Genomic DNA, 72,089 nt, shown 5'->3' with positions numbered 1-72,089 from the left:
TCAAGTTAACTGTGTGCAAGGCAAGTGACAACCCTGCTGTGCTATCTGTACAGCTACTTTGATGTTTCTCTAATATGCATTTTTTGATATAGGTTTCATAAACATCCCTCAATTGCTACCTCAAGCTAATGTTAATGCAGTGCTTCTACATTCAGTTCTTTAGTCTCATTTACCCTGCTATTTGTACCCACTCTCTGTATATTTTCATTCATCCCAAATCTGAAGTTATGAATAAAACTCTGTATTCTATTCTTACCTCAGTGGCATGAAGACTGGTAATGGATTAAACATATTTAGCTGATTGGTACCATTTTCTTACAATACATCTATGCTCATATTAGCCATCTGTGGTAGGAACTCCATTAAGTACTGAGAGTGTCTATTCAATTGTCCTTGATTTCCAGTGAAGAAAATATAGGAGAAAAGGTCTCTCAGATTTTCTAAGAAAACTTCTCAGTCAATTGATGTTTCAATTGAACTTATTCTGTTTCTAATTCTAGGTGATTTTACCTACTTTCATTTTATGATTAATTTCTATCTTTATATCATTGTGGTCTAAAAGTAAGCTAGATAAAATGCTTATACCTTAAAATGTGAAATTTTGAACCTGATTCTGGAAAAAATTAAATACTTTTGAAAATATGAACTAACTTTAGAAAAATTGATTTTCTAATAAATAAAGAGAACTGTAAATGTCTTCAGAATCATTAGATCACCTTGATAGGCTACCTAATTTGGCTGATGCTTTATATTGAGCATCAGGAAAATAATATTTTGGAAATACTTCATCCTAAGAAATTTTAGAAGATTGTAATATGCTACTTATATGCTACTGTCTTGCAGAATATAGTCACTTATCATTAATATGACTGTAAGCAATTTTGGGACAAATTTCCCCCTTTCTTTTCATATAACATATTTCATTTCATATAACATCTATTTATTAAATTTATTTAAAGAAAATGCATTGCATAACCGATCATAATACATTAGTTTCAAGAAATGTTTATTCTAAATTTTGTACTTAAATTTTTAACAACAGTATACACAGCACATGTGTAAACGACAAGGGTAGTACTATCTAATCATGTTGACATTATTCTACTTTTCCATATATTGTTACCCATGATTTTGCCAACAGTAAATTTATGTATAGTAGTTTTATTAAAATATTACTTTTGTTCATTAAGCTTCTGTTGTTTATTTCTAAACTTGATTCACAATATCTCCTAGCTACCTCATATTCCCCTTTTCCATAATTATCTAAAAATAAAGTTCAGTGATATCCCACTTTAATAAAGGAACTAGTATGCAATAACATTTCTTTGAATGAATCAATAGAGAAATTGTTCTTTTCTTTTGGTTTGGAGACCACATCTAGCTGGTTTCAGGACTTACTCCTGGTACTTTACTCAAAGATCATTCCTTGTGGTTCTCGGGGGAGCATATGAGGTGGCATGAATTTTATTAGGTCTGACATGTGTAATGTAAATACCCTACCTACCATACTATTTCTCAAGTCCAGGGTTACTCAAACTATGGCTTGCAGGCCACATTTGACCTGCAGAAGACATCTATTTGACCTGCTGGGTGTTTTGGCTGCTGCCTGCTCTGTTCAGCAGCTAAATAAATAGTCTGGGCCTTCAGTGTCCATGTGTTGGATGAGATCATATTCTCTTTACTCTGTCTCTCAACTCATCCTGTCTGTCTCAACCAGGGGAATCTCAAACTATTGCCCACCAAAACCAGGCCCATAGTTCTCAGTAAAATATTGATAGGTTTGTTGACATAACTTTAATTGTTCTTTATTTTAAATATTGCATTTATTCCCATTTTGTTCCTTTTACTTCAAAATAAGATGTATTCATTATGCATAGGAATTTGTTCATTTTCTTAAGCTAACTATACTTCACCCCTTCAACTGTCTGAGTGACAGGGAACTGGACCCCTGTTTAAAAAGTTTGAAGAGCCCTCTTGCCCCTGAGCTAATAGAGAAATGTCCAGGAATCTGACTTGATTTTCTGAAACAGCAATATTTTGGTACTTTTCAAGACAATGTGTATGGTTGTTGTATTATAAGTGATAGTACAGTAGTCAGAGAACTTACTGAAGTAGAACAATAGATGATGTTTTTAGTAGATTTTGTTTTTATATTTGTATTTTTCTAGTTATACTTGTTATAATAATTTACACAATATAAATTTTATACATTATTTTATATAGGCTTTTTATTATATTTACATGATTTTCCCATTTTATTTTACAGAAGAACTTCAGAAAGAACTTGGTAACAATTTTATAAAACTTGCTTTGGATGATTAATTTTTCATTTTTCCTACTATTTAAATTATTGTAAACTCTCACCAATTCATCTTTCCTCTATTTTTTGTAAATTCGATTTTGTCATCCATTTTATCCTTTGATTTTTTAATTCTTCTCATATTTATTTTCCTTTCATCTCCTTCAAGGTTTCTTTGTAATTCCTTTTAATTTATTTAATAAATTTCACACTTTTCATGCAATTATAAATTTAATTTAATGATGAATACAAGGCTTAAAAGTTGGATTTTCTTCTATTTAAAAGAAAATATTCCTTAACTTGACCTCCAACAATCCTGTGAGATGCAGTGGCATCTGAACAATATTGAACCAATTTTATTTAATTAGTTAAGTCTTGCTTTTTTGGCACAGAAAGTGATTTTCAGGAATTATTCTTAGCTTTCTACTAAAGAATTACTTTAGTGATACTTGAGTTCCATATGGGATGTCAGGGAGAAAACCTGGGTCAAAAGTCTGTGTTTTACTGGCTGCTCTATGTCTCCACCCTCCACCTTGTTTTAAGAGAGTGTTAACCTGCAATATTACCATTTAAACACATTCTATATATTAATGTCAAGTATTATAAATAAATAACTTACTTTTTCTGGTCATTCTTTATTTTAATATATGTAATTTTGGTATAATTATCCTGCCAGTTGTAATTATTATCATTTGATTTTATATTAATTCATTCAATTATTAATTTGATATTTTGCTTCACTATATATAGCTTTCCTTATGAAGAAATAATTCAAATCCCTGCACCTTTATATCATATATTCCTCACACAGGGAACATTTCAAACAAAATGATCTTTAGAGATTTATGTTAACTTCTCTTTAATGCTTTTGAAAATACAGCGAGTAGCAAATTAATTATAATAACTACTAGCAATTATATAGCTTTAAATAAATCTTAATTATAGTATTAAAACTATGATCATTTATGCATGCTTCTGTATCTTGTTTTTAGAAAATAGGAAGGCTCAGTTCAAGTCAGGTGAGTGGTGAATTTTTTGGGGGACTAAATTTCTTTTATTTCTTTTCCTCCTTAATTCGTGGCCAATGTGAATATCTTAGTAAAATACATTTACTTGGGGCTGAAGAGATAGTACCAAGAATAAGGCTCTTGCCTAGCATTTGGTCAGCCCCAAACCTCCATTTCATATGTCCGATAATTCTGCAATGAGTGATCAATGAGTGAAGAGCTAGGAGTATGTAGCCTCTGAGCCTTGCTACCTGTGACTCAAAACCTAAAACAAACATTAAAGAAAACTTTTTTGTATCTTCTGTGTTTATCCCTATAACACTGAAGTTGTACAAATTCGGCAAAATGGTTAAGGACTATAGGAAAGTATGTTGAAGGCAAATAAGCACTTCATTATTCCTTTCTGTTTAAAAGTAGCTAAAAAAAAAAAAAGTGCTTGAAGTACAAACCACAGCTGTTTTAGTTCTTCCTCTTATGCTTATGCTACATGTCCCTTACTACATGTCCTTCCTTCCTTCATTCTATATTCCTTTCTTCCTTCTTTTCTCTCTCCTTTCCTTCTTTCTTTCTCCTTCTTTTCTTCCTTCCTTCCTTCTTTTTCTTTCTTTCTTTGTTTCTTTGATTGTTTCTTTCTTTATTTTTCTTTCTTCTTTCTTTCTTTCTTTCTTTCTTTCTTTCTTTCTTTCTTTCTTTCTTTCTTTCTTTCTTTCTTTCTTTCTTTCTTTCTTTCTTTCTTTCTTTCTTTCTTTCTTTCTTTCTTTCTTTCTTTCTTTCTTTCTTTCTTTTCTTCCTTCCTTTGTTCCTTTGTTCCTTCTTTCTTCCTTCTTTTTTCTTTCTTTTCTCTTTCTTCCTTTCTTCTTTCTTCCTTCCTTTTTTCTTTTTTCTTTTCTTTTCTTTCTTTCTTCCTTCTTTCCTCTCTTCTTTCTTATTTCTTTCTTTCTTCTTTCTTTTCTTTTCCTTTCTTCCTATTTTTCTTTCTTCTTTCTTTCTCCTTTCTTTCTTTCTTTCTTTCTTTCTTTCTTTCTTTCTTTCTTTCTTTCTTTCTTTCTTTCTTTCTCTCTCTCTCTCTCCTTTTTTCTTCTGTTTCTTTTGTTCTTAATTCTTTCTTTCATCCTTCCTTTCTGCCTTTCTTTCATCTTTTCCTCTTTTGTTTCTTCATTCTTATTCTCTCATTTTCTTTCTTTCTTTATTTACTTTCTTTCTTCCTTACTCTCTTTCTTCTTTCTTTCTCTCTTTCTTTTTCTTTCTTTCTTTCTTTCTTTCTTTCTTTCTTTCTTTCTTCTTTCTTTCTTTCTTCTTTCTTTCTTCCTTTTTTCTGTCTTTCTTTTTCTCTCTTTCTTTCTTCTTTCTCTTTCTCTTTCTTTTTTTGTTCTTTCTTTCTTTCTTTCTGTCTTTCTTTCTTTCTTTCTTTCTTTCTTTCTTTTTCTTTCATTCTCTCTGTTGTTCTTCTTTCTTTCTTCTTTTCTTCCTTTCTTTCTTCTTTCTTTCTCTCTCTTTCTTTTTTTCTTTCATTTTCTTAATTGTTTCCTTATTTCTTTCCAATTTTTGACAACACCTGGCACTCTTCATGTCTTACTTTTGGTTCTGAGTTAAGGTTTTATTCTAATAAGCTCAGGGTAAATTATGACATACGTGATATAGAACCCAGGTCATTATCATGTACTAAAATGCCTTGCCTATTGTACTATGTCTCTAGCACTTGATATTTTACATAACTATTTGATCTGATCATTGTTATTATTATGTCAAATATATAATGGAAAGTATAAAATAGGAAGAGAGTGAAATTGTTGGAAGGATACATGTAAGAGAAAAGCTTAGACTATAATGACAAAATATATAAAATAAAAAAATCACCCATTTTGTTCTTTTGCAGTATGGAAGATTGCACCATTGTATCCCGGTTAGTTATTTAAGTCTTTTAAAGAATATTCTATTCAATCTTTAAAACTAACATTTACACCTTGATTAATATTGCACTAAAAGTAAAAAAAAACTAATGAACATAAAACAAATGAACTATATATTTGCCAATTGTTTTATCTGCCAAATTATTTCAAGCATTTTAAATTTCTCATGTCATATTTTGTGGATAAGTACAAAGTTATTATACTCTAAAATGTAAGAAAACAATATGAAAATGATTTATTTGGTAAGATAAATTATATTTTATAATTCTACCTGAAAATTTTACCATTTAGATTATAAAAGCTACTCATTGGTAATGTTTTCTGAGGATATAACAAGCTCTTCTATTTTCAAGCTGTGAGAGAAGTGTAAATATATAAAATAAATTTTCCTTAATTGTTGCCATTTATAAATAAATTAGCCAAGGTTATTTCATGTATAATGAAATATCTGTAATTTTGTCTCTAATAATGGAATCTATAATATTTTTTCAGATTGGAGAAAAGAAGAGTTTAAAATTGGTAAGTATATTATGGGTCAATCTGAACACTGATCCTAGTGGATTAAGTTTAGGAAAATAAGGGTTAGAGTGCAGGCTCTAGCCAGAGGCTGGTGAATCTCACTCAAGGAGACGTCTGACCTGAATCAATGAGATTCTTCTCAGTAACATAATAACTCACTTGTCTTTCCAGTGAATTTAACCTTAGATGAAACAACTGCCCATCCTAATCTTCTTCTCTCTGAAAAATGGACACAAGTTACCTGGCGAGAAAAGTGTCAAGATTTATCTTATTCTACAGAGAGATTTGACTTTCTTCCATGTGTGCTTGGCCAATTGAAAGTTACCATCGGGAGAGTCTACTGGGAAGTAAAGGTTGGACACACAGGATCCTGGGACTTAGGAGTTTGTAGGGATGATGTAACAAGGAAAGGGAGGGTCAATGTGTCCCCAAGGAATGGTTTCTGGTGCATCAGACTGTATGATGGGGAGTACTGGGCTCTCAGTGATTCAGAAATTCAACTTACTTTAAAAGAAAAGCCACATCATATAGGAATATTCCTGGATATAGATGATGGGGATCTATCTTTCTATAATATGAAAAATAATTCACACATTTTCTCCTTTCCAAAGTGTTCATTCTCTGGTATCCTGAGACCATATTTGAGGCTTCGGTCCTGTGAATCAGGCCCCATAACTACTGTACAAGTAAAAGAGAACTAACTGATTAATTTAAATTTTTCCATTATCAGAAGAAAACAGTATGTTGGGATATAATGCTAATAGCAATTATACTTACAGGTACTTATCAGGTATTCTGTCCCCTTTATTGTTACTCTGATATTCTCAAGGTAAACATTTAGGAAAAGATTGATTTTGGTCCATCATATTTATTTAACTTTATTTAATAATTAAGCTCCTCTAATCAATAAAACTCTGAAATATAGCCTACTGTAAACATTTGATACCTCAATCTTTCTACTAAATTTGACTATCTGATAGCATGTGCTTTATAAACTGGTTTATAAAAATGATATATTCAATAATATAAATAATTATGTTAATTTATGAGTATACTTAAAGAATTGTATTTATCATGTTCATGTTTCTTTATATTTCTATACTGGCTATAGTTTGTTAAGATGGGAAGAATTCTAAAAACAATTTGAATCATTTGTAATGTTGATGGCATGTAAATGAAATAAATTTTTTTACAAATTCAAAGGACAATATTGATTTATTTCTTTCTTTTTATTATATTTTTTTGCTCTTTTGGCCATGCCCTATGATGCTCAGGGATTAGTTCTAGCTATGCACTCAGAAATAGTTCCTGGCTTGGGGGACCATATGGGATACCGGGTTTCAAACCAAGATCTGTACAGGATCGGCCATGTGCAAGTCAAATGTCCTACTGCTGTGCTATCGCTCCAGCCACTATATTGATTTCTAATACTAAAATTAGCTTTTACTATAGATATATACACTTAAAACATTTTATATTGTATTTTTATTTATATTAATACTTTTTATTTTGACCAAAGTGGATTACAAATCATTCACAGTTGTATTTCAGGTACATAGTAAAATTGAATCAGGGGCATTCCCACCAACAATGTTGTCCTCCCTTCACTCGTGTTCCCAGTCTGCATCCCATATTGCCCCTCCTTTGCCTCCCAGGCTGCTAGTACAAGTGATCTCTTCTGTGTCTAGCCTATTGTAGATTGAGTATCATTTTTGTTGTAGTTGGCTTTGTATTTGGTGTTCAAGTCTGATAATTTTCTATTTCTACTCAATGTTCATATAATTGTTTTGTCTTGGTGCCCTCAATTATTTCCCCCTCAATTTGAGAGGCAGAACAAGATGGTTCAAGTTATGTATTTCAGTTTGAAGGTAAGATGAAAAAGAAAAAAGAGGGGAAAAAGGAAAAAAAGATTGAAAAGAAAAAAGGGGGGGTCAAACATTTAAACTAGCAAAAAAACCGGGAGGGGTCCTTCTAGAACTATAAATCTCATTTTAAAAAACAAAATGGAAAAAGGAAGGAAAACATAAAAATAATTCAAGAAATATTAAATCCAAAATAAAATATAACAAAAACAAACAAAAAACCTGAGAAGCACCACAGCAATACTGACAACAACCGAACACTAACCATGGTCCTGAAGTAGAGACAAATCAAAGCACAGGTAAAAAAAAAAAAAAAAAAAAAAAAAAAAAAGTTAAAAAAGGAAAAAAAAGGGCGAAGAAAAGAGAAAGAAAAGGAAAAAAGAAAAGAAAAAACACAGGCAACAACCTTTACAAAATATTTAAAGAAAACAGATTTAATTTGTGCTATTTATTTTTTTTTGCATAGGCTCAGTAAAAATTGGGGAGGTTAGAAAAGGAATTCCCCTGGCCTAAGATATACAGGGTTCCTCGCCCTTGAAGTATATTGTCATGAGTATAATTACAGGCTCCATACATGCTCTTTTACTCTCCTAGATCCTTTTGTGATGTCTGGAAGTTTTCTGCTCCATCATTGATGACAAAATCAGGCCTCTGTAGCTAGTGATCTTGTTATTTGAACGTCATAGAATAAAATCTTTCTTTACAGTTCTAGAAGTTTCATTTCATCACTGTTATTTTAATCAGTCTTCTGTACTTGGTGGTCTTGGTTTCTGCATCTATCCCAGGACAAAGCCTAGAATCAAGTCATTATGTTTCTAGGAGTTCTGCTCAGATGCAGTTGTCTCAGTAATACCTCTGGAATTATAGATTATGGTTGTTGTATAGGGACTTTTTTATTGGTCCCAGAATAGTTTCTGCCCAGTCATGGTAGTTACATTCATCTTCTGTAGTTAGAGGTCTTGGCTTTTGCACTGATCAAAGGATGATGTGTCTTCTGTTTTCATCTTATGGTTAGGTGTTGAGATGAGACAGCCTGCTCTGAACTACATCAAGCTAAAAAGTTTCTGCATGGCAAAAGAAACACTGGTTAAAACTAGAAGACAGCTAACAGAATGGGAAAATTTTCACACTTGACACATCAGATAAAGGATTGATATCTAGGATATACAGAGCACTCAAAACATGAGCTCCACAAAACCTATTAAAGAAATAGAAAAATGGGGAGAAGAAATGAGCAGACACTTTTCCGAGGAAGACCGACAGATGGCCAAGAGACACATGAAAACTTGTTCACCAGATGGCCAAGAAACACATGAAAACTTGTTCACCATCACTCATCATTAGGGAAATTCAAATCAAGACAATAATGAGGTACCACCTGACACCAGTGAGGATGGCACACATAAAAAGTAATGGGTCCAAACTTTGTTGGCAGGGTTGTGGTAAGAAAGGAACATCATCCACTGCTGGTGGGAATACGGCCTTGTCCAACCCTTAAGGAAAAAAGTATGGAGAGCACTCAGTGAACTCAGAATTGAGCTGCCGGATCCTATAATGTCATGAGTTCGGCAGACAAAAGAGAACTTCTGCTGTTTCCGCCCCTCCCCCATCACGGCCCTGAGGTTCCTGGGTTAGGCAGAAGGGGTTCTTGGATACAAAGGGTGAACATCCTACGGTGGTACCTTGGTGCTCAGTCACACGAGGCACCATACTCAGCTTGCATCATGAAAATGTCTGGATAAAAATCTAACATACCCTTTATCTCTAGATTGTGCCTTCCTTTAGGACCTGAAGCACATGAACAACCAGACCACCAAAGCAACAACCTTGACCTACAGGGCCTAAACATCGAACACGTCCAAGTAAACTAATATGTCCTTGCTCTGTTACCCTCCCTTCTCATTATTTCGTATTTTTGTTGCTGTTGTTTGATTGTTGCTTTGCTTTGGTTTTTCTTTTCTTTCTTCTTGTCTCCCTATTTTTCTTCTACCTTCTCCCCTTCATTATTATCAATTAAATTCATGTCAAACAAAACCACATGTTTACCTCTTCTATAGGAAAGGAAAGCTGACATAGAGGGTACTGCGGACAATAGATAGACGTCACTAACACAAGGGTTAGTACTAGAGACCCAAATCCTATACATACACAAATGTTGATCTAATAGTTTCTTTTCCTTACAAGTACTTTACTTACCTATCTCTCTGTACTCAGTGCATCTCTTGCCCTACCCACCTCTGTACATTAATATCTACCTAAGCTAACTTCTATATATTTATATATGGGAAGGAGCACACAGATATAGGAATTCTCCTTAAGAGACAAACCTAAACCACAAACAACCCATACCTATACCCTATACAGCCCCTCCCTATTCCCTCTCCCCTCTTTAGAAATCTGACTATCCCTTCACCCCTCAATCCTATCCCCGTTATCCCCACCACATTATAACTCTTCACCCTCAGTTCTTAATCCATTAGGCATCAAGACCGACCTCCTATCCCAACGATCAAGTACCCAGTACCCAAGTGAAGAGACTCCCATTCAAAGTCACAGCTCGTTCCCGGCAAGAAAATACAACCAACACCCCGACTGACTCATGCAGTGTGGCCCTCCTAATCACCTCTCTCTAATGTGGAGTGTGGCTTGATGCCGGACCTAGATCCAAAAGGACTCCCACTGCAAGAACTTTACCCAAGACCTCCCTGCCTGAAGCCCACACCACACGAGGAAATCTCAAAAGACAATGGGGAAGTCTATACTTTCATCATAAGTATAGACCTATATAACACTACCTCTTATCCCATTTTTCCCCAAATGTAATCTCCTGTATCACTTTCTCCCTTTTTCTTTTTTTTTTCTTGTTCATTTTTGTTTTGTTTTTGTTTCTTTTTTCTTTTTTTGTTTGGGTTTTTTTTTGCTTTGATTTGTTTTTGTTTCTTTTGGGTCACACCTGGCAGCACTCGTAGGGTGCTCCTAGCTCTATGCTCGGATATCACCCCAGGTGGGCATGGGAGACCATGTGGGATGCTGGGATTTGAGCCATCTTCCTTCTGCAGAAAGACAGACACCTTGCCTCCATGCTATTTCTTCTGGCCCCACTTTATTACTTTAATTACGTATTTTTTAATTTAATTTTTATTTTGATCATAGTGGCTTACATATTGTTGACAATAATATTTTAGGTACATATTTACATAAAATCAGGGGGAATTTCTATCACCAATTTGTCCTCCCTACACCTCCGTTTTTGTTCTACCTCCCATATGCTCTTCCCTCACCCCTAGGGCTGCCAGAATATGTTGTTCCCTCTGTATCTAGCCTAATACTTAATTACGTCTTTTATTTAATCTTTTTTTTAAAAAAGGAAATTTTTTTCTTTAGATATGTGTGAGCATATATATTTTTATTTTTTGTCCTGTGTCTGTTTTCTTCTCTCTACACCCCCAAATCCACCAGCAATATAATGTAACACATTCTTCCTGCAAAGGCATATTAAAAAAGGAGAAATTTTACGTGTAAAAACAAGCTCTTATCTACTAGGAATAAGAACTTATACATTTTTTACAACACAGGAGCATCTCCCACCCTGAACATATGTCATGTGGAACCAACTTAGACCCCAGGGAATTAAGCACTGACCATCCAGCTGTGACTCCTGGATCCCAGACATAGAAACGAAAGAGTTCTCCACAACAGCTCCAGGAACCAAAACCCCTCCAGGGCACCCATAATGCTGCTCTGACACAAACATATGTCAGTTCAAAATTGATAACCTGACAACAAAGAAATGGGAACAACTTGATTCAAGAGTAAGTTTTCCTGCCTCACCAGCCAATGATAAGACAAAATGAGAAGACATGTCACTCTTTGATCTGTGCAAAAGCCAAGATCACTATATATAGATGACTGTTTGTTACAACCAAGACTGGACAGTTTGCATCCCGGGACCAACAACAACAACAAAAAGCACTAGCCTAGCTTTTGGTCTACGATCTGTTCAACAAACAAGATCTCCAATTCTAGAGGTCTGACTAAGATAATCGCAACTGAACGGGTCTTCCGGAAGCATAATGAAAGACTCTATCCCAGGCTCCACCATAGGAGCAATGTAATGACCAAGACCGCCAACTAGAGAAGATGAATTAAAACAACACTGAAGAAACAGAACTGCTGGAACCACAAAGAAAGACTTCATCATAAGCTCCATTTCTTGAGCTGTACAGACACCAAGATCTCTAGATACAGAGGTCCTATTTTACCATCCACGATGAAGCAGAAGTCTTCTATACACCAAAAAAAGCACCGAGGTGAGAGTAAATGGTCATTCAAGGAGTCTATAATTAATACCATGACAGTATACTTCAGGGGTAGAGAAACCTGTATCTCAAAGGCCAAGGGAATTCCCTCTATAATATCCCCAATAGTTACTGTGCCTATGCAGGAGAAAAAGAAAAAAAAAGCATAAAATAATCATTTTCCACATATAAATTTATTGATTGATTTTTAATGACATCTTTATTTTGGTGTAGATATTGAAGTTGATGACTCCAATTTTATTTTATTTTATTTTGTTCTATTTTATTTTATCTTTCTCTTTCTTTTTTGTACTCTGGCATGGTATGATTTCAGAACCAAGACCATTGTGTGGTGCTTGTCTTTATTGCTGTAGTGCTCACTGGATATTTAATTTGATATTTCTTTCTGTATTGATGTGGTGTTTCAATTACCTTTTTCATGTCCTCACTCAAACTGAGGTTGAAAGCCTCTAGAACAACTCCGCCATTTTCAGCTTATTTTATTTACTTTACTTTATTTTTTATTTTTTCTTATTTTTTTACTCCATTCTATTGCTTTTCTTTCCTTCAAACAAAACCACATAACTTGAATTATAGAGCCCCATCTCTCAAATAGAGGGGGAAAAAAGGCAGGGTACCAGGACCAAACAGATATATGATCACTAATAGTAAGTTAGACAAAGAGGGGACCACCTACTCTAGCAGCCTGGGGGGGTGATGGTGGGGGATCTGGTTGCAGGAAGGGAACAGAGATGAGGGAGGATAAGTTTGATGATGGGTATTCCTCTTATTCAATGTTAATATGTACCTAAAATACTACTGTGAAAGATATGTAAGCCAATATAATCAAAATAAATATTAAAAAAAAAAGAATTGAGCTGCCATAAGACCCAGCAATCACACTCCATTATTTATTGCAGCAATCAGCACAATAGCTAAGATTTGGAACCAACCTTGATGCCCAACCAAAGATGAGTGAATCATGAAGATGTGGTCCTTATACACAATGAAATAAAACATAGCAGTTATAAATGATATAATCATGGATTTTGCAGCAACATGGATGGACCTACAGAATACTATGTTAAATGAAGTAAGCCAGAAGATGAAGGATAAATACAGAACAATAGCACTTTTCTGAGGTACATTTAATATATACTATATACACATACAATACTCCAGGAACAAGTAAATGGTCTAATAGGGTAGAAACTCCAAGCACTGTAGTTGCCTGCATCTACTAGGAAGAAGTGCACAAAACAAAAGAAATAGGAACAATACAAAGCCTTGACTATTCTTTATATTGTATTTTTATCAGTTCTAATTAGACTGATTTATTTTTCTTTAAGAATGGTAACTGTTTGAGGACAGCTCTTCCCAGGTGTGGTGTTAGGGGACACACCATGCCAGAGGCCTTTTCCCTAGCTTGGGGGTTGCTGGGAGGCTTGGCAGGCCCCCAGCCATTCCCCTATTTCTCCCCTGGACCTTAGGCCTTCCCTGGATGTCAGCTCAGGTGGCTTGAAGTGGGTTCCAAGTGGAATCTTTTAGGGGTCCTCAGGCTTCCCCCTCCCTATTTTAGGCTGGAGGAGCATGGGGAGGAGGCTGGGCAGATATCTTGCTCCCAGTTCCTTCTGATCCTGGAGGCCAGCACTTCCCAGGTATGGCCCCCAGCCATTACCCTATTTCTTCCCTGGACTCCATGTCTTTCCTGGGTTCCAGCTCATGTGGACTCTATAGTGGTCCTCAGGCTTTCCCCCTTTCTCTCCCTACACTAATGGGGGGACACATGGGGTGGAGGGCAGGCCAATGCAGCACTGGTGTATGTTGAGACATTCACTGGTGATTTTTTTCTTATTGGTCTCCATTTTAAAAACCTTGCGGGGGTACCATATATATTCAAAATAAAAGTGAGAGGATGGACCCTTAGGCTGGGAAGAGACCAGTACTCTTTTCCTACTTGTTTACTCTCAGTGGCCTCTTGGTCTTTTCCTTCCTTTATTGTGTAACTGTAATTGCTCCCATACTAGGTTTCTGATTAGTTCCCACTCTTTATCTTTTCTTCTCTTTTTGAACTGTTTAATAAGGAATTTTGGTGAAAGAGTCCCTCAGTTTAATGCTTATGTTTGTACCAAGTCACGGGGATTTTTGGACTTGTTCTTGGATTTGTGCTGATAATGCCATGTGGCATTATTCCTTGTTTGCAGAGGCACATTAAAATGGAAAATGCTATACATACAAATAAGTTCTTATCTAATAGAGATGAAAACACACAAATCTTGTAGTTCAATGGGACCTTAAACCCTGAACATTGACATAATGACCTGGCACAGACCTCAGAAGAATTGGCATTCTCCATTCACCCCTGAACCAGGAATGCCATCTATGAAACATCCAAAGTTGTCTATAACATCATCTGGAAGCAATCTTCTACCAGGGAAGACCTTACTGCTGCTCTGACATTGATCTACTCAAAAGAGTCTTCCCTTAACACTGAGAATATTGAAACAACAACAATGACCTGCTTACTTGACAGGGCTTTCTGCATTGCCCTTTAGTTGTGAGTTGAAATTAGAGTATGCTCTGCATCATCCTAACTTCAATGTAGGATATACAGATTCCAGGATCTTCAATACAGAAACATTATACCAACAACAGAGACTGTGTGAAAAATAAAACTGTATTGGCACTACAGACAATGACCTGAATTGGACAAACTAGTTTGCCTGGAGCCTAGACTTGGTCTTATGTCAGGAAACTTCAGGGGTAGGGCCTCCTTGTATTTAGGCCAAGGCTTTTCCTTTCCATGTCCCCCATACTTTGGTGGGCCTATGCAAATGATAATTACCACTCTAGCACCGTTTATACTGTGCTCCTTTGACTCTAAACCTTAAAAAAAAACCACTTAAACTTTTGAGGTTAACTTAAACTAATATGCATGTGCATGGATATGTAAAAAACTACTATGCCTTCAAGTTTAAGGAGTTATATAAATGTTATGGCTTTAGATAGTTTTGTGTACTGCTAAGAAATGTTATAATGTACTATAATCTGTGGTCTTGAGGGACAAAGTAATTGTATATGAGTTCTATTTTATTTTTCTTAATGTTCTTTGACTAAGTTCAAAATTAAGGTGTCAGCAGGGGGATTTCTTCTGAAAACTCTGTTTTTGGGTGATTGTCCTTCCACTGTAACTTTACCTTGTCCTCCTTCTTTGCATCATTAAAGAAAAATAAATAAATAAATAAATATAAAAGAATGGTAGCTGTTTTAATGTTGTTTCAAAAGGATAATCTTTTCCTTATGTAAAAAATGTGTAGTTAAAATTTCAAGTAAAAAAATAAAGTATAGAGGCAACAATGGTAGTGCAAGTGATAGGGTGTTTGCCTTGTAGATACTGACCTAGGACGAACTGTGGTTTGATCCCCCAGCATCCTATATGGTCCCCCAAGCCAGCAGCAATTTATGAGTGCTTAGCCAGGAGTAACCCCTGAGCATCACTGGATATGGCCCAAAACAAACAAAAATAAATAAAAAGTATACATTTTTCTCTTGTTTTTGGACCACATCTAGTGGCATCCAGGACTTACTTCTGGATCTGCACTCTGAAATCACTCCTGGAAGGCCATGTGAGATGCCTAGGATTGAATCTTACTCATCTACATGCAAGTCATATATCCTAACTGCTGTACTATCCCTATGGCCCTAACATGTAAATTCTTAAAGTTGAATTTTAATGACTTTTAACCCTCCTGTCAGTCACATCATTTTCTTTTTCTCTTAATTTCTTTTTCCATAAGTAACTCTTCACTTTGTTTCCTACCTATTCTTACACATTTTAATATTGATCTTATTGGTAAATACACACTACTGACATATACTAAATATTCATTATGTACTTTATATAGTTCTACTTTCTCTTTATTTTATAAAAACTCATACTTATGAACATAAACATTATTTTTATATTTTATGTCATTCAAGCAGCATAATTTACAAAGTCATTAATTGTTGAATTTTAGGCATATAGATCTTAAACACCAATCTCAACAGGTTTTCCAAGTTCCATAACCAATGATCCTACAACCTATCAGCCCCAAATCTCCATTCCAACAAAATTCCATTCAGCCCCTGACTGTACCCTGGTAGGCACATTAAAGTTTGGTTGTTTCAGCTTAGATCTCATTTTGGGTGTTATTGAGTCTGTGCTTTGACTGTATATCTATACTACATTTCCAATATAGCAAAACTCATACCTATGTTTCCCCATTACTTCTCTTTCTCATATTCTTCCATCCTGCTTTGGTTGCTTTTATTTTCTGTAATTCTCCTCCTTAAGGTTTAGGATCTAGTATGAAACAGATAACGTCCCTTCATAATATTAAATGTTCTAATGAAATTATATTATATGTTACAGATTACTATGATCATTCTGTCAGTCTTTCTTTATCTAGCAGATTTCACTCATCAATTCTAACTCCAAGATGGAAGCAGCAAATTGCAATATTTAATCATTCCTTGCAATAGCTTGGTATTCCATTATGTATAGATACCACATCAACATGATTCATCAATATATGTCATTGAACAATGAGGTTTATTTATATATCTATTGTAATCACTATAACAATGAATACTACTGGTACTAATATCTTTAATAATTTTAATCACTTTATTTAAATACCATGGTTACAAGGTTGTTCATAATACGGATAGTTTTTTTTTAAATACAAGCCTGCTCATCATTGAGTTTCAGTCATACAAAGTATAGCATCCTTCACTAGTGCATTTTTCTCACCACCAATGTCCCCAGTTTCTCTTTCACTCTCACCTTTTCCCTCTCCCTGCCTGCCTATATGGTGATATTTTCTTCTTCTTCAATACTCTTTTTTTTGTTGTTGTTGTTTTTTTGTTTTTGGGCCACACCCATTTGATGCTCAGAGGTTACTCCTGATTATATGCTCAGAAATTGCCCCTGGTTTGGGGGAACCATATGGGATGCCGGGAATTGAACCGTGGTTTGTCCTATGCTAGCACTTGCAAGGCAGACACCTTACCTCTAGCACCACCTTCCCAGCCCCTACTCTCATAGTTTTTAATTTTTTTTAGACATTGTGGTTTGTGATACTGTTAATGAATGTGTATCATGCATATCACCTTTACTCATTTTAAAATACATTGATCTCTTTTACGAATACATTCTTTTAGAGGAGATAAAGAAGAAATAAAAAAATATATTCTTTTGAATGATTTTTTAAAGTCCTCTAGTTAGCAATTCCCAAAGTAGAATTGCTAGGTGCTATGGCAGCTAAATTTGATGTTTACGAGGACTCTCCATACCATTATCTACAAGAGTTGAACCATATTACATTGTCACCAGGAATAGATGAGAGTTCCTTTTTTTTTTACCAGATCCTGACCAGAATATAGTGTTGATATACTAATTTAATTTATGCTATTATCAGTAGTATGTGATAAAATCTCATTGCTGTCTTAATTTGAAAACAACATAAAAGAAATAACTTTACTATCTTAAACTGAAATATCTAGAATAAGTTAATTTATTCTTAATTATAAACAGTTGGAATTAAAAAGAGGTAAGGTGGTCCCAGGGGTACTAGTCCTTCTGCATGGTTTGCGTTTGAGTGGTGGATGGAGCAGAGGATCCCTAGTGCAGGGGACCCAGGGATAAGTGGCACAGGGTACAAGGAAAGTTTAATGTTTGTTTATTTATCCAGGAACAAGTATTATATAAGTTGGTGCTAGTACTATTAATCTTATCATGTTTTGCAATAAACCATTGCCTTACTTTTGTATAACTTTAAACTTTTATTTAAGTATTCAAATGTATTTCCACCTAAATCTCCACATATTGTTGTTTTACCACTTTAAATTGTGACTAAATTTCAGTACTAAAGTAATAAAAGATATAATAACTCTTAAACTAATTGTACAATGCCATCATTTTTGTAATGATAAATAATAGTTATATAAAACTGCTTTTATATTATAGACACATTTTATATTAAGAAAATGTCCTTTTCTTTAAAATAATATCAACCCATATGTTCTCTCCATTTATCTTATATTGTTTCATATTTTTATAATCTATCAACTATTCCTTTCATCCCATAGCTCATTTCCCTCAAAACTTTTTGTGCAGTGTGCAGGAACTACATTTACATCATAGATTTGTTATGTGATGATATATTTTCATCATCACACCAATTTAAAACATGATATCCAAGTTAAAATGCCCTAATATAAAAGGCCTATCAAGAAAGCAAGGCGGGGGGACAAAAGCACAGGGAAAATAAGGATCCTGATGTAAGTAAATAAAAACTGGTAATATATGGGTATTAGAAAATCTGAAATTCTGTGAGTGTAGCAACTGGGAGAGAAACTGAGGAGACCCATCACCTTTGCTTGTTTCTCTTCTCTCCTGTCTCCTGAAACTCTCTTGAGAAAGACCCAGAGAAAACTCTCCTAGAGGCTCCAGAAGAGAGATCTTTCTCACTAATGAACCCACCATAACACATAGAAAAAATGGGGACAGAGAGATAGCATGGAGGGTAGGGAGTTTGCCTTTTATGCAGAAGGTCATTGGTTCAAATCCTGGCATCCCATATGGTCCCCCGAGCCTGCCAGGGGTGATTTCTGAATGTAGAGCCAGGAGTAGCCCCTGAGTAATGCCGGTGTGACTCAAAAAAGAAAAATCACACTACTGTGACAACAGAGAAACTTCATAAGCAAACAACATGCACAGAGAATGAAGATGATAGCTCTGATGACTCAAAAATTAGCAACCAGCTGATGAATCTCTCAGATAAGGAGTTTAGAATAAAATAATGGAGGATCCTCATAGAAATCAAAGAAAGCATATATCAAGTTGAACCAAACACAAAGATAGAAACCAGAAAACTCCAAACTGAACATGCTTTCCCATGGTCCCATTTGCACAAACCGCCTAAGATGGGGGTAAGGGAGCAACTACACCATTCCCTCCCCCCCCCCGTGCACATTCCCTAGGTCCCAGAGCCCCAGTTGCATGCAGACAGGGTGATTGTGCAGCTACCCACCCATTCCATCCCCCAATGGCATGTGCGTTCCCGAGGTATCCCGCACACCAGCCACATGCAGAAGGGAATAAGAGAGTAATACCCTCTCTGGATACCCCCTTGTGAGTGTGCCGAGACACCTTGTGCTGCTAGAATGGGCTGGGATCTATAGACTGGAGGGGAGGGAGTGTGGGACAAATCCCCTGACCTTTAGATATGCTAAAGCAGCCTGTCCCCCTGAGCCCAGAAGTGGACCTTGGAATCTCAGGTGCTCAGGGATGTTGCCGGGCTGAAGGAAGATCTCCAGCTGAGGCCTGGAGAGGGAGTAGCTCAGCTGACTTTCAGGTAGGGGAGGGGATTAGGGAGCTAGGCTCTACAGTGCCCTCTAACATTGTGGCCAGGAGCATAACAGTATGGTTGGTAGTAAGAGGAGGTGAGCAACTGACCAGGCTCCACTGGAGAGTGTGCAAGAGGCCAAACCTCAGTGAGTTAAGCAAAAACCCCCATCTAGAGCCGCACTCAGGAAAGTGTCCCACCCCCAAGCCACAGATGGCAAAACTTGGAAGGCACCTCACTCCAAGCCACACCAGCAAATGCAAAGAAATATGGGGAAACTAAGAAAGATCCTAACAAATGGGGATATGGAAGAAACCCTAACAAATTTTCAACTCCACCAAAATGCACAGACCCAAGAGATGAAGATCTAAAAGCATCCATGAGGAAAGAAATGCAAGCCATGCTAAGAAAAATGAAAGAATCACTAGCCAGCGAGTAAAAGACATCCATGGATGAACAAATCAGCCAGCTTAAAGACCTGTTACAGAACATGAGAGATTCAATACAAATGGAATTAAAGAAAATTAAAACACTGTAAAAAATCATATGAGCAGAATCACACAGTTGGAGAAGTGCATAGAAGAACTCAAAGAAAAACTGCAAACAGAAAAAACCAGGAAACCAACAAGGAAATAAAAGACAAAGTACTGGAAGAAAAAGTCCAGTATTTAATGAACAAAGACAAAAGAAATAATCTAAAAATTGTAGTTATACCAGAAGGGGAGGAAAAAGGGAAAAAAGAAGAACAAGTAGTCAGGGAAATAATAATAGAAAAATTTCTCACCCTTTGGAAAGAAGCTTCAGTGCATATCCAGGAAGTGATAAGAGTCCCTAATAAAATAGACCCTAATAAACCAACGCCAAGACATATAGTAATCCAAATGGCAAAAAAAAAAAAAAAAGACACAGAGAAATACGAACTCCTTAAAGCAATAAGGGAGAAAAACCCTCAAGTACAAAGGAAGGGACATAAGAATCAAAACAGATCTCCCACTTAAAACAATTCAAGCAAAAAAACAGTGGAATGACATATTTAAACAACTAAATGAAAGAAATTTCCAACCTAGGATCCAATACCCAGCAAAACTCTCATTCATATGGAGGGTAGACTAAAAACATTCTCAAACAAAAATGAACTTGCATTATTTGGGCAAACAAAACAGATTATAAGTGATCTACTCAGAGACGAATAGCACAATTCAAACCCCCAATTGTAACAACAACCACCCTAAACAACACAACTGCACAACAGCCCTCTCTCAATAATCACCCTAAAATTTAATAATAGACTAAACTCTCCCATTAAAAGACACACAATAGAGGACTGGATTAGAAAACATAAACCGGACTTCTGCTGCCTGCAAGATACACACAAGTACACGACAGGCACAGGATTAGAATAAAAGAATGAAAATCAATTATTCAGGCCAATGGAAAACAAAAAAGAGCAGGGACAGCCATCCTTATATTAGACCAAATTGCATTCAACCTCAAGAAAGTGATCAGAGCCAAAGAGGGTCACAACTTACTGATCAGGGGAACACTAGATCAAGCAGTACTAATCCTGGTAAATATTTATGCACCTAATGTAGAGTCAGCAAAATATATGAGGTAATTGCTTGCAAATCTGGAGAAACATATGAAGGGAAATGTGATAATAGTAGAAGATATCATTACCCCACTATCACTACTGAACATCCAGCAGACAGAAAAATAGCAAAGAAATAAAAGCCCTAAATGAAAAATTAGAACTATGGCTAATAGACTTATATAGAGCCCTCCACCCCCAGAAAGCAGAATACACATTCTTTTCAAGCCCACATGGAACCTTCTCCAGTATAGACCATGTCTTAGGATATAAATCTAACTTGTATAAAACCACAAATGTAAGTATTATTAGAAGCACCTTATGAGATAACTATGCAACAGAGGTCAAAATTGACTGTAAAAAGAAGCAATGGAGAAAATCCAACACCTGAAAATTAAACAACATGCTGCTCAACAATAGATGGATCAAAGAGAAACTCAAGGAAGAAATAAAAAGATTCCTTCAGACAAACGATAATGAAGAGACAATTTGTCAAAATTTGTGGGACACAAGAAAAAAACAGTAATTAGGGAGAAACTCATAGTAATGCAGGCCTATGTCAGGAAAGAGGGAAATGACAAAATAAACAGTTTAAAGGATAACCCTAAGGAACTGAAACAACAGCAGCAAAGAAATCCAACCACAACCAGAATGAAAGAAATAATGGGAACAATCTCTGTTGGGAGGGATGTGGTATAAAAGGAACTTTCATCCACTACTGGTGAGAATATCCCCTAATCCAACCCCCATGGGAAACACTCTGGAGAGTGCTCAAGGAACTCAGAATTGAGCTGCCATTTTATGCAGCAATTGCTTTCCTAGGTATCTATCCCCAAGCCAGAAGGACATTCATCCCAAAGTATGTGTGCATCCCACTATTTATCGCAGCACTCACTATAATAGCCAAGACTTGGAACCAACCTTGATGTCCAACAATAGATGAGTTGATCATTAAGATGTGGTATCTATACACAATGGAATACTACACAGAAGTTAGAAATGATACAATCATAGATTTTGCAGCAACGTGGATGGACCTAGAAAATATTATGTTAAATGAAGTAAGCCAGAAGATGGAAGATAAACACAAAATGATAGCACCATTCTGAAATACATAGAATATACACCATATATTCAACCAAAACTCCCTGATCAAATAACAGGTTTTAACAGGGTAGAAACTCCAAACACTGTAATTGTCAACACATACTGGGGAGTAGTGCCCAAAACAAATGAAAGAAGACAACACAAAGCCTCGACCACACATTATACCATAAAGAAAGCAGCAACAGCAGAAACAGCAGCATATAGAGACCAGGTATATAATCAGCCCTTTATTATAAAGGCCCATAATAATCTCTTGGGATCTTATACAAGATTACAGGTAATGAATACGATGGGAAATTACTGACTCCAATGAAAGCATTTTGAAACAATATGTTTTAATGCCTTAATCTTATTATATTTAAAATAACCTCTCAGCTTTTAGGTCCACAGGGGTTCTTGGATACAAAAGGTGGACAATCTAAGGTGGCACTTCAGTGCCCAGTCATATGAGATACCATACATAGCTTGCATTATGAAAATGTCTTGATAAAACTCTTTAATATACCCCCTATCTCTAGGTTATGCCCTCTTTTAGGCCCTGAAGCACGTAACCAGCCAGACCACCGAAGCAGCAACTATGACCTTATATATATATATATATTTTTTGGGGGGGTGTCACACCCGGCGGTGCTTAGGGGTTACTCCTGGCTGTCTGCTCAGAAATAGCTCCTGGCAGGTACAGGGGACCATATGGGACATCGGGATTCGAACCAACCACCTTTGGTCCTGGATCGGCTGCTTGCAAGGCAAACGCCGCTGTGCTATCTCTCCAGGCCCGACCTACAGACTTATATTATACTACAGGGTCTACTCATCGAACACGTTCAAGTAAACTAACATTCCCTTGCTCTTTTCTCCTCTCTTCTCACTACTTCTTTTTTTTTCTTTTTTCTTATTTTTCTGCCTCTTCTACCATTTTATCTTCATTATCATCAATTCAATCCATGTCAAATAAAAAGCACACTGTTGCCCTCTCTTTAGGAAAGAAAAATTGATATATAATGTGCTGTGGACAATACTGCATAGAGAAAACACCTATATAGATAGACCTCACTAACACAATGTTTAGTACTCAAGATGTGAAACCTATGTGTACCCAAAAGTTGATCTATTAGTTTCTTTACCTCACATATATTATATTTATCTATCTTTTTGTACTTAGCTTATCTCATGCTCTCCCCACCTCTTTTCATTAAGATATACCTGAGCTAACTTCTATATGTATATATGTGGGCAGGAGCACACAGAGATAGTTATCCTCCTTGAGAGCCAAACCTAAATTATAAACAACTCATACTTACAGTGTATATAGCCCTTCTCATATACTATTCCCACTTCCCCCTTCAAAAATCAGACTATTCCTTCACCCCTCAATCCTGTCCCGATTTCACTCCTTATTAAAACTCTTCACCCTCAGCTCTTAATACATTAGGCATAAAGACCAACCTCCAACCCCAACAAACCAGTACCCAGCACCCAAGCGAAGGGACACCCACTCAAACCCACACCTCGTCCCAAGCAAGAAAATAAAACCAACAACCCTGCTGACTTATGCTGTGTGGCCTTCCTTATCACCTCTCCCTAATGTGGACTGTTGCTTGATACTGGACTTAGTTCCAAAAGAATCCCCACTGATAGATCTCTACCCAAGACCTCTATGCCGCAAATATTTTCTCAATCTCAGAAGGCCAGGGTGTGTGATGAAAATGCATTTTGGAGCCCACACCCTAAAAGAAAAGCCCATACTTCCATCATAAGTATAAGATCTATATAATACTACCTGTTATCCTGTTTTTCCCAAATGTAAGGTAGTCTCCTGCATCACTTTGTTTCTTTAATTACATTTTTATTTCATTTAAAAATATTTTTGGTTATATATATATGAGCATACATATTTTTGTTTTTTGTCTTGTTTCTGTTTTCTTCTCTTTTCACCTCCAAATGCAACAGCAATATAATGTAGCACCATTTCTTCCTGCAACGGCATCCTAAAAAAGGGGAAATCTTACATATAAATACAAGCCTTTATTTACTAGAGATAAGAACTCATACGTTTTTACAATATGGGGCACCTCCCACATTGAATATATGTCATGTGGAACCAACTTAGGCCTCAGGTAATTAGACACCGACCGTCCAGCCTTGAACCCTGGATCCCAGACATAGAAACAGTTCACAACAGTTCCAGGAACAAAATACCCTTTTGGGCATCCTTAATACTGCTCTGACACCAACATGTGCCAGTTCTAATATGATATATGACAATGAGTAAATGGGAACAACTTGAACTAAGAGCAGGTTGTCCTACCTAACCAGCCAATGATAAGACAAAATCAGATTTGTCATCCTTTGATCTGTGCACAAGCCAAGATCGCTATCTACAGATGGCTGACTGTTACAACCATGAATGGACAGTACGTATCCTGCGACCAATAAAAAAGCCCTAGCCTAGGTTTTGGTCTATGATTTGTACAACAAAATAGATCTCTAATTCCAGAGGTCTGACTGAGACAGTCGAAGCTGAATGGGTCTTCTGGAAATATAACGAAAGTCTCTATCCCAGGCTCCATCCTAGGATCAGTGCAACGACCAAGACCACCAACTACAGAAGATGGATTAAAATGACACAGGAGGAACAGAACTTCTAGAACCCACAAAGAAAGACTTCATCATAAGCTCCGTTTCTTGACCTATGCAGACACCAAGATCCCTAGATACAGAGGTCTGATTTTATCACCCATGACGAAGCAGAAGTCTTCCATACACCACAAAAGCACCAAGGGGAGAGTAAATGAAGATGCAAGGAGTCTATAGTTAATTCCATGACAGTATACTTCAAGGATTGAGAAACCCTGTATGTCTTAGGCCAAGGAAACTTCTTCTCTAATGTCCCCAAATTAACCGTGCCTATGCAAGAAAACCAAACCACAAAACAATCTTTTATTTATCTATATATTTATTTATTTATTGACTTTTTTGGTGTAGATATTGAAGTTAATGTTTTCTATTTTATTTTATCTTTTTCTTTCTTTTTGCACTTTGGCAGGTTTATATTTCAGGACTGAGACGATTATGTGGTGCTTGTCTTTATTTCTGTAATGCTCACTAGATGTTTTATTTGATATTTCTTTTTGTATTGTTGTGGTGTTTCAATTCCTTTTATTCTTTTCTCTCTTAAATGAAGTTGAGAGCCCATTTTTGGCTTATTTGATTTTTAACCCATTTTATTGCTTTATTTTCTTCAAACAAAACCACATAATTTGAATTATCTAGTTCTATCTCTCAGAGAGGAAATAAGGGAAGGTACCAGGTCCAAACATATGTATGATCACTAAGTAGTAAGCTAGACACAGAGGAGGGCACTTGTTCTAGCTAGCTGAACTGGAAACCTCAAAGGATAGCCTCTCCAACAGGGTTATAGCAGCCTAGGACAGAATCAGTGAACTGGAAGATCAAATGCAGAACAACTCCATATAGTGAAGATATTGGAAAAGAACCTTAAAGCAAACAATCAGACAAAGAAAAAAGTACTCAAAAATGTGATCAGATGAAAATAGAAGTCTTTGATAAATTCAACAGAAGCAATGTAAGAATAATTGGAGTCACAGAGGCCCAGAAAAGAAATCCCCAGGAAGAATCTACAGTCAAAGGCATCATCACAGAGAAACTCCCCGAGCTGAAGACTGCATGGAACCAAATTCTGCATGACTGAAGTGTACCAGCTAAAATAGTCCCAAAGAAAAGTACCCTAAAACACATTCTGGTCACAATAGTGAATCCCACAGATAGAGATAGAATACTAAAAGCAGAAAGATCAAAAAGGGAAATTACATGAAATTGAAAAAAAAAACAAACAGGAACACTTTCCTATAGTTTTTATGAAGCCAAAACTACTTTAGTACCAAAAGCAGACACAGATACTGCAAAAAAAAATTACAGATCAATATCCCTGATGAACACAGATGCAAAGATTCTCAACAAAATCCTGCCAAATAGAATCCAATGTATCATCTGGACATCTGGAAGTTCATTCACTACGTTCAAGTTTCATCTCAACAATGCAAGAGTATTTTAACATGCACAAATCTATCAACAATACACAATATCAACAACAAGAAAAATAAAAACACATGATCATATCAATAATGCAGAAAAAGCATATGATATGGTCCAACACCATTTTTGATAAAACCTCTCAACAAGTTGGAAATGAAAGGAACCTTACACAATATAGGTAAGCCCATCTAACACGAAAAATTGAAATTATTATCCTCAATGGATAAAAAATAAAAGGCTTTTCCCTAAATTCTGATACAGGACAAGGCTGTCGTCTCTCACTGCTCCTATTTAAAATAGTACCAGAAGTACTTGCTATAGCAATTAGACAAGAAAAAGATATCATGGGCATCCAGATAGGAAAAGATGAAGTCAAGTTCTCACCTTTTGCGGATAACATGGTACTATATTTAGAAAACCCTGAAAACTCTACCAAAACGATTTTAGAAAACATGGAATCATATAGCAATGTGGCAGCCTACAAAATTAACAAGCAAAAGTCATTGGCTTTTTTATACACCAATAATGATAGAGAAGAAATGTACATTAAGAAAACAACTCCATTCACATTAATGTCAAATAAACTCAAATATGTCATGTTCAAACTGATGCAAGTTGGTGCTGGGATAGTATTTGGAGTTTACCAGGGAGGACTCAGTTCCCAGTGCTATTGCTGGGACCCATGTAGACTCCACATCGGGGAACTGGGGTTCTGTGTTGGAAGGTCACTCTCCAATCACATGAAGTCTAAGTTGAATCCACATGACACATGTTCAAGTTGGAGATGTCCCTGTATTATATAAAGTATGGGTTCTTATGCCTAGTAGATAAGAACTTATTTCTGAGCATAACATTTCTCCTTATTTAGAGTGCCTATGATAATTGGTATGGTGACATATTATATATTGCTGGTGGATTTGGAGGTAAGAATGATAGTCTGCACAATTTATTTGCCTTGGTTTTGACTAAAGCTTTTATCCTTGGCAAGACTTTTCTTGTAGGGTGTTGTACCAAGCAGGACCAAAACAGGTAAGGTTAGAGAGAGAGGGGGGAAAAAAAGGAAGAAAAATATATAGGGTAATCCTGCCTGAGGTGGGTCGGGACATACACACACTGATTCCTGCTGGTTTCTGCCGGGAGTCAGAAGGGTGCAGAAGCCATCTTGGGTCATGCTGTTTTTAGCTGCCTAAGACTGGATTTCATCAGTGTTCCTGCTGGTGATCCTGCCTTCTTCAGAGGTGGGTCAGGAGGTACACACACTGATTCCTGCTGGTTTCTGCTGGGAGTCAGAAGGGCACAGAAGCCATCCTGGGCCATGCAGTTTCCAGCTGCCTGAGACTGGATTTCATCAGCATTCCTGCCGGTAATCCTGCCTGATTCAGAGGTGGATCGGGACATACACACACTTATTCATGCTGGTTTCTGCCGGGAGTCAGAAAAGTGCAGAAGCCATCTTGGGTCATACTGTTTTTAGCTGTCTGAGACTGGATTTCATCAACGTTCTTGCTGGTGACCCTGCCTGCTTCAGAGGTGGGTCAGGAGGTATACACACTGATTCCTGCTGGTTTCTGCTGGGAACCAAAAGGGCGCAGAAGTCATCTTGGGCCATGCGGTTTCCAGCTGCCTAAGGCTGGATTTCATCAGTGTTCCTGCTGGTGATCCTGCCTGATTCAGAGTGAAAGACAGAATTGAGGAACTCTGCTGGAACTCAGATGCCAGCACCCTTATCTGCCTGTCTTCTGTGCTGTGCTCCATTTTTGATCTGATTTCATCCTGTGTGTGGCTAATCTGTGGATGACTCACCTTCCCTGGAGCCTTCCCTGGAGGTGAGTTTACAAGCCCAGAAAGGAGAAGCTGCTGAACTCTGCTGGAACTCAGATGCCAGCATCCCTATTTGCCTGTCTTCTGTGCTGTGCTCCATTTTCGGCCTGATTTCATCCTGTGTGCGGCTCATCTATGGACAGCTCACCTTCTCTGGAGCCTACCCTAGAGGTGAGCTTACACGCCCAGAAAGGGGAAGCCACTGAACTCTGCTGGAACTCGGATGCCAGCACCCCTATCTGCCTGTCTTCTGTGCTGTGTTCCATTTTCGGCCTGATTTCATCCTGTATGTGGCTCATCTGCGGATGGCTCGCCTTCCCTAAAGCCTTCCCTGGAGGTGAATTTACAAGCCCAGAAAGGATGGAGACAGAGGAGAACGGCTGCTCTGCTTCACTTCCTGGACATGCACATCATTTAACCAATGAATAAAACCACAACACATAGAAAAACCCTTAATAAAAGTGTGACAATGGGGAAATAATGCAGGCCAGCACCAGACATAGAGAATGACGATGGCAACTGATGACTTGAACATGACCAACCAAATAGTCTCTCAGATAAGGAGTTTAGAGTCACAATATGGAAGATGCTCAAAGAACTCAAAGGAAGTATAGAAGAGAATACTAATAAGAATCAAGAGAATATGAAGATAGAAATCAGAAAACTCCAAGCTGAACTTTTAGGTCAAAAAACAGGTCTGAAAAACTCAGTAGATGAATTGAAGAAAAAATGGTTGAGCTTTCCCACAGGTTAAACAGCAGCTGAGGATATAATTAGTACACTGGAAGATGAGATGAATAACAACTCCATACAGCAGAAAAAATTGGAAAAAAGCCTAAAGCAAATGATCAAACAATGGGAAAATTACTCAAAGAATGAAAACAGATGAAAATAGAAATCTATAAGCTCAACAGAAACAACTTAAGAATCATTGGAGTCCCAAAGACCCAGGAAGAAAATCTCCAGGACAAATCAACAGTCAAGAACATCTTTAAAGAGAAACTACCAGAGATAATAAATACATGAAATCAAATCCTGCATGCCTGAAGAGTACCAACTAAAAAAGACCCCAGAAAAAACACCCCAAGACACATCCTAGTCACAATGACGAATCCCACAGATAGAGAAAGAATTCTGAAAGCAGCAAGATCGAAAAGAGAAATTAAATTCAAGGGAACATCCTTGAGATTTACTGCAGACCTGTCACCGGAAACACTCAAGGCCAGAAGGCAGTGGTGGGACATAGTGACAAAACTCAATGAAATAAATGCTTCACCTAGAATACTGCACCCAGCAAAAGTCACTTTCAGGTTTGAAGGAACAATACATGGTTTCACAGACAAACAACAGCTCAGAAACTTTATAGACATAAAACCATTCTTAAGAGAAAAACTGAACGGTTTACTTTAAGACAAGACTGACCGACAGACACACCAAACTTCGATATAAAGATGGCACTAACTCCCAGGACAATTCTTTCTCTCAATGTCAATGGACTAAATGCACCAATTAAGAGACACATAATGGATCAAAAAACTCAATCCAACCTTCTGCTGCCTACAAGAAACGCACCTTAATAATGAGAACAAACATAGACTCAAAATAAAAGGCTGGAGGAAAATCATCCAAGCAAACAACACCCATAAAAAAGCTAGAGTTGCCATACTAATATCAGATGATGCGAACTTTATACTAAGATGCGGTTCCCCAGAGGGGACCCCTATTTCGGGGGCCCTATCCTACACTGGCCAGCAGTGAGGAAACCTGTGGAGAGCCACACAACGTGATAAGGTTCGTGCTCTTCTGAGTACCTGTGGAGGCAAAAGTTAGTAATGACTCATGAGACCAAGAGAGGAATCAAGAGCAACTTTATTTCAGGCAGGATGTGATTATATACTTTTTAGCGATGGGGAAGCGGGGTAGGGCAAGGCATGGCTATCACCAATCATATTTCGCCAGATCAGTCTTTTGCACACAGCCCTCAGTAGAGCGGGTGAAGTTAGTGGGGCTGAGTGAAGAAACCACAAGTCACGGATGTCACGTACACATTTTCAGATAACAGTTACAGATTACCAGAGACCAACAGTTAAATTCTTAAGTAACCAACATGTTATTCTTTATGCTACTGATGTAAAAGGTTTTGTTACTGGTACTCATAAACCTGTATGACACTATTTCCTTTCTCATGGCCATGATTTCTTGATCACAGTGAGAACTGGCAAGAACTGTTTGTCCCTGACATATTTTTAGAGCTGCGTATATCCTGTTGGCCTGGCCTTTGCAGACTTTCTGGTTTCGATTCCCATATTTCACAATCCGGCAGGCATGGAGGCAAGCAGGCAATGCATAGCAACACTGGGGGAGTTCAACTCTCCCGGCTCCTCACACTAAGAAAAGTTGTAAGGGACAAAGACGGACATTTTGTATTAATCAAGGGATACATAGAGCAGGAAAAAAATCACTCTCCTAAACATATGCACCGAATGATGGGCCAGAAAAATAGTTAATAAAATTGTTGACAAATCTGAAAAATAATATCAATAACAACACAATAATGTGGGAGACCTCAACACAAAATTGTCAACACATGACAGGTCAACCCGACTGAAACCCAAAAAGAATATACTAGACCTAAAAAGAGAAATGGAAGAAAGAGGCCTAGTAGATATATACAGGACACTCCACCACAAGAAGCCTAGATACACATTCTTCTCTAATGTATATGGGACATTCTCCAGATAGAATATATGCTAGCACATAAAACATACCTCCATAAAATCCAGAGGATAGAAATTTTGCAGGCTACCTTTGCTAACCACAAGGCCCTGAAATTATATGTAAAACACAAAGGGACACAGAAGAAAAACTTTAAATACCTGGAAGTTAAACACCCTCATACTGAATAACTAGTGGGTCCAAGATGATATCAAACAGGAAATCAAAACCTTCCTAGAAACAAATGACAATGGAGACACAAACTATCAGAACCTATGGGACACAGCAAAAGCGGTACTGAGAGAATAATTTATAGCTTTGCAAACACACATCAGGAAAGAAGGGGCATCTCTGAATAGTATAAAGACGCAGCTCATAGAATTAGAAAGTACTCAACAAAAGGACCCAAAAATAGGGAGACAGAAGGAAATAACAAAGCTGAAAGCAGAAAAGCCCTCAGAAAAGCTTCTAGAAACAATAGACTCATATAGCAAGGTGACAGGCTACAAAATTAACACACAAAAATCAATGGCCTTTCTATACACCAATAGTAATAAGGAAGAAATGGACATTAAGAAAACAACCCCATACACAATAGTGCCACACAAACTCAAATATCTTGGAATCAACTTGACTAAAAATGTGAAGGACCTATACAAAGAAAACTATAAAAGTCTGTTCCAAGAAATAAGAGAGGACACGCGGAAATGGAAGCACATACCCTGCTCATGGATTGGTAGGATTAACATCACTAAAATGGCAATACTCCCCAAAGCATTACACAGATTTAATGCTATCCCTCTAAAGATACCCATGACATTCTTCAAAGGAGTGGATCAGGCACTTTTGAAATCCATTTGGAACAGTAAACACCCTAGAATAGCTAAAGCAATCATTGGGAAAAAGAATATGGAGGAATTACTTTCCCCAACTCTAAACTGTACTACAAAGCAATAGTTATCAAAACAGCATGGTGTTGGAATAAAGACAGGCCCTCAGATCAGTGGAATAGGCTTCAATACTCAGAGAATATTCCCCAGACATACAATCACCTAATTTTTGATAAAGGAGCAAGAAATCCTAAATGGAGCAAAGAAAGCCTCTTCAACAAGTGGTGTTGGCACAACTGGTTAGCCACTTGCAAAAACTTAAACTTAGACCCCTAGCTAATATGAAGGTTAAATCCAAATGGGTGAAAGACCTTGATATCAGAGATGAAACCATAAGATATATAGAACAACACATAGGTAAAACATTCCAGGACATTGAGACTAAAGGCATCTTCAAAGAGGAAACTGCACTCTCCAAGCAAGTGAAAGCAGAGATTAACAGATGGGAATATATTAAACTGAGAAGCTTCTGCACCTCAAAAGAAATAGCGCTCAGGATACAAGAGCCCCCCACTGAGTGGGAGAAGCTATTCACCCAATATCTATCAGACAAGGGGTTAATCTCCAAAATATACAAGTCACTGACAGAAATTTACAAGAAAAAATATCTAATCCCATCAAAAAATGGGGAGAAGAAATGGACAGACACTTTGACAAAGAAGAAATACAAATGGCCAAAGGACACATGAAAACATGTTCCACATCACTAAGGGAGATGCAAATCAAAACAACTATGAGCTACCACCCCACACCCCATAGATTGACATACATCACAAAGAATGAGAACAAGCAGTATTGTCGGGGATGTGGAAAGAAAGGAACTCTTATCCACTGCTGGTGGGAATGTCGTCTAGTTCAATCTTTATGAAAAGCAATATGGAGATTCCTCCAAAAACTGGAAATCGAGCTCCCATACGACCCAGTTATACCACTCCTAGGAATATACCCTAGGAGCACAAAAATGCAATACAAAAATCCCTTCCTTACACCTATATTCATTGCAGCACTATTTACCATAGCAAGACTCTGGAAACAGTCAAGATACCATTCAACAGATGAATGGCTAAAGAAACATGGCACATATACACAATGGAAAATTATGCATCTGTCAGGATAGATGAAGTCATGAAATTTTCCTATACATGGATGTACATGGAATCTATTATGCTGAGTGAGTAAGTCAGAGAGACCGAGAGAGAGAGAGAAAGAGAGAGAGAAAGAGAGAGAGAGAGAGATGGAGAATGGTCTCACTCTTCTATGGGTTTTAAGAAAATTGAAAGACCTTCTTGCAATAAAACTTTCAGACACAAAAGAGAAAAGAAGCTGGAAGTTACAGCTCACCTCATGAAGCTCACCAGAAACAGAGATGAATTCAGTTAGAAAAATAACTATGTTCTGAACTATCCTAATAATGAGAATGTACGAGGGAATTAGAAAGCCTGTCTAGAGTACAGGCAGGGGTTGGGTGGGGAGGAGGGAGATTTGGGACATTGGTGATGGGAATGTTGTACTGGTGATGAGTGGTGTTCTTTACATGATTGAAACCCAAACACAATCATGTATGTAATAAAGTTGTTTAAATAAAAAAATAAATAAAACTTAAAAATAAAATAAAATAAGAAAATTATATATAATAGAAGCAATAAATAAAAATATGTTTTTAAAAAGCATTAAAGGAAAATGTTGTTTACAAGGCTAACTTAGATTTTGGAAGAACCAGACTAAGGGATATTAGTATACAGGTATTAAATATGTAAAAGAAATATAGGTTTCCTCTTTGAGTCTTTTGAGATATTCTTTTTTTATTTATTTTTATTTTTGATCAATTTGTATTACATATTTTTCATAGTAATATTTTAGGTACATAATAACATTGAATCAGGGGAATTCCTACCACCAAAGTTGTCCTCTCCACCCCCCCATTCCCAGCATGCCTCCGATACCCCCTCCTTTACCCCCTGGGCTGCTAGTATAAGTGATACCCTCTGTATCTAGCTTGTTGTAGATTGTGTATCTATTCTGTTGTCGTTGGCTTTGGGTTTAGTGATTAAGTCTGATCATTTTTATTACTATTTAATGATCATACAGTTATTTGGACTTGGTACCCTCTGTTATTTACCTCTCCATTTGAGGGCAGAGTGAGATGGTTCCAGTTATGTGGTTCTGTTTGAAAAAAAAAAAGAAAGAAGAAAAATGCAAAAAAGAAAGAAAGAAAGAAAGAAAGAAAGAAAGAAAGAAAGAAAGAAAGAAAGAAAGAAAGAAGGAAGGAAGGAAGGAAGGAAGGAAGGAAGGAAGGAAGGAAGGAAGGAAGGAAGGAAGGAAGGAAGGAAGGAAGGAAGGAAGGAAGGAAGGAAGGAAGGAAGGAAGGAAGGAAGGAAGGAAGGAAGGAAGGAAGGAAGAAAAATAGAATGAGGTAAAAAATACCACAGGCAAAAGTGGGCAGATTCCTTCTCAAGGATGTAAACATCCGTTTTGAGAGAAGAAAGGGGAAAAGGATGAGGATCACCACATCAATACAAAAAGAAAAATTGAACAAGAAATCTAGTGAGCACTACAGCAATAGACACATGCACCACACAATAATCACGCTTCTGAAAAATAAAGTCAAAAGGGAGCACAAAAGAAAGAAAAGAACAATAACAAAACCAAGACAAGAAAAGCAAGACAAGAAAAAGAAACCAGCACAAATTTTAGGTATTTTTTTTCTCCTACTGAGTAGGCACAGTAAATAATGGGGAAAATAGCCCTAACCGGCCTGACCCGACCACCCCTTAGCATGGCGGTGCTGCTCCCCGCCTTTGTGCAGGCTGCCCGCAAGGCCATGGCCGCGGTGTTTTTCCTCCTCGGACTGGGAGACACAGGGCATGGCTGGGCAGAAGCCTTTGCAAGCATCCGACGTGCCCACATCAAATATATCTGCCCACATGCGACAGTCATGCCTGTAACACTGAATATGAAAATGGTTATGCCTTCTTGGTTTGATATTATTAGACTTTCACCTGATTCACAAGAGTATGAACCTGGAATTAAACAGGCAGCAGAAAATGTGAAAGCTCTGATCGACCAAGAGGTGAAGAATGGCATTCCTCCTCACAGGATTGTTTTGGGAGGGTTTTCTCAGGGAGGAGCATTATCTCTTTACAGGCCCTGACCACACAGCAGAAGCTGGCAGGAGTCACAGCCCTCAGCTGCTGGCTGCCATTGCAGTCTTCGTTTCCAGAGGGCCCTATCAGTGGTGCCAATAGAGATATTTCTATTCTCCAATGCCATGGAGATAGTGACCCTTTGGTTCCCCTAAAGTTTGGTGCTCTGACGGTGGAAAAGCTAAAACAGTTGGTAAATCCAGCCAATGTGATCTTCAAAACTTACGAAGGCATGATGCATAGTTTGTGTCCTCAGGAAATGATAGATATCAAACAGTTCATCGTTAAACTCCTACCTCCTGTGGACTAATTTCACGCAGAGGCCTTGTGGATGTGCACCAGCGGAGTCAAAGACTCCACACCTGTCCTGTAGCCCATCCCGAAACTTGTCACGTTTGCAGTGTTAAAAATGTTTCACAAATACACATGAATGGTAGAGATACAACCATATCTCTTTGTGGGAAATGTGTGACCTTCTGAGTCAAAATACCTGTTCAAAGGTAGGTATTCACATACTCTCCCCCTGAATTTACTAGTGTTATAAAAGCAGCAGCTAGCTTCTTTTTTCCAGCTGTTATTCAGCAATGTAATAGAGTGTAATCCAGATTTTTGTATTAGGTTGTTTTTTTTTGGGGGGGGGGTTGAGGGGGGCCACACCCGGTAACACTCAGGGGTTACTCCTGGCTATGTGCTCAGAAGTTGCTCCTGGCTTGGGGGACCATATGGGACACCGAGGGATCGAACCGCGGTCCATCCAAGGCTAGTGCAGGCACCATACCTTTAGCGCCACCGCCCGGCCCGTATTAGGTTGTTTTTCAAGGATGAGCCATATAAGAACTTGTTTCAGTCTAAAAGAGTAGTTGTGATCAGAACAATTTAGACTTGCTGTGACATACTCAAGAGATTTAACCCCAAATCACTTTGTCACTATGCAGTTTCTGTATTTTACTATATGTCACCATGAACACCTAGTGATTGTGACTCATAATGAGGATGAGGTGAGGTCATCTATCCTGGTGTTACTTTTCCTGACAGGACAGTCTTCTCAGTGTCAATCAAGAGGAGCAATGCTCTCTGCATTTAATGGATCAGATGTTTGGGGACCATTCATTTGTTCCTCCAAATATCATTTCTCTTTGCTCTTTCTTTTGTTCTATAGAAAGTTATTCCTTTTGTTTCTTGCCAGTTAAAACAGAGAAAATATTGTCACCTTGCCATAGATAACCTGCTGGAGATATATACGACAAGTTGATATTTGCAGTTAAAAACCTGCTGGTATTTAAGATGTATTTGTACTTAGAAAAAAAAAAAAAAACAGACGTCAAACCTCCTACACTAAGCTGTCCAGAGTTAGATGTAGAGCAAGTTTTAGAGTAGAATTTCCATTCCAGTAACAGCTGTGGTTTTGCTTTTCTGTCAAGTGAAGGAATAATTTGGTTTTAATCAAGCCTGTTCTGGAGTATTTAAAAACATCTTAAAACTTGGAACTGGAGTGATAGCGCAGCATTAGGGCATTTGCCTTGCATGTAGCCGCCCTAGGATGAACCTGGGTTTGATCCTGGCATCCCATATGGTCCCCTGAGCCTGTCAGAAGTAACCCCTGAGCACCATCTCGTGTGCCCCCCCCCCCAAAAAATCAAAAACAAAAATCTTACAAACTTATAATTTCTAGGGACTGGAGCCACGCGCAGCACGTGATGACCCAGGATGGACCTGGGTTTGATCCCTGGCATCCCATATGGTCCCCCAAGCCAGGAGTAACCCCTGAGTATCACCAGGTGATATCGTTTCTAAAATTTGCTTTCCTTATAGTGGAGCTCTAGCATACTTACTACATATATATGTTTGAAACCAATAATACAAAATAAAGTCTTAGGAAAATTTGCTTTGGGCACAGAAATGATAGCACAGTGGAATGGAAGTACAGCCACAATTATTTTATGTTGAAGTTATTTTTTTCTTGACCCCTCCATGTTGAAGTTATTTTTAATGGACTCCTATTCACCCAGGTTCTATACTTAACATTCCACATGTTCCCCCAAGCCCACCAGGAGAAGCCCCTGATAGCTGCAAGTATGTTTCCCAAACTAGCAAACAAAAACCAACAAAATTTGCTTTCCTTGTATCTGAAATGGGCTATTTGAAGTTTTGGAAGTGTTTTGTTTTGAGTACTGGCAGTACCGAGGGGATGTTGCTGGCCAGTGCTCGGGCCCATATAATGCCGAGGACTGAATCCAGGTCCCTTGCACACAAAGCCAACACATCAGCCCTTTGAGCTCTTTTACTAGCCTATGAAGTATACACTTTAGCTGTGACTTACTATTTTTTGTGAAAACATAAATACTGTAAATATTCAGTGTTTTAAAAAGTCGGAAGATTTCTGGTCACTGGTAAGATTACTTTAAAGAAAATCTATGGGTATAAAGGTTCATCAAGCTCAGTATATATGACATAATTGCTATACAATTAATATGTTATAGAAATATATGGATGCTATTTCTGAACTGCGAATTTTTCTGCTGTATTCCAACCAACTAAAATAAATATTAGGGATGCATGTTTAAATGGATGCTAAGTGATCCTGGAAATAATGTAATAGTGAACTGCATAGAATTATATAAATTAAGCCATATGTTTTATCTGAATTTCAGATTTTAAACAATCATTTTCTGAGTCATTTTGCTTTTATTTAGGAGATTAGGAACTTGTTTCTGTTCAACAAATCAGCAAGATCTAATTTATGGCAAGAACTATTCCGTTGAAATGTGCTATAGTGTAGAAAAAGCCTTTTCATAGTTTCTATCAATGTGAAATAAATCAATGTGAAAAAAAATAATGGGGAAATTAGAAAGGGAATTCCCTTGTCCTAAGTGATACAGGGTTTCTCCACCCTTTGAGCATGTTGTCATGGGATTAACTACAGACTCCATGTGTGTTCATTGACTCTCCTCTAGATCCTTCTGTCGTGTATGGGAGACATCTGCTCTGTCATGAATGATAAAATCAGACCACTGTATCTAGAGTTCTTGGTATCTACACAGGTTAAGGAATGGAGTTTATGAAGAAGTCTTTTTTTATTTTTTTTTTTACAGCTCTAGAAGTTCAGCTCCTTCATTGTCATTTTAATCTGTGTTCCGTGGTTGGTGGTTTTGGTCTGAACCTAAGATGGAGCATGGAATGGCATCTTTTCTTATGCTTCTAGGAGACCTGTTCAGTTGCAGTTGTCTCAGTCATATCTCTGAAATTAGAAATCTTGGTTGTTGTACAGACCGTAGGTTGAACTCTGGACTAGAGCTTCTTTATTGAACCCAGGATACGTTCTGCCCATTCATGGTTGTCACAGTCAGTCATCTGTAGATATCAAACTTGGCTTTCGTGCAGATCATAAAATGACAAGTCATCTGATTTTGTCTTATCGTTAGATGGTGAGGTAAGGACAACCTGCTCTTAGGTCCTGATGTTGCCATTATCTCAGTGTTAGGATATTATATCAGAACTGGATCATGATGGCGTTGGAGCAGTATTAAGGATGTGTCAGAAGGGGTTTGGTTCCTGGAGCTGTTGTGGAGAGCTGTGTCGTTTCTATGTCTGGAATCCAGGAATCAAGGTTAGACAGTCGTTGTATAATCTCCTAGAGTCTAAGTTGAGTCCACATGACACGTGCTTAAGATAGGAGGTGCCCCTGTATTTTTTTTTTTTTTTTTTGCGTGGGAAGGCTCCCAGTTTATTGGGTTTCTTCCGGGTTCGAATCCGTGTGCACAGCACACACATCGCACTGTGGGGGTGTCGGCACCAGTTACCAAGCAACAGTGGGGGCCAATGTTGGGGCATTGCAAACACCCCAACCCCCCCTCCCCCGCCGCCAGAACCATTCCAAAGTCCAGTTCTGCACCTTCAGGCCTATCCACTTCCCACAGACACAGTGCTGCCGGCGGCCAAAGATGGGGGACATAATATGGTGCTAAGGAGGGAGCCCCCAAACCCCTCACAGTTTCTTCACCAATGCACACAATTCCCTCAGCCTGCCTTCTCCCCCAGACCTCAGTTTTCTGTCCTGCAGCTCTCGAACACTGCTTTGGGTTTTAAATATCAGTATTTTAGGGCCAAAGCCCAATGATTGGGGCGTCTGGTCCCATCCAAAAGAGAGTTTTGCAAGTTTTTCTTTTTCTTTTTCTTTTTTCTTTCTTTCTTTCTTCTTTCTTTCTTTCTTTCTTTCTTTCTTTCTTTCTTTCTTTCTTTCTTTCTTTCTTTCTTTCTTTCTTTCTTTCTTTCTTTCTTTCTTTCTTTTTCTTTCTTCCTCTTTCTCTTTCTCTTTCTTTCTTTCTCTATTTCTTTTTCTTTCTTTTTTCTTTCCTTCTTTCTTTCTTCCTTTCTTCTCTTTCTTTCTTCCTTTCTTCTTTTTTCTCTTTCTTTCTTTCTTTCTTTCTTTCTTTCTTTTTCTTTCTTTCTCTCTTTCTTTCTTTCTTTCTTTTTCTTTCTTTCTTTCTTTCTTCCTTTCTTCTTTCTTTTTTCTCTTTCTTTCTTCTTTCTTTCTTCTTTATTTCTTTCTTTTTCTTTCTTTCTTTCTTTCTTTCTTTCTTTCTTTCTTTCTTTCTTTCTTTCTTTCTTTCTTTCTTTCTTTCTTTCTTTCTCTCTCTTTCTCTTTCTTTCTTTCTTTCTTTCTTTCTTTCTTTCTTTCTTTCTTTCTTTCTTTCTTTCTTTCTTTCTTTCTTTCTCTCTCTTTCTCTTTCTTTCTTTCTCTCTCTTTATCTTTCTTTCTCTTTCTTTCTTTCTTTCTTTCTTTCTTTCTTTCTTTCTTTCTTTCTTTCTTTCTTTCTTTCTTTCTTTCTTTCTTTCTTTCTTTCTTTCTTTCTTTCTTTCTTTCTTTCTTTCTTCCTTCCTTCCTTCCTTCCTTCCTTCCTTCCTTCCTTCCTTCCTTCCCTCCCTCCCTCCCTCCCTCCCTCCCTCCCTCCCTCCCTCCCTCTCTCTCTCTCTCTCTCTCTCTCTCTCTCTCTCTCTCTCTCCATCACCTCATGGCCCTTTTTTTATAAAACAGCCTCTTCCATCTTTGCATCCGTGGCCGGCCAGCCGAGGTTCCATTGGTCAAATATCTCGAGCAAATTCTAAGATTACCGGCGGATCGTACAATGCAGGCGTTAACAGCTGCCTGCAAATTTTTTACCCATGATTATCCTTACTAAAAGTAAATCGAGGGGGTAAAGATAGCTCGGAGGCAAGGGCCGTAAGTCAGAGGCGAAGAAGAGAGGGCAGGCCCCTCAGTATGTGTCAAAAGCCTGCCCAAAAATAGCTGCGTCTCTGGGCGTCTTAGAACCGTGCCACAAATTGTGAGGTAGATAGATAGATAAGAATTATTCTGGGCTGTAAGTGTGTGCTATTGTTATTATTTTTACAATTAACAAGGACATTTCACCAACCAAGAATCCTTAGGGCGAAGCTTCCCAAACACCAGAGCAGGCATTTTATAAAAACATCCACCCACCCATCCATCTGTCCGTCCGTCCATCCATCCATCCATCCATCCATCCATCCATCCATCCATCCATCCATCCATCCATCCATCCATCCATCCGTCTGTCCGTCCATCGAGCCATCCATCTACCCACCTTCCCATGACATCTCTAAGGTCGACTGCAACTTGCATTTCCTACTGAAAGCTGCAAGGAAGCCCCACTTGTCCATTCTTGGCTGCTCCCCTTTCACCACCCATTTACGGCCCCCCAAAAGGAAAACAGAACTTGGCCATGTTGTTTCAGGGGTCTCCCCCCACCTCCACCCACGCTGGTGGATGGAGGAAAACTGACTGCAGTGAAGTTCAAAGGTCAGTCTCGGCTGATCTAAAAATGGAGGCTGGGTGGCAAAAATGACAGGAGGCACGTTGGTCCCGAAAGTAAACCGATATGTCCGATATGTCCCGATTAAGAGCAACAGGACAGAGGGAGCAGCGGGCGCTGGAGGAACGGGGAGGCCTCGAACTTGCTCTGCCAGCTTCCAGAGTCCCAGGGGAAGAATTCTGCAGATTGGGGGTTCTGGGGGGGGGACACACCACACAGGGCAGGTCTGGGGGTCCGAGGCTCCCCCACTTTGGAAATGCTGCCAAGACCCAACTTGTGTGACAGAGAAAAATTCTGTCATGGTCCATTCCAGTGGGGGTGGGGTGGGTGAAAGCATGATTTGGGGGTGGTGGCTGGCTTTGGTGTGTGTCCTTTTCTTGGGGGGAATACAAAACACACCCACAGAACCATAAATAACTTGGTGGCAATATATACACATTTAAATAATTAACTTAACTATCTTACAGCTACTCTGAGAATGATGATGATCACCAGACAGTCCATCCGGGCAAGTGGAGCTGGCAGCCCTCTGAGGGTGTGGGGAGGAGGTGCCCCTGTATTGTAAAAAAAACGTTAGTTCTTATACCTAGTAGATAAGAGCTTATTTTTCTACGTTAAATTTCCCCTATTTAGTATGCCTTTGCAGGAAGAAATGGTGCTACATTTTATCGCTGGTGCACTTGGGGATGGAAAGAGAAGATGGCAGGAATAAGACAAAAATAAAAATAAATAAAAAATAAGGATATATAAACTCACACTCATATATATAAAGAAAATGTAATTTTTAAATGAATTAATAAAAGTTAGTTTAAGGGACAAAATGATGCAGGAGTCTACCTTCCATTTGGGGGTTAGCAAGTTATGAGATAGTATTATATGGGTCTTAAGCTAATGATGGGAGCATAGGGTTCCTCTTTGTCTTTTGAGCATATCTTGTGGGGTGTGGGGTCCAGGGTGAATTTTCATCCCACACCCTGGTCTTCTTGAGATTGAGAAGAGATTTGCAGCAGAGAGGTCTTGGGTAGAGTTCTTGCAGTGGGGATTCTTTTGTATCTGAGTCTGATATCGAACAACAGTCCACAAGAGAGGTGAGAAGGTAGGCCATACAGCATGTGTCATCAGGGGTGTTGCTTGTAGTTTCTTGCCCGGGATGAGGTGTGGGTCTAGGTGGGTGTCCCTTCGCTTGGGTGCTGGGGAATGGCTTATTGAGTAGGAGGTTGGTCTTGATACCTAATGGGTTAAGAACTGAGGGTAAAGAACTTTAATAAAATGGGAACTCAGGTTTGGATTGGGGAGTGAATGGGTAGTCGGATTTCTGAAAGGGGGAAAGGGGTAGTTTATAGGAGGGGTTATATACACTATAGGCATGAGTTATTGCATTTTAGGTTTGAATCTCATGGAGGAGTCCTATTTCTGTGTGCTCATAAGCACATACAAACATACAATAATTAGTTTATGTATAGCTTAATAAAAAGAGCCAGGAAGAACAAGAAATAGGAGAACCGAGAAATGGGTGATTATAGTACAAATAAGGTAAATAAACTAATAGATCAACTAAGAGAGATTGGGCTGTGTGTCAAAGTTGGGAGGTTTTCTCAATTTCTAGGTATTTCATTAGTGATGGGGTTGGGCTTCCCTGGATGAGGGTTTCAGGATAAGGTGATGACTGGAGCAATTTTGGATACACATAGGTTTCGTGTCTCGAGTATTAACCAATGCGTGGTTTTATATATATATATATATATATATATATATATATATATATATATATATATATATATATATATATATATATATATATATATTTGTGGTTGTCATTTGTAATATTGTCTTTAGCACCTTATATATCGAATTCCCTTTCCCAAAGGAAAAGTAACAGTATGATTTTTTATTTGACATGGATAGAATTGATGTTAATGAGGAGGAAAAGGTAGAGGAAAAAAAGGGGAGAAAAAATTAGTGAGAAGAGAGAAGGAGAGAGAGAAAGAAAATGTTGGTTTGCATAACCATGTTCGATGTTGTAGGTCCTATACTGTAAGTCTTTGGGTCACTGGTGCCTGCTTCAGTGGTCTGACTGGTCGCATGCTTCAGGTCCTAGTAGAGGGAATAATCTAGAGATAAAGGATGTATTAAATTGTTTTCTCCAGACATTTTCAAAATGCAGACTGGGTATAATCTCTAGTGTGATTGGGCGCCGAGGTGTCAACTTAGGTTATCCATCCTTTGTATTCGAGGACCCCTGTGGACTGAAAAGCTGAGCGGTTATTTGAAATATAGTAAGAATTGGGCATTAAATCTTATTGTTATGGAATGCTTCCACTGAAATCACTGACTTCCCATCATCCTTTTGTCCCGTAGTCCTATATAAGATTTCTAAATCATTATTATGGGCTTTTGAAGTAAAGGTTGCTTACATACCCGTTATCTCTATGCTGATGTTTCTGCTATTGCTTGTTTCTTTATGGTATGATGTATAGTCAAGGCTTTGTGTTGATCTTCTTCCATTTGTTTTTGACATTACTCACCAGTAAATGTTGATATACCCTGTTGAACTCTTATACTTACTCTTGGAGTGTTACATTATATACATATATATATATATATATATATATATATATATATATATATATATATATATATATATATATATATATATATATATATATATATAGTGTGTTTATTTTTGGATCTTCAGAATAGTGCTATTATTCTGTGTTTATCTTTCATCTTCTGGCTTACCATTTAACAAAATATTTTCTAGATCCATTCATGTTGCTGCAAAATCTATGATTGTATCATTTCTAACTGCAATGTAGTATTCCATTGTGTATAGATACCACATCTTCATGATCCAATCATCTGTTGTTGGGCATCGAGGTTGGTTCCAGATCTTGGCTATTGTACTGAGTGCTGTTATGAATAGTGGGGTGCACACGTACTCTAGGATGAATATCCTTCTGACTTGAGGATGGATACCCAGTAGAAAAATTGCTGGGTCATATGGCAGCTCGATTCTGAGTTTACTGAGCACTCTCCAGACTGTTTTCCATAGTGGTTGAACTAGGGGGCCTTCCCACCAGCAGTGAATGAGAGTTCCTTTCATACCGCATCCCCTCCAACAGAAATTTTCCTCATTATTTTTTATGTGGGCCATCCTAACTAATGTAAGGTGGTATCTCATTGTTGTCTTGATTTAAATTTCCCTAATGATGAGTGAAGGTGATCATGTTTTCATGTGTCTGTTGGCCATCTTTCATTCTTCCTCAGAGAAATGTCTATTCATTTCTTTTCCCCATTTTTCTATGGCTTTATTAGATTTTTGTGGGCTCAGTTTTCTGAGTGCTTTGTATATTTTAAATATCAGCCCTTTATCTGAGGTGTTGAGTGCAAAGATTTTTTTTTCCAATTCTGTTAACTGTCTTCTAGTATTCAGTAGGATTTCTTTCACCAGGCAGAAACTTTTTAGTTTGATGTAGTCCCATTTGTTTAGATTTGAAGTTAAGGTTCTATCCTCAAAGGCTTTTTAATATATAGGTCTTCTAGTGTTCTGCCTATTTTTCCTTAATAGACTTTATAGATTCAGGTCTGATTTCAATATCTTTAATCCATTTTGAGTTAACTTTTGTATAGGGAATGAGGAATGAGTCAATTTTCAGTTTCTTACAGGTGGATTTCTAGTTGTACCAACACCATTTGTTGAAGAGACTTTTTTGTTCTATTTCAAGTTCTTGGCTCTCTTGTCAAACATTAGTTGACTGCATATATAGGGGTTTATCTCTGGAAATTCTGTTCTAACCCACTGTTTTGTGGCTCCGTCTTTGTTCCAGTACCATTCTGTTTTAATCACTATGGCTTTGTAGTATAGCTTCAAGTTAGGTAACGGTATGCCACCAAGCTTCTTGTTTTTCAGTATGTATTTGGCTATCCTGGGTCTTTTGTGATTCCAGATGAATTTTATGATTGATTGTTCTAAGTCTTCAAAGAATGACGTCTGAATTTGGATAGGGATTGCTTTGAATCTATATAGAAGTTTAGGTAGAATAGTAATTTTGACTATGTTGATTCTACCTACCCATGAGCATGGGATATCCTTCCATTCCCTTACATCTTCCTCTATTTCTTTCTGAAGTGTTTTGAAGTTTTTCTTGTATAGGTCCTTCACTTCCCTTGTAAGATTGATTCCTAGGTATTTGATATTTTTGCTACTATTTTAAATGGAATTGTTTCCTTAATCTCTTTCTCCTCTGCTTCATTGTTTTTATAGAGAAACACTACTGTCTTTTACGTATTGACTTTGTAGCTGGCCACTCTGCTGTATTGGTTAATTGTATATAGGAGTTTTACTGTGGACTCTGTAGGGTTTTCAATGTACACCATCATATCGTCTATGAAAAAAGATAGTTTGATTTCTGGACCTGGACTTTTGTTCTTGGAGAGTTTATTAATTATTGATTCAATTTCCTAGACTTTGTCCAGTTTAGGCTTTCTACATCCTCTTTGTTCAGTGTTGAAAGATAATATTTTTCCAGGAATCTGTTGGTTTCTTCTGGATTCTCTAGCCTAACAGTCTAATTGCTCATAATAAGACCTCATGATGTGTTGTATTTCTCGGGTTCTGTTGTAATTTCTCCCCTATCATTTATGATCCTATTTATTTGGGTGTTTTCCCTCTTTTTTGGCGAGTCTTGCCAGTGGTTTGTCTATCTTATTTATTCTTTCGAAAAACCAGCTCCTGGTCTATTAATTTTCTGTATGGTTTTCTTAGTTTCTATGTTGTTCATTTGTGCTCTGGTTTTGATTATTTTTTGTCTTCTGGATGTGTTTGGGTTTCTTTGCTGTTGTTGTTCCAGTTCCTTAAGGTGACCCTTTAGATTACAGATTTAGTCATTTTCCTCTTTCTTAACATATGCCTGTATGGCTATGAGTTTCCCCCTAAGGACTGCCTGTGCTGTGTCCCACAGATTTTGACAAGTTTTCTTTTCATTATCGTTTGTCTCAAGGAATCTTTTTATTTCTTCCTTGAGTTCCTCTTTGATCCAGCTGTTGTTGAGCAGCATGTTGTTTAATCTTCAGGCGTTGGGTTTTCTCCATTGCTTCTTCTTTCAGTCCATTTTGATGTCTGTTGCATAGTAATATGATAGGGTACTTCTGATGATCCTTACATTTTCTATTTTATCCAATTTAGATTTATATCCTAACACATGGTCTGTCCTGGAGAAGGTTCTATGTGGGCTTGAGAAGAATTTGTATTCTGTTTTCTGGGGATGGAGGGTCCTATATAAGTCTATTAGCCCTAGATCTCCTAATTTTCATTTAGGGCTCTTATTTCTTTGCCTGTTTTCTGTCTGGTGGATCTGTCCAGTGGTGAAGTGGAGTATTGAGATTTCCTGCTACTATCACATTTCCTTCCATATGTTTCTCCAGGTTTGTGAGCAAATGCCTTACATATTTTTCTGGCTCTGAAATTATTGCATAAATATTAACCAGAGTTAATATTTGTTGGTCTAGTGTTCCCCTGATCAGTAAGTAGTGACCCTCTTTGTTTCTGATCACTTTCTTGATGTTGAATGCAATTTGATCTGATATTAGAATGGCAGTCCTAGCTTTTTCCTACTGGCTTGAATAATTGATTTTCATCCTTTTATTCTAAGCCTGTTTCTATCCAGTACCTGTCAGTATATTTCTTGCAGACAGAAAGAAATTTTTCTAGTCTAACTCTACTATGTGTCTTTTAATGAGAGAGTTTAGTCAATTGACAATTATGGAGATTATTGAGAGAGAGGACTGTTGTGCAGTTGTCTTGTGTAATGTGGTTGTTGGTACAATTGGGGGTTTGTATTGTATAATTCTTCTCTGAGTAGATCATTTAGAATCAGTTTTGTTTGTGCAAATAATGAAAGCTCTTTTTTTAATATAAATTTTTATTTTGATCATAGTGGCTTACATATTGTTGACAATAATATTTTAGGTACATATTTACATAAAATCAGGAGGGGTTCCCATCACCAAATTGTCCTCCCTACCCCTCCATTTCTGTCCTACCTCCCTTTTTCTTTTCCCTCACCCCAGGGCGGCTAGAATATGTGGTCCCCTCTGTATCTAACCCAATACTTAGTAGTCTTGCACCTGTTTGGTCTTGATGCCTCCCTTATTTCCCCCTCTAACTGGAGTCAGGACTAGCTAGTTCAAGTTGCGTGGTTTTGTTTGAAGGAGAGAAAAGTAATAAACTGGGATAAGAGTCTAATACCCCGAAATTGGGTGGAGTCCTTCTAAAGGCTCTCATCATCAATTTGGGAGATGGAGAAAAAGAAGGTGAAACACTCCACTAGTACCAAAAGAAGTGTCAAATATCCAGTGAGGGCTCCAGCTATATCAATAAGCACCACACAGAGCAGACAAAACAAACAAACAAACAAATAGAAAACAAAAACAAAAACAAAAACAGACAAACAAAAATCACGCCATGGTCATGAATTGAGAAACATGGCATAGCACATAACGAAAGAGAAGAAAGGAAGAGAGAAAAAAAAAAGTATAATTGGGGACTACACTTTCTTTTTTTTTTTTTTTTTTTTTTTGGTTTTTGGGCCACACCCGGTGACGCTCAGGGGTTACTCCTGGCTATGCGCTCAGAAGTCGCTCCTGGCTTGGGGGACCATATGGGACGCCGGGGGATCGAACCGTGGTCCGTATCCTAGGCTAGCGCAGGTAAGGCAGGCACCTTACCTCCAGCGCCACCGCCCGGCCCGGGGACTACACTTTCAATAATCACACCCAAACAGAGAAATCGACCAAAATAGATTGGTAAATCAAAAATAATAATAACAATAATAAATGAAGGTAATATATATATTTATATAAAAAATAACCAAGGTTTTGTGCTTTTTGTATTTTTGTTTTTTCCCTCCTGCCCTGGCACAGTAAATATTGGGGTCATTCGAAAAAGAATTCACTTGGCTTAAGAGATATGGGGTTTCTCTGTCCTTGGAGCATACTGTCATGGGATCAACTCTAGACTTTGCTCAGGATCCTTTACTTTCCCGTTGGTGTTTTGTGTGTGTGTGTGTGTGTGTGTGTGTGTGTGTGTGTGTGTGTGTGTGTGTGTGTGTGTGTGTGTGTGTGTGGAAGACTTCTGCTCTGTGTTTAGATGTCTCAGTATCTGCACAGATCCTGAGGTGGGACTTATGATGAAGTCAGTCTTTGTGGTTCTAGTGGTTCTGTTACCTCAGTGTCATTTTAGTCCATCTTCTGTGGTTGGTGATCTTGGTCTTTGCACTGAACCTAGGGTGGCACCTAGGATAGCATCTTTCTTTGTGCTTCCAAAAGCCCCATTCCGTTACTATTGCCTCTGTCGGACCTTTGGGACTGGGGATCATGATTATTGTGCAGGTCATAGTTCAAACCCTAAACTAGGGCTTTTTTATTGGACGCAAGATGTATACAGTCTGGTCGTGGATCTAGCAGCCAGTCATCTGTAAATCCCGATCTTGGCTTTTGGACCTACCAAAGGGTGCCACGACTTCTGTTTTTGTCTTGTCGTTAGTTGGTAAGGTAGGCTAATCTGCTCTAAGGTCAAGATGTTCACATTTTCCTCGTTGTCAGGATATCATGTTAGAGCTGGGCCATGTTGTTGGTCTCGTCGTATTAAGGCTGTCCCGGATGGAGTTTGTTTCCTGCAGCTGTTGTGAAGAGCTGTGCCGTTTCTATGTCGGGGATCAAGGGGTCAAGGCTGGATGATTGGTATCTAATCACCTGAGGTCTAATTTGATTCCACATGACATATTTTCAAGGCAGGAGATATCCCTATATTTTAAACAACTGAGTTCCTATCTCTAGTAGATAAGAGCTCTTTTTTTTTTTTTATATGTAATATGTTTGTCGTCCTCTCTCCCACTTGAATGAGAATTTTTCTGGGTAGTGAACTCTAGGTTGAAAATTTCTTTCACTCACTTATTTAAATGTCATTCCACTGTCTTCTTGTTTGAATTGTTTCAAATGGAAGATCTGGTTTGATTCTTATGTTCCTACCTTTGTACTTGAGGATTTTTTCCTACCTTATTGATTTAAGGAGCTCATCTTTCTCTTCTTCTTTTATTTATTTATTTATTTTTTTTGCCATTTGGATTACTATATGTCTTACTGTTGGTTTATTAGGGTCTATTTTATTAGAAACTCTTTTCAACTCCTGGATTTGCACTGGAGTCTCTTTCCAGAGAGTGGGAAAGTTTTCCACTATTATTTTCCTGACCACTTGTTCTTCCCCTTTCCTTTTTTTTTCACCTTCTGGTATACATACATTCCATAGGTTATTTCTTTGTCTTTGTTTATTAAATACTGTACTTTTTCTTCCAATGCTTTACCTTTTATTTCCTTGTTGGCTTCTTTGTCAGTTTTGCTCTGCAGTTAATCTTCAAGTTCTTCTATGCAATTCTCCAACTGTGTAATTCTGCTATTATGGCTTGCTAAGGCATTTTTTATTTCCTTTCATTCCATTTGTATGGAATCTTTCTTCTTCTGTAAAAGTTTCTTTAAGTTGGTTGATTTGTTTATCTATGGATTTCTTGAACTTGCTCGACTAGTGATTCCTTGATTTCTTTTGCCATGGTTTCCATTACTGCTTTTAGGTTCTCATCTATTGTGTCTGTGCATTTTGGCAGACTTGGAAACTTGCTAGAATTTCTCTCCACATCCCCAGTTATTAGTGTCTTCCTTAGTTTACCTACATTTCTTTGAATGTAATGGTTTGACTTGGAGAGTAATGCCTTCAGATTTTAGCCCTCCTTTGTCACATGTGGCATGGAACTGGGTCCCTTCTCTGGAGTGCAGTTCTAGGTGGCTATGATGATTGCAGTTACTGAGGTTTGGACCCTCCCACTTCCTCCGGTCATGCCTTGGTCAATCACCCCTTCACCTCTACCTGGCAGCTGGTGTAGTTCAGCTCTTAGCCACAATGGCAAAATACCCAGTCATGCCTAGGTCAATTGCTCCTCCTCCACTACCTGGCAAATGGCACAGTTCACCTCTGAGCCACAATGGCAGAGGACCTAATTGAGCCTAGGCCAATAACCAGTCTCTTAGCTGATTATTCTTACATTACATAAACATTGAAAGTGTTTATTATGAAATCTTAATGTAGGACTTATGAAAATAAGTGTTTAAAATGTCAAACAAAAACCAATATATAAAATTTAAGGAGTAAAGATAGAAGAAGTGATTAAGATCTACCTGATTACTTTGACTTTAACCCCAGCATTGTTCTTGGTGGAGCATGTCATTCTCTGGTCTCATATGGTCCTGCTATAGATTCTTGAAAATTGGAGTCTGCTACCAGAAAGAAAGCATGGCAAGATAAATAGTGAAAATCAGAGGACTTTCAGGTTGTTGAACTTTTCTATCATACTTTTCTCAATATTTATAAAAATGTTTTACAAGAAATGTAACTTTTTTTTATTTTTTATGTGTTAGTATTCTCAGGGGGTGGGCCTGGGATGTCACATGGAATAGTTTTTCTGGGGTTCTACTAATTCTGCTAACTGTCCCACTGAAAAACCCTCAATAATTTGCCAATGAACTGGTGTGAATTTCACCAATGTTTAATTTTTTTCTGGCAACTTCACTTTTTTAGGATAAAATCAGTTGCAGAACCAACAAGATAGATTTGAATCATTGGTGGTTTTCTATCTTTGTGTATTTTTCATTAACTTGAACTTTGGAAGATGAAGCTTAAAGTAATACTTTCTTAACTTAAAATTTTTTAAATGAATGGCTTGTTAGGCACTAGTGCATTCTAAGAAGGGCAACATTCTCTTCAGTGCAGATTGCATGTCTGTTGACAGTAGAATGTGCCACACACCTTCATTATATGTTTGAACAATTCAGGTGACAAGTCCTAGAAGTTTTAGAACTTTATTTTGCATGGAAATCTTGCTGCCAAACTTATAATGTAGAGGGTTTTTTTTTTTTTTGCTTTGTTTTTTGGATCACAGTCAGCAGTGCTCAGGGGTGACTCCTGGCCCTACACTCAGAAATAGCTCCTGGTAGGCTCAGGGGACCACATGGATTGCCAGGATTCAAACCACCATCCTTATGCATGCAAGGCAAACACCCTACTTTATGCTATCTTTCTGTCCCCAAATGTTGAGGAGTTTTGCTAAAAATTGTGGCTGGATTGAGTTGAGTTCCTTTTACAAAATAAAGTTTGACTTAAGGAATCACCCTCTTCACACTGTTCTCATTGATCCACAACATCTCACTCTGTCACTACTTTTTTCTTGCTAAGAGGATAGTTCTATGCTCCCCTTAGAGTAGAAGAAACAACACTGATGTCTCAGGAGGGAATCCTGATGCCAGGCTTGGTGTATCAGGTTAACTTGGGGTGAGGTTAGGTAGAAAGAGACCTCCATACCAAGGATCCTCTGAGCTGTTTCCTCAGAGATTATTTTTGTATAGCCTTCACCAAGATGGTTTCTGTTACCCTGAGAGATTTTCCACAATAATAGACACAGGAAACAAAGGAGATTGAAATTGTTATTATTAATAGATTTAAATAAACCTGCCTAAATGTATAGTCTAACCCGAATTAATAGCTCGAATAACCACAGTACAGAACTTCCTTAATCCTTTGTATCAAGTGGGTCAAGAATCTGGGTCATGTACCAGATTTATTTTTTATTTATTATTTATTTATTATTTTTTATTTTATTTTTTATTTTATTTATTTATTATTTATTTATTATTTGTAGGAGAAAACATTTGCAAGCGAATCTCATCCTCAAGGTGGAGACAGAGAGCCAAACTCTGCTGCCATCCAGCTATCACATCTAGTCATTACTCTCCCACTTGTTTTCTCAAATTCTTGTTCTTCCTACTTCACTGGATGCTATGATCATTTTTCTTGTGTTCCTGATTCCTATCTCCTTACTTACATCATAAGTCTCTATACAAAATGGACATATAAATAGGCATTCATAATAATAGCATATTCCAGATTTAGTTCATCTCTCAAAATGGGTAGAGACTTGAGAAAATGTTTGTACTGACATTTTGAGAAAAATGAATGAAAATTTAAACAGAGCTTCAAAATTGGGCAAATGGTCTTAAGTGCTTGACAATTAACAAAATGCTAAGAGATTAATCTTAAGAATTCTGGAAGAATCTGCTACACTATATATCATGACAATGTATAGTTGGGTACATATGCGACAGGAATAATTTTTTTCACATGCCAAATTGTGTAAAAAAAAATGCATATGTATCAGTTTAGAATAGATGAGATAGTGCAGTGAGTAGGAGACTAGCCTTGAATGTGAACAACTTGGATTCTATCCCCAGAAATCCTTTTGCTGAGTGGAGAGCCAGCAGTAACCTCTGAGCATCTCTGGTATGGTACCCAAACAAAAACACACAAAAGATCAGGTTAAACCTTTTGATATCATGTCTTGCACATACTTCTCATTAAAGTAAACATCTGGGGGTATATGGTAAATGTCTTAAGATTTTCTCCTATATACAATTATGTCTTTGGCCCAAATAGGCTACATGCCTGGTGACAATCTTGGTATCCTTGGTTTGGACTAGTCCTCGGCTAAGGCAAAACAGTGAGAATTTGGGGATGAATATTAGGGAAAGTGGGGAACTTGGATTCATATGTAGGAATCTACTCATGGTTTATCTTTTGAAATGGTTCTTGTATTGCGCTTATTTTGTTTCTCTCCCTATATTGGAGTGCTTTTTGATTATGGGAATGTCCTCTCATCTTGTGTTCCTGTCCTCTCACTGAGGGTCCTGTTTCAGGTGCACTTGCCAGATGTTGCCTACTGAAGTGGGCCCAGAGAGCACTGAGAGAGAAAAAGAGAGAGATAAATAGAGGGAGAGAAACAGAGACCGTGACAGATAGAGATTGAGGCACAGAAACAGAGAAAGAGAACACACACACAGTGACAGACACAGCATGAGTAATTAAAAGGGACATTGGGAGCATTACATAGTGGTACAGTGCAGCAACAGACAGCAAAGCCAAAGACCTAGAGACTTAGAGGCAGAGCTATTGTTGCAAGAAATTGTTCCCCTAAAAAATCCCAAGGTCTGGGCAGTCCCTTTCACTGTACAACAAGCTTTGCTTAATTTAGACACTGAAGACTGCAAATAGGAGGCTGGCAGGAAAGAATCCTAATTTATTATAACAGGACCTAAATGCTGTTCATAAAAGTTGCTGGCTGATGTATTATCCCCCTAGGGCCACAGCTATGTAAAGGTCCCAACCATTGCTATTAAATTACCTGTTAATAGTTCTTAATTTACCCCTTAATACCTGTTAACAGAAACAATGACTGTCAAGTCTGGAACCAGGAAATCTGGGTAGTTGATCAGTCATTTTAAAAAATACATTTTCCCCTCAATTTATTAACCAGAACAAGCTGATTCATGTTCTATGGTTCAGTTGAAGAAAAAAAGTGGATGTTACCAGAGAAAAGCAGTCTCATGAACATTGAGTGGCAAGAAAAAAAAAAAACAGACCTAACTACTCAACCCAAAGTCAATGGCAACAGAATCAAAATACCCAATCTACAACAAACTATACACAAAGGGGACCTGTTGCACTAACAGTTCAGGAAGCACAGGGGGAAGGAATGGAATGCATGCTGTGAACAGTGGTGGAGGGAGTTCAATTCTAGTGGTAGCAATTGCCTTAATTCACTGTCACTATGTATCTTAAATATAACTATGAAAGAATTGTCATTCACATTGGTCTCAATAAAATTTATATAAACAATTAATAAGAGGCCAAAGCTATAGCACAGTGGTAGGGCATTTGCCTTGCACTCAACTCATCAAAGACAGACCTTGATTTAATCCCCTGGCAGCTCCTCCAAGGCAGGAGCAATTTCTGAGCACATATACAGGAGTAATTTCTGAGTGTCACAGAGTGTGCCCCTCAGACAAACCAACAACACACACACACAAACCCACAATAAATACTCTTGCTTGGGCTAGTAAGAGTAGCTTGTGGAGAGGTTCATGAAGTAGGCTGTCCTAGATCGGCTGAGTGGTCACCACAAAGAGTGATGAGTTTAGTTAGAGAAATAACTACATTGTGAATATCCTAACAATGAGAATGTATGAGGGAAATGGAAAGCCTATCTAGAGTACAGGTGGGGGCAGGGTGGGTAGGAGGGAGATCTGGGATATTGGTTTGGGAATGTTGCACTGGTGATGGGGGGTGTCCTCTTATATGACTGAAACCCAACCACAATCATGTTTGTAACCAAGGTGTTTAAATAAAAAATATAATTAAAAAAAACCAATGTAGGGAAGTAATGTAATTTGAAAGGTTTAACCCTAAAACACATAAAGTATGTTAAACAGATGTCATCTAAAAAAAGTAGCTTATGCATGGACTATTTTACTGTCATTATCTTTCTCATTATTCACAAAAGAATGTATTATACTAATATACTAATTTGTTTTTGCAACTGTTATTATAAAATTTGCTTAATTCACCTAGGGTTAATAGTAGTTTGACAAGCTTGAGCAAGGAAAACAGACAAACAGACAGATCCAAGGAAAGTATAATCCTGCTTTTCTTTGGTCACATTCTTATCTTTGATATAAATTGAGTCCTGACTTTCTAATAAAAGCATTTTGAATTACTGTGTTCATCTATGTTATATGTTAAAATTGACTCTGAAGCAAGACCATTATCTTGTATGTCAATTAAGACTGTTATATTGCCTACATAGGAATGCAAAGGGAATGGCAAAATGTCTGTGAAAGTTAGAAAGAAATAGTGTTTTGCCTGGGAGCCGGGAGTCTAGCAGGAGGAGGTTTGGTAGGCCCACGCCATGCCGGAGGCCTGCTTGGCCAGGCCTAGGGGGGGTGCGGGATTTGGGTAACCCCAGCACCCCTCGGCCACCTTGCTCCAGATCTCCAGGGCTTCCCCGGGCCACACGCCTGGGCAAGCCGGTGAGTTGGGTCCCTTGGTGGAGCTTAAAGGTACCCTAGGCCTTCCCCCACTATCCATGCGGCTCCTTAGGGAGGGTCTGGGTGGGGCTCTGAACTTCTGTTCTCCCAGCTTCTTGAAGGATCTCTCCTTCCTGGGAGCCGGGAGTCTAGCAGGAGGAGGTTTGGCTGGCACTGGTAATCTCTGTCCAGTCTACATTTTCAAAATCGCGCGGGGGCAATAGCCCCCGCGCGCACAAGAAACATTACTAGTACTCTCACAAGAAACATTAATAGTACTCACTATCATTGAATTATGTTTTTATGTATGCAGAATGTCCATTTTGTACTCTGCCCTTTTGCATACCCCTTCATAAGTTCATACTTCTCTTTAACTTCTTTAACTCCTATCATCATTACTCCTTTTTTACCCTTTCTAACTTAAGTACTGTTGAGTCCTAATTCACAGACCAAAGTGGTGCCCTAGAGTTAACACCCACCCAACTATTTTAAAAGGCATAAAAAGGACACATATCTTTTCAACATTTTATGGGTGTTTTCTTTGACGGCTATAACTTTTGCTAAATACTTTCTTATACAGTGATGATCCCCCCCCCATGTTTTTTATCTTCTCTTTGTGAACTGCTCAATATGGAATTTGGTGTGAAAGAATCCCTCAGTTTAATACTTATGTTTGAACCAAGTCATGGGTCTTGTTGGAAATGTTCTTATGCCCCCATATATCTGATAGCACCACGTGGCTTTATATCTTGTTTGTGTAGGCACACTAACATGGGAAAATACTATACATACCAATAAGTTCTTATCTAATAGAAATGGGAACACACAAATCTTGTAGTGCAATGAGACCTTACACCCTGAACATTGACATAAAGACCTGGCACAGGCCTCAGAAGAATGGGCATTCTCCATTTACCCCTTGATCTACAGAAGACATTTACAAAACATCCAAGGTTGTATATAACATCACCCGGAGGCATTCCTGTACCAGGGACGATCCTACAGCTGCTCTGACATCGATCTACTCAAAAGAGACATCCCTTAACACTGAGAAGACAACAAGAACAATGACCTGCTTACTGGACAGGGCTTGCTGTATTGCCCCTTTATGGTGAGGTTTGTCTATAACATCACCTGGAAGCAATCCTCTACCACGGAAGGCCCTACCACTGCTCAGACATCGTCCTGCTCAAAAGAGACTTCCCTTAACACTGAGAAGACTTAACAACAACAACCTGCTTACAGGACAGGGCTTCCTGCATTCCCCTTTCATGGTGAGGTGAAATGAGAAGGCACTCCACATCATGACTTCAATGTAGGACATGCAGATTCCAGAATCTTTAATACAGAAACATGAGACCAACAACAGAGACTGTGTGATAAGTGTGTTGGCGCTACAGACAATGTCTTGGAGAGAACGATAACTTTCCTGAGGCCTAGAGCTGGTCTTATGCCAGGAAACTTCAGGGGTAGGATCTCTTTGTATTTAGGCCAAGGCTATTCCTTTCCATGCCTCTCATATTTTGGTGGGCCTATGCAAACAACAATTGCCACTCTAACACCGTTTTTACTGTGCTCCTTTGACTCTAATCCTTAAAACACACCCACTTAAAATTTGAGGTTAACTTAAGCTAATATGCATGTACATGGAAATGTAAAAAATACTATGCCTCTAATGTTTAAGGAGTTACGTAAGTTTGATGGCTTTAGATTGCCTTGTGTGCTGTAAAGAAATATTATAATGTGCTACAATCTGGGGACTTGAGGGAAAAAGTAATTGCACATGGACTCTGTTTTATTTATCTTAACTTTCTTTGGTGAAAGTTCAAAGTTAAGATATCAGCAAGGGGACTTCTGAGAATTATGTTATGGGTGATTGTCCTTCCACTGTAACTTTACTTTATCCTCTTTCTTTGCATCTTTTGTTCTCATAATTCATAATAAAAAAAAGAAAAAAAAGAAAATCGAAAGCAGCAAGATCAAAAGGGAAATCACATTCTAAGAAGCATCAATAAGATTTTTAGCAGACCTGTCACAAGAAACCCTCAAGGCCAGAAAGCAGTGGTGGGATATATTGACAAAACTCAATGAAATAAATACTTGGCCTAGAAAAAAAAAAAAAAGAAATAGTGTTTCACATGTCAGGTAAAGATTATTGCATTGTCTTTGAATGATTTAATGTTTGCTGCATGGAATTCTGGATGGAATATCTCTGAAATGTATAAAAAAGGAAAGCAATGAACTCTCAAAGTCCACAGTCAGAAAAATATTAATCAATAAAAATCCCGATGTATCTTGCATCACAAGTTGACAGTCTCTGTCTTTCTGGGTTTTGTGGCAATAGTTAACTGTAACCCTAATTCTAACTCTAACATTACATCCCTAGTTGCTTCCTGAGGAAGGTAAATCTGAGTGCACTTAGCTAGAGGTGTAGTTGTTGCCAGTTACTGATGAGTCTTGGGTTTCAGTTACAGAAGAACCCCTCCTGTTGCTGTTACCTGTGGCTGCTACTGTCTAGAGTAGACCCTTGAGAACCATGGAGTACCCTGTTCCCTGAGAAAGCAAGGACTGTGCTAAAATTGCTGGAGAGCAAAAGAGAGCTGGGATGAAATGACTGGATTATCCAATAAAAACCCTCACTCATTACCATGGTCTCTTAAGGGTGCTTCACTCCTTGGACCCAACTCCAGAGAAGGAATCAGCTGCTCCCCAAGTACAAGAGAAGGCACCTTAACCCCGCATCCACCTCTCACCCCACTGTTTAGGACCCTACATCTAAAATAAATTTCTATAGTGTGTGTGTAGAAATCTAAAAAAAACCCACCCCATATTATACCTACAAACCCTCATAGATGTTTGTGCTCTACTCACAAAAACTGATTTGGAGAATTTTATGGGGGCTTTCCTTTTTTACAGCAGTGCATGTTGTTGTTAATCTAGTGTTTGGGACAATAAAAATATTGTATTTCTGTTATATTCACATAGTATCTATGATAGAAAAAATTAATATTGACACTATTATAAATAGAATTTCAAAAGTGAGCAAAACTTACTTCTTATTCAACTTCCTCTGTACACCCCACATGAATGCACACAGTGTGCTTGTTACATACAAAGTTTTTGATAATCTCTATTATTAACATTATTGCTACCAATAGTTGTGATAGGACGTTGTTTATACTTTGTATTTTGCAAAACAAGAAGCATAATTATAGTCTTTACTACACAGAAAGGGAGATTACAAAAAAGAAAATGAGTAATAAATTAGCACATAAAGGACTATGGCCTGGAGCTTAGTTCTTGGAGAGGTACTTTCTTTCTAGGTGTTTCCCTTTTCTCAACTATAAAATGAGGACTGGGGAGATGGAATGTCCTAAATTTGTGGTGAAATTGAGGGAAGGTGAAAAATAAGACCTCAGTCCAATGTACCTAATGGACAGACTCTACAGATACAAAGGGCTCATAATTAAACTCAAAGTTCACATGTTACCCAGTTTCCCTTTTCAGAGTAGTCTATCTGTAGGAGAAGTAAGCAATCTTGAATGAAATTTTATTTTAGGATTGAGTCTCAGGGTTTGGATACTTTCAGTTTGGGTGAGGCAGCACAAGTTTCTCCTTTTTTCAAAGGCTTGAGGGTGCCCCGCATTTTTTCTCAGACAGCCTCCTACATTTCTTACTCTAGTTTTTCCACTAAAGTTCTGACCTGTGTGTTTGTACTCCTGCTGCTTGGATATATGGCATCACTGTGGTGGTTTGAGAAGGCCCAGCTATTCCTGGATTCCCAGTGAAGGAGAGATGGAGTCACCTGAACAGTTTGAAGAGACCTGGGGAGGAGGTAGTCAGGGGTATGATAGAGAATTGCACTCAGAGGAGTAAGAAGGGCCTGTCAACAGTCAGTGCCTCACAGGAAAGATGTGATTTGTAATACTGCTCACTGGTATTTTACACTCTTATTCCATATCACATTTTTCAAAGTGCTATTGTAACTCATGTGATCTTCACAGTATTTCTGTGAAACCAACTGAATGAGGAGAGGACTAGAGTACTAGGACTAAACGTCATCAAAGAAATAACATTATTTGTTTGCCTGTGCAATATAAACTTGGGTACCTAAATGCTGGTTTTCTTTTCTATCACATGGGCGTGATGTTACATAGCTTTTTTGGAAGCACATGTGGAATTATTGTCTCCATTACAAAAGAGAGGAAGGAAAGCTTCAGACAATAATGTGAGATTCTCATGTCATAACAGTTAAATACAAAGCAATCTCCTTGTGTCCTAGAACTCTTCCTTTACTTTGTGTTTTCTTCATAAAATGTGATATATATATATATGTATATATATGTAGGTATATAGTATACATAACTATTAAAAGGGTCTGTTAACAGGTCCAAGAAAGTCCATCACCTCAAATAAAGACCACAAACCTTCAAAAAATGCAATCAGCAAAGTGAGGTATATTTGTCCAGAGCTCTGGGGTCTACCATCTCCTGATGCAGCAGGTTTGCCAGAGGAAACCCCAGCTTTAGAAACACAGGGTCTTTAGTAATCTATATGTTAATAAAGTTTCAAACTTCAAACATTTCATTGGTTCACACAACTATTACAATTCAAAAACATCTAATAGTGCAAGCTGAATAAGGTGCAATTCCTTAACTATCCCAAACCCCTTTTTGTTACTATAGTAATAACATTGAAGTAAACTATTTCAGGTTTGTGTCATTGACCAACTCTATATATGTATAACTACAGTAGGTTTACCAAAATTCTAAATCTTTCTTTTACCAGACAGTTGACCCTTTTGCTATGATATGCCCATTCCCTTTCCTCTGGAAATCATTAATTAATCGATTTAAAGAATAAATTTTATTGTGGCCATCTTTTTCTTTAGAGTATATAGAAATGGAATCATATAGTTTTTGACTTTCTCTGATTTATTTCACTAAGGCGAATACTCTTTAGATTTCTCATGTGATTTGAAATAGATTTTAAAGTAATGACCTATTATGCATAGTAAATTTAAATTTTATTTAAAGTGAGTGTTAATAGATTTTAGAATAATTACACACCTTTAATCTCAATGTAAGCTACAACTTACTGGTATATCTTAACATTTGCACTTCACCAAGAAATTTCAATGTCTCATAGAGTTTTGAGAATTTGATGCTACATGGACTAATGTCTCTTCAGAATGTAAAATTTTACCAAATTTGATATATGATTATTTCTATTCAATATTAAAAAAAGAGGTACTATGAGATTATTTATATTATGTTATTATTTAAAATATACACTTTGAATCTGGGAGATGGTACAGAAATTAGGGCACATACTTAAGATTGTATCCAGCATGTACTGACCTGGGTTCAATTTCCATTGCCAAATCATCGCTGGAAGCCCCAAAACTTTCAAAGTAGCTTTTATATTCCTAGCATCACATCCTTGGGTTCTTTTATTTGGCCAATAATCACTATAGCAGTTCCAGACCTCCTGAGCATCCCATAAAATAAAATAAAAAAACAGAACAAAATTTGCAATTTTAGTCCAGTTACTTGTTTATGAAAAGTAGAGTTAAAATTTTTAGTACATGGACAGAAGATAAGTGTGGGTAAATTTTCCTTGAAAGTACTGACAGTTAGAACTAGATAATTCTTTGCTGTTTTTGCCTTTCCTGTTAACCTTAGGAAGAGTAGCAAAGTTTAGCTTAAATGCTTTGATTTTCTTTCCACCACGTGCCACAGATAAAACTTTCCGTACATATAGTCCACTGCACACCTTTCCCTTGAAATCTATCATCTAAGGAAGTTCTCTTCTCATTTATAATATTTCACAAAACTCTTTAAGCACAAAAATGTTAAGATATATTTCCACAACTTTCTTCAGAGCTTCACTGATTTGTGCATTTGGTTTTTCTAAAATTCTCGTATAAGTCCATTCCTCTGTTCAAAGTTTGAGTAACAGTTATTGACATGGGATCTGCAGGCATTCTTTGCTTCTACTTGATGAAACAACTGTTTCTACTTTTCACCAGAGCAGCAAAGAAGCATCAGCCACATTCTTCAGTCTTGATGAAGTCAAGTATGTACTTAACCTCACCTCAAAAATATATTAGTGCTCTTTCAGATGGAAGTGTTGTTACTGGGAATATATCATTTTCCACAGAGTTTTTACAAATAAAAAGTCCAATATTTTCAAAAGAAAATAGTGTCCTGTTATGAAAATACTATCCTGAACCACTTTATTTAAAAAAAGTCACATTTCATGTAAATATATATTAAATAATGTATACTTGTCTAGCTTTGTGGAAAAGGAAGCAGTAACCAACTTGTCAATCTTAGCAAGTTTATCTAAGTGAATACAGTTCTTTCAATAAGATGCTTAATCTATCACTTGGAGTAAAATTGATACTTCTTTTACTTACTCTGAACTTTTTACCTTCCAAATCAAAAGTCAGCGTTCTCTTCTTCTAAAATGTATTTGAGTATTTTAGTTGTGTACTTTATTTTATAATGTTATACCAATATTATACATGCTCTTGTGCTGTTCACCTCTACAAGCAATATAAAGTGTTGTTTTTACCTTTTTACAGATTTAGCTTTATAAATGTATTCCTAAGTATCTTAAAATGATGCTAAAGGGGCTGGGGAGATAGCACAGCGGTAGGGCTTTTGCCTTGCATGCAGACAGACGATGATTCAAATCCCAGCATCCCATAAGGTCCCGAGCCTGCCTGGAGTGATTTCTGAGTGCAGAGCCAGGAGTAACCCCTGATTGCTGCAGAGTTTGATCCGAAAACCAAAAAAATAAAGTTATGCTAAAGGACATTTCGAGTAATTTCCTTGATGATATGCTACATTAGTATCTTTCCCAACACAAGTTTCTTTCACTTTTTTTATTTAAAGAAAATGTATCACATAGTTGACATAACATAACATAAAACATTTGTTGCAGGATTACAGAAAGCAAAGTTACTAATAAATAAAAAGAGAATAGATCATTAAAAAGTGGAAAATGAATTTAGCACTTATTTGCAAAAAATATTGTATCACCAATAAAATCGTTAATACAATAGCCAAAGGTTTAGTATGCCCCCTTTTGTCTTTAGAGATGGGAGATACACTAAAAAAGTTGTGAGTGTGGCAGTTGCTATTTGTATAGGCACAGCAAAATATGAAAGAAATGGGAAAGAAAGACCTTTAGCCTAGATGATTCTGCTTTGTGTAAGAAGCACAGCAGATAACTTGGTCCTTCTCTTTGTCCTCCTATGGCCTGGGATTTTGATCCTCTTGGGCATTCTTCCCTGAGGGCTTGTTTTCTTCAGAGGTGACTTGTCCTGCCCACAGACAGTGGAGCTAGTTAATTTCTCCTGTGTGTCAGTTTTTGAACCTCTTCAGCATTAGACATATAATACACTAATGTATTACATCTCTCATTCTCTTTGGGTCTCAAGAAAAATACTGATTATTGACAAATCTATTAGTATGTATATGAACCTCAAGCTGAAGGGAAAGAGAACCTTGGACCACTTTTATACTCACAGACAGTAATATCTGCTTGTCTCCCTGTATTACTGGGGACTATCTTTCTAGTTAGCATCTACTTGATCTCTAGGCCTCAGAGCTGTGCTTTCCATCCTCAGATTTGGAGACTGTCCCTAGCATTAACCTGTCAGGATCTATGGAAAGTAAAGTCCAACTTCTCTGCACTGCAAAAGGCTGGTTCCCAGAACTCCAGATTTATTGGGAAGATAGCGCTGGAGAGAAGCTGTTGACTTTCTCTGAGTAGAACAGTCACGAGGATGATGGCCTGTTTTACATGAAACCTATTTATGTTATCAGAAATGCCTCTATAGAGATTGTGTTTTGCTTTGTCCACAACCATGTCCTCAGTGAGCAGAAGAGCTCAGATATCATCATTCTAGGTCAGTGCTTTTTCTCTCAGACAAAGATGCTCAGATTAATATAAAAACTACAGGGACTACTCCATAAACTTTAAAATTTTAAGAATTTTTAATTCTTAAAATTAAAACAATTGAATAGTAATGTTTTCTCAAGTATATAAAATATTTATGATCATACATATTATATTTTGGCTGCATAGTATTATTGGTATCTCAGTTGCTTTAATACTTAGCTTTTAAATCCATTCCGCATTGTGTTAATTACCTAAATTATATATATCATGTTGGGAAGAAAATAAACCTATGTTTCAACTGAGATATTTTTCCTAAGTTGTATTATTTCAGAAGCTCCTAGACACATATATATCATATGAAAATGTTATTAGAAGTGTAGGTTTACATGATAACCTTTTAATTTATAAATAGGAATATAATTAATAACCCAAGTATAAAATGGAATGCTATACGTGTTACATTACTTTTAATTGTAGCATTGGTATAGAACTATATAGTAATCCTTGAAAAATATCATCATTCACTATAATCTATTCGATAACAAAAGATTATTGTGGTTACCCACCAATACAACTGTTATGTATTTATTTATCTATATATTTATTGTTAATACTTCCAATTACATAAATGTTTGACAATATAATTTATAACATGCTTACATTTATAGCATTTAATTTATAACATGCTACATTTGACACATAGATATATTTTATTATTCTTTATAATAAGTTAATATAGGAGAACATTTAAATTCAGTGATATTTGTTCATGTTAAAGTGAGTGGGTGTTTTGTCTTCATTCTTTTTTGTTTAATTTTTGGCCACACTCAGCACTACTTAGGACTGATTCCTGTTTCTGCTTTAAAGAATCACTACTATTGGGACAGGGGACCATATGAAATACTGGAGATTGAACCTAGTTGGCTGTATGCAAAGCAAGTTCTCTATATGTTGTACATCTCTCCTGATCCTAAATCAAAAACTTCCATATTTGTGCTTGTGTATTTATGTCTTAGTTGCAATATATACCTCTCTGATTGAAATATAGGAACCAATTGTATCTATCCATATGCTTTACACATTTAATGAATTTATGAAAAGAAAATGAGTTATTATTTTGTTCATAATAAAAGGAGTTATAGCTGAATTTCTATTTGGTTCATTGAAATAAGTCAATATATTTCTTCCTTCTTTCTTTTTATATAAGAGTAAAATATAGAACTTGAATTTATTTTTAAAAGTATTTTTCTCCTGTTTGGGCCACACCCAGCGGTGCTCAGGGGTTCCTCCTGGCTGTCTGCTCAGAAATAGCTCCTGACAGGAACGGGGGACCATATGGGACACCGGGACTGGAACCAACCACCTTTGGTCCTGGATCGGCTGCTTGCAAGGCAAACGCCGCTGTGCTATCTCTCCAGGCCCGAAATGTATTTTTTTTTCTTTTAATTTTCAGAAAAACTCGAGACAGCTTGATAAGTAGAAATGGCCACCATGCATGCATCCTGGTATCTGAGCCTCTGCCTTACCTGGTCGTAGCAGTGTGCTATGAACAAAGTCAAATGGAGCTCCATTTGCACCTGATTCACAATGGAAACTCAGCCTTGTGTTTCTTGAATTTAGTTATTTCTCGATAGAAATAAGAGTGCATAGACCTCCACAACCTCCTCCATACTCTTTGGCACTCTGTAACCTGTAACTTTTTGTTTTGGTAATCACAATGAGCCTCATTGGGTGCCTAGAAGAGATCAAAGGCATCATCTCTGTCCTATTTGGTAGGAAGTTAGATACCTGTGGAGTCTGTAGGGTGGCACAGCTGCTAGGTTCTAGAGTTCTTTAAAGACATTTTCAGATGAGGAACTGAATATCACCACCTACCATTACAGGGCATGTTTCTTAGCCCACAAAGCCCTCATCTGCTCTCCGTTGGGATGAGTTTCTTCACTTTTCAGATACAGACCAAACTCTCTCAGTTGTTGGGTGGCAGTTATTACTTCACTGGAATTAACATAAGGGACTTAAAACTCATCATCGATATTTTTAGCCTCTTTCACTTTCTCCTTTATATTTTCTTTTCATTTTTTCTTTTTTCTTTTCTTTTCTTTTCTTTTCTTTTCTTTTCTTTTCTTTTCTTTCTTTCCTTCCCCTCCTCTCCCCTCCCTTCCCCTCCCCTCTCCTCTCTCCTCCTCTCCCCTCTCCTCCTCTCCCCTCTCCTCTCCTCTCTTCTTTTTCTTTTCCTTTCCTTTCCTTTCCTTTCCTTTCCTTTCCTTTCCTTTTTCCTTTCCTTTCCTTTCCTTTTTCCTTTCCTTCCCTTCCCATCCCTTCCCTTCCCTTTCCTTTCCTTTCCTTTTTCCTTTTTCCTTTCCTTTTTCCTTTTTCCTTTCCTTTTTCCTTTCCTTCCTTTTTCCTTTCCTTTCCTTTTTCCTTTCCTTTCCTTTTTACTTTCCTTTCCTTTTTCCTTTTTCCTTTCCTTTTTCCTTTTTCCTTTCCTTTTTCCTTTTTCCTTTCCTTTTTCCTTTTTTTTCCTTTCCTTTTTTTTTCTTTTTCCTTTTTCCTTTCCTTTTTCCTTTTTTCCTTTTCCTTTTTTTTTTTTTCCTTTTTCCTTTCCTTTTTTCCTTTCTTTTTCCTTTTTCCTTTCCTTTTTCCTTTTTCCTTTCCTTTTTCCTTTTTCCTTTCCTTTTTCCTTTTTCCTTTCCTTTTTCCTTTTTCCTTTCCTCTTTCCTTTTTCCTTTCCCCTTTCCTTTTTCCTTTCTCCTTTCCTTTGTCCTTTCTCCTTTCCTTTTTCCTTTCTCCTTTCCTTTTTTCCTTTTTCCTTTCCTTTTTTCCTTTTTCCTTTCTCCTCTTTCCTTTCTCCTTTCTCCTTTTTCCTTTCTCCTTTCTCCTTTTTCCTTTCTCCTTTCTCCTCTTTCCTTTCTCCTTTCTCCTTTTTCCTTTCTCCTTTATCCTTTTTCCTTTCTCCTTTCTCCTTTTTCCTTTCTCCTTTCTCCTTTTTCCTTTCTCCTTTCTCCTTTTTCCTTTCTCCTTTCTCCTTTTTCCTTTCTCCTTTCTCCTTTTTCCTTTCTCCTTTCTCCTTTTTCCTTTCTCCTTTCTCCTTTTTCCTTTCTCCTTTCTCCTTTTTCCTTTCTCCTTTCTCCTTTTTCCTTTCTCCTTTCTCCTTTTTCCTTTCTCCTTTCTCCTTTTTCCTTTCTCCTTTCTCCTTTTTCCTTTCTCCTTTCTCCTTTTTCCTTTCTCCTTTTTCCTTTTTCCTTTCTCCTTTCTCCTTTTTCCTTTCTCCTTTCTCCTTTTTCCTTTCTCCTTTCTCCTTTTTCCTTTCTCCTTTCTCCTTTTTCCTTTCTCCTTTCTCCTTTTTCCTTTCTCCTTTCTCCTTTTTCCTTTCTCCTTTCTCCTTTTTCCTTTCTCCTTTCTCCTTTTTCCTTTCTCCTTTCTCCTTTTTCCTTTCTCCTTTCTCCTTTTTCCTTTCTCCTTTCTCCTTTTTCCTTTCTCCTTTTTCCTTTTTCCTTTCTCCTTTTTCCTTTTTCCTTTCTCCTTTTTCCTTTTTCCTTTCTCCTTTTTCCTTTTTCCTTTTTCCTTTCTCCTTTTTCCTTTTTCCTTTCTCCTTTTTCCTTTTTCCTTTCTCCTTTTTCCTTTTTCCTTTCTCCTTTTTCCTTTTTCCTTTCTCCTTTTTCCTTTTTCCTTTCTCCTTTTTCCTTTTTCCTTTCTCCTTTTTCCTTTTTCCTTTCTCCTTTTTCCTTTCCTTTCCTTTTCCTTTTTTTTTTTTTCTTTTTTTTTTCCTTTTTCCTTTCCTTTTTCCTTTTTCCTTTCCTTTTTCCTTTTTCCTTTCCTTTTTCCTTTTTCCTTTCCTTTTTCCTTTTTCCTTTCCTTTTTCCTTTTTCCTTTCCTTTTTCCTTTTTCCTTTCCTTTTTCCTTTTTCCTTTCCTTTTTCCTTTTTCCTTTCCTTTTTCCTTTTTCCTTTCCTTTTTCCTTTCCTTTCCTTTTTCCTTTTTTCCTTTCTCCTTTTTCCTTTTTCCTTTCTCCTTTTTTTCCTTTTTCCTTTCTCCTTTTTCCTTTTTCCTTTCTCCTTTTTCCTTTTTCCTTTCCTTTTTCCTTTTTCCTTTCCTTTTTCCTTTTTCCTTTCTCCTTTTTTCCTTTTCCTTTTTCATTTCTCCTTTTTCCTTTTTTTTTTCCTTTTCTCCTTTTTCCTTTTTCCTTTCTCCTTTTTCCTTTTTCCTTTCTCCTTTTTCCTTTTTCCTTTCCTTTTTCCTTTTTCCTTTCTCCTTTTTCCTTTTTCCTTTCCTTTCCTTTCCTTTTTCCTTTTTCCTTTCCTTTTTTTCTCCTTTTTTTTTTTTTTTTTCCTTTTCCTTTTTCCTTTTTCCTTTCCTTTTTCCTTTTTCCTTTCCTTTTTCCTTTCTCCTTTCCTTTTTCCTTTCTCCTTTCCTTTTTCCTTTCTCCTTTTTCCTTTTTCCTTTCTCCTTTTTCCTTTTTCCTTTCTCCTTTTTCCTTTTTCCTTTCTCCTTTTTCCTTTTTCCTTTCTCCTTTTTCCTTTTTCCTTTTTCCTTTTTCCTTTCCTTTTTCCTTTTTCCTTTCCTTTTTCCTTTCCTTTCCTTTTTCCTTTCCTTTCCTTTTTCCTTTCTCCTTTCCTTTTTCCTTTCTCCTTTTTCCTTTTTCCTTTCTCCTTTTTCCTTTTTCCTTTCCTTTTTCCTTTTTCCTTTCTCCTTTTTCCTTTTTCCTTTCTCCTTTTTCCTTTTTCCTTTCTCCTTTTTCCTTTTTCCTTTTTTCTCCTTTTTCCTTTTTCCTTTCTCCTTTTTCCTTTTTCCTTTCTCCTTTTTCCTTTTTTCCTTTCTTTCTCCTTTTTCCTTTTTCCTTTCTCCTTTTTCCTTTTTCCTTTCTCCTTTTTCCTTTTTCCTTTCTCCTTTTTCCTTTTTCCTTTCTCCTTTTTCCTTTTTCCTTTCTCCTTTTTCCTTTTTCCTTTCTCCTTTTTCCTTTTTCCTTTCTCCTTTTTCCTTTTTCCTTTCTCCTTTTTCTTTTTCCTTTTTCCTTTCTCCTTTTTCCTTTTTCCTTTCTCCTTTTTCCTTTTTCCTTTCTCCTTTTTCCTTTTTCCTTTCTCCTTTTTCCTTTTTCCTTTCTCCTTTTTCCTTTTTCCTTTCTCCTTTTTCCTTTTTCCTTTCTCCTTTTTCCTTTTTCCTTTCTCCTTTTTCCTTTTTCCTTTCTCCTTTTTCCTTTTTCCTTTCTCCTTTTTTCCTTTTTCCTTTCTCCTTTTTCCTTTTTCCTTTCTCCTTTTTCCTTTTTCCTTTCTCCTTTTTCCTTTTTCCTTTCTCCTTTTTCCTTTTTCCTTTCTCCTTTTTCCTTTTTCCTTTCTCCTTTTTCCTTTTTCCTTTCTCCTTTCTCCTTTTTCCTTTCTCCTTTTTCCTTTTTCCTTTCCTTTTTCCTTTTTCCTTTCTCCTTTTTCCTTTCCTTTTTCCTTTTTCCTTTCCTTTTTCCTTTTTCCTTTCCTTTTTCCTTTTTCCTTTCCTTTTTCCTTTTTCCTTTCCTTTTTCCTTTTTCCTTTCCTTTTTCCTTTTTCCTTTCCTTTTTCCTTTTTCCTTTCCTTTTTCCTTTTTCCTTTCCTTTTTCCTTTTTCCTTTCATTTTTCCTTTTTCCTTTCTCCTTTATCCTTTCCTTTATCCTTTTTCCTTTCGGTTTTCCTTTTTAATTTCCTTTTTCCTTTTTCCTTTCCTTTTCCTTTCCTTTTTCCTTTTTCCTTTCTCTTTTTCCTTTTCTTCCTTTTTCCTTTCCTTTTCCTTTTTCCTTCCTTTCCTTTTTCCTTTTTCCTTTCCTTTTTCCTTTCCTTTCCTTTTTCCTTTCCTTTCCTTTTTTCCTTTCCTTTCCTTTTTCCTTTCCTTTCCTTTTTCCTTTCTCCTTTCCTTTTTCCTTTCTCCTTTCCTTTTTCCTTTCTCCTTTCCTTTTTCCTTTCCTTTTTCCTTTTTCCTTTCCTTTTTCCCTTCCTTTCCTTTTTCCTTTCCTTTCCTTTTTCCTTTCTCCTTTCCTTTCCTTTCCTTTCCTTTCCTTTCTCCTTTCCTTTCCTTTCCTTTCCTTTTCCCTTTCCTTTCCTTTCCTTTCCTTTCCTTTCCTTTCCTTTCCTTTCCTTTCCTTTCCTTTCCTTTCCTTTCCTTTCCTTTCCTTTCCTTTCCTTTCCTTTCCTTTCCTTTCCTTTCCTTTCCTTTCCTTTCCTTTCCTTTCCTTTCCTTTCCTTCTTTCCTTTCCTTTCCTTTCCTTTCCTTTCCTTTCCTTTCCTTTCCTTTCCTTTCCTTTCCTTTCCTGCGACTCGCCCCGGGGATGAAGAGAGGAGAGGACGGGCGGGAGGCGTAGACACCCCTTTCTCCGGGAAAGCGCGTCCCCCGCGGAGGCAAGAGCGGGACGGCCCCCCTTTCTCGGCGCCTCGGCAAGGGCGAACCCGTTGCCTCGGCGACGCCCACGCACAGCACGCGCGTCCCGAGGAAGCCCGGAAGCCCCTCGCCTCGCCTCGCCGACCGTACCGGGCGCCCACGGCCGACCGGGACGCCAGCTCGGCCCGGCGGGACCCTCCCCCGACTCGGAGCGGGGAGGCGCGGGCCGCAGTAGGCCAGGGGAGCGGGCGCCGCCGCTCGGCACACCCCCGCCGCAGGGGCGCCACCCCCGAAACCCAGGGCGAGCGACTCCCGTCCATCGGACTTCCACACAGGGAGCACCAAACTTGAGGGGGGGATCTGCGGTCGGGGCCACAGAGAGATGCGCGAGCGTCCGCGGCCGGGTCCGTGTGCGCCGAGCCCGCGGGGCGGCCCGACACTCCCATCATCGCCAAGCTTCCTCGGGGGAAAACGACCACCAAACGCCGCGCAGGCGCGCGGGTAGGTCAGTGAGGAAAGCACAGCGCCAGGGAACGGGAAGCGACACCACCAGCTCGGCCTCGGGCACCTGACGGACGACCCGGAGCGCTCCAGGGGCGCCACCGGAGACCGGGAGGAAGCGCGGCAAGGGCGCAACGCCGGGCCGGCCCCCTAACACCTCCGCCGCGGAGGCGGGGGAGCCGGCTCGAGAAGACCACCACGCGAGGGCGAGGGCTGTCTGCTGCGTCAGAGGGACCCCGGCCTCAGCGAAGAGAGCGGGGTCGGGCCGGATTCCTCACCCCTGCGCCCACCCACGACACACCTGGTGCGGGGAGAAGCGAGGGGCCCGCAGGCAGAGTGAGAAGATCCGTCCCATTCGCCAGGAATGTCCGTCCCTCGTCTGGCGCGGCTTAGGCCCTGCCCAGGAGAGCGCGACACCACCACAGTGTGTGTGTGTGTGTGTGTGTGTGTGTGTGTGTGTGTGTGTGTGTGTGTGTGTGTGTGTGTGTGTGTCTGTGTGTGTCTGTGTGTGTCTGTCTGTCTGTCTGTCTGTGTCTGTGTGTGTCTGTGTGTGTGAAAGAGAGTGCATAAGAACACTCTTCTACTCATATGTAATACTTCTCATCCGCGTAGGAGTATTTGAGGAAAATCAATATGACACACACACCCCCATTATATCCAAGGGTATAATGTGATATTTTGCACCATGCATATAAAGGGAAGGGCTTCAGAAAAATGGAATATTGTCTACAGTCTGAGAAAAGCTTTACACTTGTGAGTCTTACAGCTGGACTGCATTTGCTCCCGATTTGATAGAAATCTTAGTAGAGTTTGCTAGTTACAGATAAGAAAATGAAGTCAGATACAGATGATTTTTGTTTCTCTCTCTCTCTCATTAAAATTTTGTTGGGGTCACACCTCTGAAATATCTGAACCAGTAAGACATGCCCACTAGACACTCACCACAGATGACACAATCTTCTATAATGTGATTTCTAAGTACTATTGATTTTCTCAGACTACCATCAAATAAGATGTAAAAGTAACACTTTCTTTGGGACCGTGTGAAGAACTGTGATCTCAGAAGTTTTGTGAGTGTATGAATTATTGAGAGGAACTTCTCTGCCATCTCTATTTTACCCTTAAGAATTAGAGTTCAGGGGCCGGGCGGTGGCGCTGGAGGTAAGGTGCCTGCCTTACCTGCGCTAGCCTAGGAGACGGACCGCGGTTCGATCCCCCAGCGTCCCATATGGTCCCCCAAGCCAGGAGCGACTTCTGAGCGCATAGCCAGGAGTAACCCCTGAGCGTTACCGGGTGTGGCCCAAAAACCAAAAAAAAAAAAAAAAAAAAAAAAAAGAATTAGAGTTCAGGGGCCGGAGAGATAGCATGGAGGTAAGGTGTTTGCCTTTCATGCAGGAGGTCATCGGTTCGAATCCCGGCGTCCCATATGGTCCCCCGTGCCTGCCAGGAGCAATTTCTGAGCATGAAGCCAGGAGTAACCCCTGAGCACTACCGGGTGTGACCCAAAAAAAACAACCACAAAAAAAAAAAAAAGAATTAGAGTTCAAAGACAAGACCCACCCAAAGCATGCTAGCAAATTTCTCTTTGTAGAAGTCTAGAAATTTCAATCTCAGTTTCTACTCTGTTAAATAATGCTACTAGATTATAAAAGTATAAATTATAAATGTAAATAATGAATGTACTTAAAAATGCTAGACTTTGTGCTGAGATTCTTACAGGAACCATCATAAATTTTCTTATAACAGTTGCAATGGTTAATTCTCATTTTACAGTACATAAATAACCTTAGAAACATATGATAATATATTTGCTGAAATATGTACAAAATGTATATATTTATTTTCTATTCAAGATCTGATTTTAAAGCACTAGATTTTCATCTTTGATGTATGCTATTAGTATATTATTTATTTATTTATAAATATTTTTTAAACTATTGTGATTTACAAAATTCTTTTTTTTTTGTTTTGTTTTTAATTTTGTTTTGGGGCCACACCCAGCGGTGCACAGGGGTTACTCCTGGCTGTCTGCTCAGAAATAGCTCCTGGCAGGCAGGGGGACCATATGGGACACCGGGATTCGAACCAATCACCTTTGGTCCTGGATCGGCTGCTTGCAAGGCAAACGCCGCTGTGCTATCTCTCCAGGCCCGATTTACAAAATTCTTCACAGCTGGATTTTAGACAACTTTTCTGGCCAATCCCATGTCCAGTTTTGGCTTGGATTTATCTAGAATATGCCCTGTCTAAAATGTTTTTCTTCCAAGGTTACTGGCCTCAGTGTTCCCTTTGGCTTGTCACAATGCCTCACATAACCTTTTAGATTGACCTTAGCAACGGCAGGCTCCATCATTGTTCAGGCCTCTTGAGAGACTGTTAGAGACTGTTAGGCCTCAGGAGTCTGCTAGAGACTTACTAGACTTCAGCTCCCCAAAACAGAGTAAGTTCCTATTAACACTCTAGAAGAGGTACATCTCCAAAAGCCTGGGATTATTAAATAATATTAGTTTTGCACATCAAGGTCCTGATAAGTTCATTTAGTTTTGTTTGTTTTGGGCCACTTCAAACAGTGCTCAGAGATTACTCTGGTCTTTGTGCTCAGGGATAACTCTTCGTTTGGGATTTCATATGGGATATCAGAAAAAGAACCTAAGTCATCTGTTGGCAAGACAAGTGCCTACCTGTTGTACTCTCTCTTTGCCCAACTCTGGTAAGTTCTTAAATAAATTGAGTGTGACCCTCTGCAAAAAAAAAATGTACATTTTGTACAGGTATATTGTAGAAATTATTTCAGGTTTTTTGAATTTTATTTTTTTGCTACTTGATTTCATGAGAGTGGCATTTTAGTATCATAGTTATATCATGTATTGAATTCATAGTCCATTACTCACAGTTTCAGTTGCTAACAACTTCAGAAGTAAACATGTGTGTGTCTGTGTT

General features: G+C 38.0%; 1 protein-coding gene across 1 annotated transcript; it reads left to right on the top strand.

Annotated features, from left to right (window-relative positions):
• The first annotated feature begins 34,213 nt into the window (after positions 1-34,213).
• LOC125995702 (acyl-protein thioesterase 1-like) lies at positions 34,214-35,021 on the top strand. Its single transcript, XM_049764715.1, is given in 2 exon segments — positions 34,214-34,603; positions 34,606-35,021. Coding segments are annotated over 2 exon segments (675 nt in total). The 5' UTR covers positions 34,214-34,239; the 3' UTR covers positions 34,917-35,021.
• Positions 35,022-72,089: the final 37,068 nt, after the last annotated feature.

This window comes from Suncus etruscus, chromosome 18 (assembly GCF_024139225.1).
Source record: "Suncus etruscus isolate mSunEtr1 chromosome 18, mSunEtr1.pri.cur, whole genome shotgun sequence".
Lineage (NCBI taxonomy): Eukaryota > Metazoa > Chordata > Mammalia > Eulipotyphla > Soricidae > Suncus > Suncus etruscus.
The sequence above is the reverse complement of the archived record's forward strand: the minus strand, read 5'-3'. Positions and strand labels throughout refer to the sequence as shown.